This window comes from Falco biarmicus, chromosome W (genome assembly GCF_023638135.1).
Source record: "Falco biarmicus isolate bFalBia1 chromosome W, bFalBia1.pri, whole genome shotgun sequence".
NCBI classification, from domain to species: domain Eukaryota; kingdom Metazoa; phylum Chordata; class Aves; order Falconiformes; family Falconidae; genus Falco; species Falco biarmicus.
The window spans coordinates 21,066,929-21,139,017 of NC_079310.1; the positions used below are offsets into that span (position 1 = coordinate 21,066,929).

At 40.8% G+C, this 72,089-nt stretch overlaps 1 long non-coding RNA gene and 1 pseudogene across 1 annotated transcript; one reads left to right on the top strand and one right to left on the bottom strand.

The window, feature by feature from the left end:
- Window positions 1-15,063: 15,063 nt before the first annotated feature.
- Window positions 15,064-42,784, bottom strand: LOC130141924 (ankyrin repeat domain-containing protein 55-like; annotated as a pseudogene).
- A 13,993-nt stretch (window positions 42,785-56,777) lies between these two features.
- On the top strand, window positions 56,778-57,301 carry LOC130142027 (uncharacterized). Its single transcript, XR_008819267.1, has 2 exons — window positions 56,778-56,856; window positions 56,964-57,301. It is a non-coding gene; the product is annotated as an uncharacterized LOC130142027 (long non-coding RNA).
- Window positions 57,302-72,089: the final 14,788 nt, after the last annotated feature.

Sequence of the window (72,089 nt, forward strand, 5' to 3'; positions counted from 1 at the left end):
CAAAAGAACTCTCCCTTTGTATGGGGCCCACAACAACAAAAGGCTTTTGTAGAGTTGAAACGTGCCTTAATGCCTGCACCTGCCTTGGGACTGCCAGATCTAACCAAAGATTTCCAGCTGTTTGTACATGAAAGACAACACCTTGCACTGGGCGTGTTAACCCAGAGGATAGGAAGCTGGAAACGACCAGTCGGATATTTCTCTAAACAACTGGACACAGTGAGTAAAGGGTGGCTGAACTGCCTTCGAGCAGTGGCCGCAACAGTGATGCTCATACAAGAAGCTCGGAAATTGACTTTGGGAAGAACAATAACAGTCTATGTCCCACACATGGTGATAACTGTCCTAGAACAGAAGGGGGGACATTGGCTGTCTCCCAGCCGAATGATGAAGTACCAGGTGGTATTGACTGAACAAGATGATGTGATTCTAAAGACAACTAACCTGGTAAATCCTGCAGTGTTTTTAAGTTCCATACAGGAAGAAGGACGACTGGAACATGATTGCTTGGCTACCATCGAGTATGTTTATTCCAGTCGTGAAGATCTGAAGGATGTGCCATTGGAGCGACCAGATTGGAAACTGTATACTGATGGAAGCAGCTTTATGGAACAAGGAGTTTGATACGCTGGATATGCGGTAACAACAGAGACTACAGTTATAGAAGCAGGAGCATTGGCTAGTACCACATCAGCCCAAAAGGCAGAACTCATCGCTTTAATTCGAGCCTTAGAATTAAGCAAAGACAAGAGAGTAAATATCTGGACTGATTCAAAATATGCCTTTGGGGTAGTGCATGTCCATGGAGCTTTGTGGAAAGAGAGGGGGTTATTGTCCTCTCAAGGATTAAACGTTAAGCATCAAACAGAAATTTTACAATTATTGCAAGCAGTTCAAAAGCCAGATCAAGTAGCAATCATGCACTGTAAGGCACACCAGATTGGGAATACAAAAATAATAGCTGGGAATAATTTAACTGATAGAACAGCAAAAAGGTAGCAAAGAAACAAGCATTGCAAATGGCAATAATTCCTTCTAAAACAGTAACCCTTCCTAGGGAAAAACCGAGATATTCAGAGGAAGATGACAAATTGGGTCAGTTATTAAATGCTAAGAAAAACTTAGCTGGATGGTGGGTAACTCCTAACGGACAAGTAGGAATTCCACCTCCTCTGATGAGAGAGATAATTCAAATGAGACATCAAGAATGTCATTGGGGGGCAGAAGCCTTAGTAACATTTTTACGAAAGCAAGTAATATCAGTTAAGATGTTAGGAATAGCCAAAATGGTAACTGCAAAGTGTGAAGTATGTTTGAAAAATAATCCAGTGATTAAGAAAAAGGTTCAAATGGGTAGGCTGAAATCTGGTACAGAACCTGGAGACTACTGGCAAGTAGATTTTTCAGAGTTGCCTAGATACAATGGGTACCGGTACATCTTGGTAGGGGTTGATACTTTTACAGGATGGCCAGAAGCCCTTCCCTGTCACACTACACAAGCAAAAGAGGTTGTAAAATGGTTTTTACAAGAAATAATTCCGAGATTTGGAGTTCCTATTGGAATTTCCTCTGACAGAGGTCCACACTTTGTGGCTGAAGTAGTCCAAAGTGTTAGCAAAGCATTGGGTATCAATTGGGATTTACATTCATCTTGGAGGCCACAATTTAGTGGAAAAGTGGAGAGGATGAATCAAACTTTGAAACGACAAATAAGTAAAATTTGTCAAGAAACCAGTCTAAAGTGGCCTCAGGCACTTTCATTGGCATTATTACGAATCAGAGTACAACCAAAGAGTGGAACCTCAGTCAGTCCTTATGAATTATTATATGGAAAACATGTGAGTCTCTAGAACCAAATCTAAACATACATGTAAAAGAAAACAAGATGTGTATAACTATTTGCTTTTTTTAAGGAAAACTTTGGCTGCGATTTGGAGTGTAGTAATTTGAAATAGACCTTTACCTCTGGAAAATTCAGTGCATGATTTCCAGCCGGGAGACTATGTTTATGTGAAGAATTGGACCTCCGAACCTTTGCAGGAGCACTGGAGAGGACCCTTCCAGATACTGTTAACCACTTTTACAGCTATCAAAATTGCAGAATCGGATGCTTGGGTACATTATACTCGAGTGAAGAAAGCACCGTGAAGAAAGCATCTACTCCGTGGAAGATTGTGAATCATGACCCAGAGACTTAAAAATTGACTTTGAAACATGTTTAATTTTTCATATCAGGTTATGATTGGGTTTTGGATTTTCTTTTGGTTGGTAGTGTTGGTGGGATCATGGGCTGACTTGGTGGACAGGAACAAAAGACAAATAGAAACAGAACAAGTGATTGACATTCCCAAACAGATGGCTGAGGAAAATTTGATGGTAGGATTGATTAAAGAATTTGCCAATTTACAAAACATCACGCAGATTACTGCTTGTTTGCCAATACCGAAGGCAGTAGGTGAATCTATTCCATGGGGAATTTTAACTATGAATTTGACTAACCTGGAACATAAAAATGAAACCAATTATTGTGAACAGAGGCCAGTGACTCAATGATATGAGCAAGTGAAAGTCATTAGAAAACAGTGGAAAACTCCAGGTAGTCTGGCGGATTGTGAAAAATTGTTAAATTATGTTTTTACCAAAATAGGAAGATTTAAGACTGTGGGATGGTGTTCTTATGATGAACAATTTAAAATCAACGTGAGCAAAAGTGTTATGAAATGGAAGTGTAACGAAACTGGCCAGAGCACCCAGGTAATAGACCAGTGGGACTCTATATGGTCTATGTCCATATTTTCCCATTTTCAGTATATAGCAAGAATTTCTTGGTGTTTTACCTGTGATGGAAAGGTTTTTTCAGTATTACCCTGGGTAGATGATAGGTCAACTACATCGGGAGAGAAGGAAAATAAAATAGTGCCATGGTGGAAATGTGAAAAAGTGTATGATTGTAATAATGCAGACTTAGTAATTCAAAGAATTCCTCCGTTGGCTGCTGCTTTGAAATATGGTTGTTTTTGTCGAGGTCTTAAGAATACTCTCAATTTAACCAGCGCCTTTACAGTCAGAAGAGGAACTTTGTTTAGTTGTAGAAAATCTTCTATTCGAAGTCCAGGACATTTAGTTTGGGCATTAAGTGATGGAACCTGGACAACACACCTACCATTAGATGGTAAGGTGAAAAAAATCACATTGGGCATGCCAACATTGTGTCCGATTTGGAAGAAATCACCATTTAAAGGATCTCTAGAGAATCTAGAATTAAAACGAATAAAGAGATCAGGGATAAGTGATGATATTTGGAATGAACCATCTACAGGAGTGAAAATTGGCTGGGCACTGGAATCACTTTTAAATCCTATAGCTTCATATAGAAACAGAGCATGGCTCTATCATTTAACTGGTCAAGTGGAAAAATTGGCAAACGTTACCAAGAAGGGGTTTAAGGAATTGAATATACAACTACAGGCAACCTCCAGAATGACTTTACAAAATAGAATGGCACTAGATATGCTCCTACTTAAAGAACATGGAGTGTGTGGATATCTTAAGGATAAACTGGACCACTGTTGTATCCACATTCCAAATGTCACTCAGGATGTGGAACATGATCTAGATCTATTGGGAAAAATTGAAAAAGAAACTGAAACAATTCAAAAGGATATGTCAGAAGATTGGCTCGGGAAAATTTTTAAGAAACTGGGATGGAATTTGAGCTCTTGGATACAATCTATAATTAAGACTTTGTTTCTGTTACTAGTTGTCTTTTTGATGAGCATGCTGATATATGCATGTCTGAAGAAACAGTTTACCAATAGAATTGCAGTGAGTCGTATGATTATGAGAGAAGTACCAACTATTTCACCAAGACATGATCCATTACCCAAATATGTCGAAACAAAAGATATATGAATAAAGTGAAAGTATTGAAATAATGATTTTCAACACTTTCAAAGGGGGGAAATGTTACCGATTAGTTAATAAGTTAAAATTGATTGATTCTATTTGATTAATTAATTGATTTTATAAAATCATTTAATAGAATTAAAATGTAGAAGGCTAAGGAAAAAAAAAATTATAGGAAACTTGCATCTACGCAATAAGAGACGTTATGGAATCTTTTGTACGTCTTGTACCAAGGCTAGAAGAAGGGCCTGGAACTATTGTAATAACTCTAGGGTTGGAAGGTTCCATTGTATTTAACCAGTCTTCTGTACGCAGAGGTGTATTGAAATGTCAGAATATGAGATTAATGGGAACTGGGGAGAGTCGACTGGAACAGCTTGTAGCTGCCTGCCAAGAAACTGTGAACTTTAGTAAAAGGTAATTCCGGCAGGGGGAGATCGCGACCACCGACTCATATACCACCTACCCAAATCGTACCCTAGAACCATTTCTAGACCTTTCTAAGCTTTGCTGCGCATAATTGGATATAGGAGGAGAGTATGTAAATGATTTATGGGAAATGTTATGATTATGTATGAATAATTAATGAATATGTATGAATAAGTTTTATATATGGAATCTGATTTTGGGACCTGGTGTGCGTTGGTCGTGAGAGGACTTGCTCACGCACCCGGCCGTCAATAAAGAAGTGTCTGCTTATCTACATCACATTGGTGTCGATAAGTTCTTCATTCCGAGATTTCGGTAACAGTATGATGGGTAAAAATCTGGCTAAACGGCTGAGTCTAAAGAGCGATACTAAATGGAGTTATATCCAGCTAGTGGCTGGTTACAAGTGGTGTTTCCCAGGGCTCAGTACTGGGCCCAGTCCTGTTTAATATCTTTATTGATGATCTGGACAAGGGGTTTGAGTGCACCCTCAGGAAGTTTGCAGATGACAGCAAGTTGCAGGGGGAGTGTTGATCTGCTTGAGGGTAGGAAGGCTCTACAGAAGGATCTGGACGGGCTGGATGAGTGGGCTGAGGCCAGTTGTATGAGGCTCAACAAGGAGAAGTGATGGGTCCTGCACCTGGGTGACAAAAATCCCATGCAATACTACAGGCTTGGTGAAGGGTGGCTAGAAAGCTGCCTGGCAGAAAAGGACCTGGGGGTGCTAGTTGACAGCTGGCTGAACATGAGCCAGCAGTGTGCCCAGGTGGCCAAGAAGGCCAACAGCATCCTGGCTTTTATGAGAAATAGTGAGGCCAGCAGGATTAGGGAAGTGATTGTCCCCCATACTCATCACTGGTGAGGCCGCACCTCAAATGCTGTGTTCAGTTTTGGGCCCCTCACTTCGAGAGTGACATTGAGGGTCTGGAGTGTGTACAGAGAAGGGCAATGAAGCTGGTGAATGGTCTGGAGAACAAGTCTTAAGAGGTGCAGCTGAGGGAACTGGGGTTGTTTAGGCTGGAGAAAAGGAGGCTCAGGGGGGACCTTATTGCTCTCTACAACTACCTGAAAGGAGGTTATAGACAGCTAAGGGTAGGTGTCTTCTCCCTGATAACAAGTGATAGGACAAGAGGAAATAGCCTCAAATTATGCCAGGGGAAGCTTAGATTGGATATTAGGAAAAATTTCTTCACTGAAAGGGTGGTCAATCATTGGAACAGGCTGCCCAAGGAGGTAGTGTAACCTAGTAACAGATAGTAAGAGATAGTAACACTATCTCTGGAGGTGTTTAAAAAATGCGTAGATGCAGTGCCTAGAGACATGGTTTAATGGTGAACTTGGCAGTCCTGGGTTAATGGTTGGACCTGATGATATTAAAGGTCTTTTCCAACCTAAATGATTCTATGAATATCCTGTAAATGTATAGGCACGATGAGGATTGGAAGCATCGATAGACTTTTTTGAAATTTGGACTGAGAATGTCAATCAGAATTTAACACTCCAGTCCTCCTGGTAAAGAAAACTAAATCTTTGGAATATAGGTTGGTACAAGATTTAGGAGAAATCAATACTCAGACAGTCAATGTCCACTTGGTAGTCCCAAATCCCTATACCCTCCTCGCCTCAATACCAGAGACTAATGTGTATTTTACCGTATTGGATCTGAATGATGCCTTCTTTTGTATGCTAATTGACAAGCAGAGTCAACTTATCTTTGCTTTTGAGTGGGAGAAGCTGACTACAGGATGAAAGATGCAACTGTGCTGGACTGTCCTTCTCCAGGGACTGAAGAATAGCCCCACAATATTAGATAATATTTTGGCAAAAGAATTGGAAGAATGACATTGTGAGTAGGAAACCATTTCAGTGTTACAATATGTAGATGATATACTGATTGGGTCAGATACTCAGGAAGAATGTTTGGAGGCAACTATTAATCTACTTAATTTCTTGGGCCTAGCAGGATAGTGAGTTTCTAGAAAAAAGGCCCAGATTGGAAAGAGGGAAGTCCACTATAAGGGCTTTGAGATTATGAGAGGGCAGAAAAAGCTTGGTGCTGAGAGAATAGAGGCAATATGCAGAATTGCTGTCCCCACCTCAAAGAAACAATTTTTTCTAGGAATTTTCTAGGTTTCTAGGAATGGCTGGATGGTGTCGATTCCAAATTTTGGCTTGATAGCCAAACCCTTATATGCAGCTACAAAAGGACCAGAAACAGTGTTAGAATGGACTCCAGAAAGCTGAAAAGCTTTTGATGAAGTAAAGAGAAAGCTGACGGAAGCCCCTGTGTCGCGACGGAGGGAAGACACAGTCACTCAATATGAGTGATCAGCAGACTTCGTTTATTGAACCTTACAGTCACCTTTTATGCCTTCTTATAATTAGCTCATACATATTACAAAAGTTAAGCTCATTATTGGTTAGTTGCCTAAATACCAAGCCCGCCCCTAGTTTCTCTTCTGTAGTTATCTGTTCCCACCTGCAACATTCTTTTCCCACTGAAATCTTCCTGTTACTGTGTAACAAGAACAGCCAAGGATAGTGTATTTTTGCTTTACTTCAGATAAGCTGAGAGCAATGTGCATTTTTGTCCAGCCAGCTGGACTATGTCTATGTGACCCTTTTCAGCTAGCCAGTTATCCACACCCCTGCATCGAGACTCCCAAATTTGCAGAAACCGTTCCAATTGTATGTGCATGAAAAACAGTAAGAAGCATTGGGAGCGCTTACACAGAAGTTAGGAAGTTAGAAGAGACCGGTGGGATACTTTTCCAAACAATTGGATGAAGTAAGCAAAGAGTTGCCTGCTTGTTTGAGAGCAGTAGCTGCAACCATAACTATGATTGAAGAGTCTTGAAAACTGACACTGGCCCAACCTCTTACTGTGTATGTACCCCATGCTGTGATCTCTCTCCTTGAAAATAAAGGACATTACTGGATTTCTCCAAGTTGATTAGCTCAGTATCAAGCAGTGTTGCTGGAGCAAGATGACGTGATGCTCTCTCAAACCTCTACCCTTAACCGAGCTACTCTACTGCCAACTTCAGAAACTGGAGAATTACATCATGATTGTTTAACAACTACTGAAGAAGTTCACTCTAGCAGGCTGGATCTTCAAGACAAACTGTTACCTGAGGCAAGAATGGAACTTCTTACTGATGGAAGCAGTTACATGTCAAATGGAAAATGGAAAGCTGGATATGAGGTGGTAACTAACACAGAAGTATTGGAAAGTAAATCATTAACTAGCAACACTTCTGCCCAGAAGGCTGAATTAATAGCCTTCACTCTAGCCTTGGAATTAAGTCAAGGAAAAAGAGTCAACATTTATACAGACTCGAAATGGGCCTTTGGAGTAGTTCATGCACATGGAGCGATTTGGAAGGAGAGAGGACTTCTAACTTCACAGGGAACCCCAGTGAAATATGGGACTGAGATTATGAGATTGTTGCAAGCGGTTCTTCAGCCAAAGGAAGTTGCAATAATGCACTGTAAGGCACATCAGAAAGGAAATACAGGTATTATAAAAGGAAACCGAAGAGCAGATCAAGCAGCTAAAGAAGCTGCGTTAAAGGGACCAAGCTTTGAAGGAGCATTACACCCAAAACCTCATATAGATTTGTCTCTTCCAAATTATACAAAAGAAGACCAATTAGCAGAACAATTGGACTGTACTAGAAATAAGGAAGGATGGTGGGAACACCTGAAAAACAATTATTAATTCCTGAGAAGATGATGGAAACCGTAGTTAAAGGGATGCATCAAGAGATGCATGCAGGAGCAGACACATTGTCGCTTTCAGCAAAAAGGAATTTTATGCACCCAGGATGCAAATTTTTGCAGATATAGTAGTCAAAAAGTGTGTTGTCTGCTGCACTAATAATTCTAAAATAGGAAAGGAAATACAAGGAGGAAACGTAAAGCAAGGAATAACACCCAGAGAATATTGGCAAATAAGTTTTACAGAACTATTGAGATACAATCAGTACAAATATTTATTGGTACTAGTAGATACCTTTTCTGGTTGGCCCAAGGCTTTCCTTTGTTGTACCAACAAGGCTAGAGAAGTGGTTAAGGTTTTATTAAAAGAAATAATACCTAGGTTTGGTATACCAGAAGGAATTTCCTCAGATAATGGACCCCATTTTATAGCAGAAGTAGTGCAGGGAGTGTCTGAGGTTTTATAGATTGATTGGGAATTAGATACTCCATGGAGACCACAATCTAGTAGAAAAGTAGAAATAATGAATCAAACAATCAAAAGGCAGATATCAAAATTGTGTCAAGAAGCTCATTTGAAATGGATAGAGGGATTGCCTTTAGCTCATATGAGAATTTGTATTACTCCCAGAGTAAAAGGAGGAGTGAATCCTTTTGAAATAGTGTATAGGAAGGCATACCGGTCTAACCTTTTAACTGGACAGGGAGACCAGATGCATGTAAGAGGACAGGCAAATTTAAAAGAGTATTTGATATCTCTTTCACAAACTTTATCCTCAGTGCATAGGCACTTAAATCAAAGAGCCCCTCTTCCCTTGGGTGTGCCTGAACACACTTTGCAACCTGGAGATGTAGTATCTGTTCGGACGTGGAAAGATGAGGCACTACAGGAAAAGTGGAAGGGTCCTTACATTGTTTTGCTGAAAACATATACAGAAGTAAAGGTAGAAGAAATTGACTCCTGGATTTATCATACCCATGTAAAAAAGACCCCTGTGACTGAAAAAAATAAGTGGACATCACAACAAATTGAAGCGACAATTGACTAAGGAACTATAAATGAAATTGCATTTGCATTGAGAAAGGAGTGTTTGGAACAGTTAGACTGATTAACCTTATAAGGTTACCTAAAATGTTAGATATGAAAGTTTTTACAATATGTTATTGTTGTTTTCTGATAATTCAGGGAAACTTAATTTTGGAACTCATTCAGTCATTTGGGAGAATCCACAACTCTAGTAGTATTACAGCTTGTTTACCATTGCCAAAATCGGAAAATATGAATTGGACGTGAAGAAGGCAATTGGCATTACAAGATTTGAATATTTAACTCCAAGCGACTTCAAAAATGACCCTACAGAACAGGTTTCTCTTAGATTTATTGTTACTGCAAGAACATGGAGTATGTGGATACTTGAATTTGAAGAATAAAAATTGTTGTGTCCACATCCCAAGTATTATGAAATACTTGGACAATCAAATTGAAGAAATAAATCAAGTGGCAAAATCTAGTACAGATCTTAGAAATTCGATGAAGGAAAATTGGCTAAACAAAATATTACATAATTTTGGATTCCTCCTTACTGGATGGCTGTCAAACCTAGTTCAGACTGTAATTACGATACTTTTTTTTTTTTTTTGGCTATAATCTGTATCGCTTTGAGTTGTGCCAAGAGATTAATTATACAATCAACTGTAGGAATTCATGTAATGATAGCTAAGAAGAAGAGTGAGGCTTACGAGGCTTGCCATGAGGGACAAATCTCGTAAGCCTCAAAGTAGGGAAATTATATCAAATGATTAATAAAATTGAATGCATTGTTAGTAGCTTGACTTTAAGGCAATTAGAACAAATGAGTTGTTAAGGTTTAATGCAGGTTACAAGCATCTTGTAGTCCTGCCCAGTGCTTAGCTAAGCACCAGCAAATCCTTTTCTTTAGAAAAGGAACTTCACAAAGGAGGCACCCCCAGAAGATGGATGAGCTGATAGGAAGCTCATCACAAGCAATGAGTTCAACAAAAATAGGGGAAAGGTAATTCCAGTGGGGAAGATCACAACCACTGACCCACTGACCACTAACTCAAGACACCCCCATCCCCCAACTCAAAAAGAAGTGGAAATTGAGCATGCGGACTAATTAATGTAGGAAGCGAGAGAACTGCTTGACAAATAGGAAACTGAGTACTATGTAATAAAAGAGTCATGTAACTTGTAACCAATGAAGGCTGATGTCTTTGCTCATTGAAACATATAAATAGTGTAAAGTTTTGACAATCGAAGAGCTAGGGATTTGTGAATTACCACCTAGCTCCCTACTTTGCACAAACTGGAATAAAGGAATAGGAATACCTTGACTCAATGTGTGAATTGGTGTTGCACACTGGTAACAAACCCACCTACGGGACAACAGGTGTAATGGGAGTATCTCTAGAAATCTAAATGTATAGATATTTAGAACATTGTAAAGATTGGTGTGATAGCTTTGTGAATTATCACCTAGCACCCTTCTCTGCGTAGATTTGTAAAATAAACCAATACCTCGACTCTGTGTGTGATTTGGCTAATGCACACAAGGTAACAATCCCACTTTTGGGACAAGGTGGCCATGAATCCACAAGAAAATGGAGAGTCACTGTTAGCATGACAATGGGAAGAGAAGGAATAATCTCCTCTGACTCTGCCTGGAAAGCAGGTTCCCATTTTTGAATGCAGAAACTGGAACTGTATTTTGGTGTTTGTTTCTTTGCATGCAGGAAGCATACCTCTGCATATTTTCTTGAAAAATAATCGGATCAAGTCAAAGACCATGCTGCTACCTCTCATGAATATATTATTTTGATTTATTTGCTATTCACTTAGGATCTGGTAGCAATAGTTGCTTACACAACTACTGTGAAAACCTCCTTGAAGCTCTTGCTTTAGCTCAAATCACATAGTGAGTTTCACCTTGTGAATGTGTTATCTTGTAGTTGTTCCTCATTTCCTTCCTTCCCCCTTGGCAACAGCTTTCCAGAGTGCCTCTGTATGGGCACATAGGACTCAGAACTCAACATGTGGTCATCTTTCCTTCCATTTTGTTGCTATGCTGCTCTGTTGTGCCAAATTAGGCACTACTGTTGTCTCAAAAGTGAGTTTGCTACCCAGTGTGCAAAATCAAAGAAAAAGTCTAAGAATACAAGATATTGCTTTTAATACAAAGTAGTGCAAGTATGGGTGCCAGGTGAACTAGCTCACCTTGGTAGTTTCCACAATCAGATTTATACATGATTACTTGAATATTAATTTGTTAACTTCCAACCCTCTAACACTGATTGGATGGTAATCTACATAATGGTTACACAATCTTATTGGTTAACTATGCAAGCTCATTGGGGAAGGGTCTCTTTGTGGGCCGGGGTATCTGGTGTAAGGGATTTGATTTTTAGTATTATGATGAAGGTAGTTCACTTAAGGACACATTTTTGGCTATTTGTCCAACAAGTATCAGATATCTCTTGATTGCAAGAGTCTTGTGTTGCCAACTTTCCAGGATGTAATTGTTCTTCAGTTCCCTTGTCCTAAGCAGCAATTACTTCAGTTAATCATCCTTGATAGTTCTTTGCATAGGACATTCTGAGTCGAAATAATGTATACATTCTGTTTCTTCAAGAATATGTGCAGATTGTTAAACAAAACCAGATGTCCATATAGTAGTTGTTAGATAGCTTATACATTCTGGTTACAAAGTTTGATCACATTACCATTTCCTCTTTGAAGAGGATTGGGGTGGCAAGTGTAAGCCTCAAGAAGCAAGTTCTAATTTAAAAATAATTTATCTTACTTATTAATGTATTGAGAACTCCACTGAAATAAGTGAAGGTAAAAATACCATTTTTATAAAGAAAGCGACATTTTCAGAGTACACAGCAAACGGATTGGTACATCTGAGATAGCTGCTTTTGTTTTCCTAGATGTCAACATTCAGCTGACACTCTTTTACTATAAAAAAAACAACCAAACCCCATCCAATGTGCGCTCCCCCCCCCCCCCCCCCCCCCCCCGACCTTTATTTCCATGCTCAAGTGATAGCCATCAATGGTGATCAGGTGATCCTAATGGCTGCATCTGACTCAAAGTGGATTCGGGGGAGACAGATAAAACCACCATAGCCAAGGGCTAATTTGAGCAATACACCCACCTAACCACAGTGCTGGTCAAGGTCCAACTTAAGCCAAGTTTGAAAGAAACTAACTTCTGTAGTCAGTATGCAAATATGACTGAGTTTATTACTCTACCCCATAAATAGTAGACAGCCCAGGGCCCATTGAGCTTTCCTGCATGGCAGTGGGTTGTATGTCAGGATCTCCCCTTGAGTAGGGGTTATTCTCAAGGTTATTCCTCAAAGCTGAGAGATTCCTTGCCACAACAGATTCTTGGTAAACTTTGAAATCTTAGCTAAGTGATATAAAGGACTGATTGTGCACATATTATCCTTTAGATATAAACCATTGACCAAGTCTGGGACTAAGTCTGGATCTAGCCATACCTAAACTCCCCTCTGAGAAGGAGTTTAGAATGTAAGGGGGGTCCTTTCTGAACCTTGTGACTCAACAGAAGGGTCTACCTGACAGCTTTGTCTGACCCTGTCCTCTATGCAGTAAATAAATGTACCTTGCCATTGAATCCTGTTAAACCACTGTTGCATTTACTATCAAACTTTGTTAAATCACTGTTTTATACCAATAAACATACTGCTGCTTCTCTCTTACGAATAAAGTGCATCACTCCTGTGACACCCAACCACTCCACCAAATATTCTGTTTTCTTACTCACTGTACAGACAAAACTACACTCTCTGGGAGACCTGCCCAGGAAGATTGGGTAATCAGTTTAAAAGTGACAGACTGACAGTTTTAGTCCTAAAAAACAATGCCTGAACAAATGTATGTCATTACACTGAGGTGGTACATCTGTGGTGGGTTGACCTTGGCTGTCTGTCAGGTGCTCACCAAGCCGTTCTATTACTCCCCTCCTCAACTGGACAGGGGAGAGAAAATATGAAAGGCTTGTGGGTTGAGATAAGGAGAGGGAGATCATTCAACAATTACCATCACAGGCAAAACAGATTCAACTTGGGGAAAATTGTTTAATCTATTACCATTCAAATCAGAGTAGGATAATGAGAAATAAAATCAAATCTTAAGGCACCTTCCCCCCACCACTCCCTTCTTCCCAGGCTCAACTTCACTCCTCAGCTTCTCTACGTCCTCCCAGCCTGAGTGGCGCAGGGGAATGGGAAATGAGAGTTGTGATCAATTCATCACACATTGTCTCTGCTGCTCCTTCCTCCTCACACTCTTCCCCTGCTCCAGCATGGGGTCCCTCCCACAGTAGACAGCACTTTATGAACTTTTCCAATGTGAGTCCTTTACTGTAGGAGGGAATCTGGAGTTTTCAGTGAGGCTGGACTGAGCAGGACTGTTCAGGTGCAAAGACAGAGCATGCCAGGATTGATTTTTTTTTCTTTAATGGAACATGCTTTTGTCGTGCAATATTTTTTCCATCCAGCCTCTAGGTTGCCTGTCAGGCCTGAGCACATGATTTTGTTAAGAAGCTAGAGGCTTACTTTACTTGTTGAGTTTGAGCTTTATAACATGACATTTGGATTATATGTTTAAAAATAAATAAAATAACCTTTTATTTGTGTGCAAAAATTCCCTCTTCCCTGTGTTGCGTCAGAACAGCTGTTGTGCTGTGCTTTTTTCTTTCTGGGACTGTGACAACCACAAGCCATTCTTCTGTTTACAGTCATCACAAGGAAATTGGAATCTGCAGCTACTGGGATGTGATTATCTTCTCTTTCATGTTAGGTTTATCTTTTACTGCAACACAGAGAAAGAAACGTTTGTACAGCTAATAAAACATATATCTAGAGATAAACAGAAATACTATGTCCTGGTTGGATGAGCTGCTGATGTAGAATTAATATAGGATAGATTTACTAGCAACAGTGATACAGAAGGGGTGACAAAAAGGGACTACCCCCCTGCCCCATGCTGCCCACAGTGCGTTTTACCCCCTCAATGTGCTATGGTTGATTCTAACAAGTCCTCTGTAATCAGAAGTGGGGAAGCCTCCAGGGTAATAGCACCAAGATTTAGATAAGAATCCTGAAGCAAGCAGAAATTGGCTTCTTTGTCAGCCTCTAGGAAAGGACAGTCTTGTGAAATGTTTAGTCAAAGGCTATAGCATTTGCCAAGGCTCTTGACTGAACAGTGGTCTAGTTAGATTTCCTTCTTCAGTTTGGTGATCAAAGTGATGAAATAATGGCTAATAACTCAGGAAAATAACAATACATTTTCATTTTTGTCACTGACTATGAAGTATTAAATGAGACACAAATCTGTCAGTGCAATGAACAGTTTTGAACAGCATGTGCTATATCCCTGTCTGTCCCACAAGAATTAGTGTTTCATTGTACTTTTTTTTGGTTTGTTGAAGTCACAAGCCCCACAAACTTACAGTGTAGAAAATATGTGAAAAACAGAGCCAAAAGAACTCATTTGTTAAAACTGCCTTTTATTTCAAGCTTATTTTTTTAATCTTAAAAATATATTTTTGATGGCACAAAGCTTCAGAATCAGCACCTTTGCATTTACAAACTACAGAGAATCTCTGTCAATTTGTGTTTCCCTAATTCTGACTTTTAATCATACAGAAAATCTTATTCTTTGTTCCTGTTTTCTATGAAAGGCTCAACAGCAGTGCTGCAACAAGATTGCATGTTATGAGGATTCCATTCACAAAATAGATTTATAGCACATTAAATACTGATTTAGTAATTCTGTTATACCTATATAAATACACAGTGCAGCTTTTGTGATGTGCCACCCTTTCTTGTCTTTTCATTTACACTCCAGTTCACAAGAGCATCATTAGTACAAATTAATGAGATTTTACTGTACAGTTATCTTGTAACAAGCTCTTAAATATATTTTAATTGATGTTTTTGAAGCCAGTGTAATGAGTTAATTTTCAGCATCTGGTTTGGTGAGAAATTTCTCAAGCTCTTCTGCAGAGTTAGATTTCTTCTGGTTTGGGATAGCAGGTAGGACATGACTTGTTTCAGAGGCTCTCCTGATAGACCAGGCAAGAAAGAATAGAGCAAATGACTGAGAATGACCCCCTTTCTGAGATCTGGAGGTTGGGGCTGGTGGGAGAATAACTGCACCAGTCCTTAGGGAATTTAGAGGCAGGGACTTAAACTTCTTAATACCCTGAGATGGTAGCTGAACTAGAGGAAAAAGAAAAAGAGAGAAAGAATGCACAGAAAGTGAGAAGCATAACATCTTTACAAATTAGTTTGCTACTTTATTTGAACCGTTGTTTGTTTGTCTTGTGTTGTGTGTACCCAAACCTGCATTTGAAAACTGTGATCAAAATATGAATAAAAAATCCCTAAACCCTGGCAGGGCTAATCTTCAGTTGAAGAAAACAATTGCAGTGTTAAATGATTTACTTCATGTTTGGTGATCAATAAGGGTTGATACGTTCAAAGGTTTACTTTTGATAAGCAGCGAATCTATAATTTGTCTGAAGGAGACTTGGTCTGTTTGGAGAGATTTTCACAAGACATTTTTTCAAAAAAAAATACAGTGACTGAAACAAACGTTCCATGGGTTTATATTAGTTTTACCAGCACATTTGTGAGGGAATGCTCTATTACTCAGGGTGAATTCTGATAAAAATGTTAGAAAGTTGAAATAGAGGAATCTGGGACACTGTCTGGGTTGCTCTAGGCACGGTCAATCATGAAGATAAGTCCACGCATGTGCTCTGCAAGTCATGGGTCACAAAAGTAGCCCAATACCCTGTAGCACATTAAGACCCACACTGAAACACAAGAGCCACAGCTGTTGTATGTCTCGTGTGTTAACAGTTTTGTAAGAAACTGTGGGTTCAGATTGTCCTTAATCTCCACCTCACACTCAGCAGTGTAACAGTATTTGTGCTTTAGAGTTATTGCAGTTCTGTGTATTCTCTAAATTCAAATCCTGAAGCTCCTTCACTCAGACAACTCACTAATATCCTAAGTTTTTAAAAGGAAAATTCAAAACCTTAACTGTAGAAATATATTTCTTTGCCTTGGAATTTGTTATGAATTGCATGAGCTTCTTTTCATTTAATTTCTTTGTATACAAACAGTTCAGGTTTTTCAGTCTATCCATATCAAGAGTTCCCTACTATAGTTAATGCCATCCTTGTTTTGGCTACAAAATCTTTCTTGCTGTTTTTCACATTTATTGATCCTTGGATGCATTCTCATTCTATCTGTGATTTCCTTCTATCTGCATCTGTTGTGATGAATATATGAGAGGCTATTAACATTTGCCTCTTAGATATTCTAGTTTCAGTTTCATCCTACTAGTCATGGCAGTGTCCAGAAGGTTATTTGGATTTTTTGTCTATTTTGGTAGCTTCATGCTTTGAAACTAACCACAGGTTATGTCCGGTATTAAAAACTATTCTCTGAGCCAACCACTTGTCCTCAGATTGGTATCATGTTTGTGTCCTGATTCTTTACATGCAGGATGTATTCTGCTATAAAGCACTCTGATCAGGTGACCATCTCATCCTGGAATTATCATTCCATTTCCTAGTCAACTCCAATGAAAATCAGAGTCTCCATGTTTGCATTTTTCCCAGAAGCCCCTTTGATTATTCCCTTTTCATAATCTTTGACAGAAATTTTCCCGGTGCAGGTTCAGGGAAATTCTACAGAAATGAGGAATGGAGAAGAGTATTCTTTCTTAATCCCATGAAAATCTTGTACAACTACAGAGAAACATGTGAAGTTAATCTAGTTTTAGACTGTTTTAATAGAAGATGAACTAATTTTTATTATAAATAACAGGACATATAACCAACTGGTATGAACTGAGTAACTAGTAAAGTCAATGCACCTGTGATAAGCTGGACCTTACAAGTCAACTTTAATCTTAAAAAATTCCCCAAAACAAACTAAACATTCAACACACTTGAGGAACTCATAGGTAGAATAGTGGATAGAGTATCTTGAAGACTGTAGAATAAAAAAAAAAAAAGAAAAGAGGACTTAAGGAATTTCAGATCAGTTAACCTAACTTTCATACCTAAATTCCTGCCTGCACTTGGTATTTCTCAGAAGTGAATCTTTGAACCTACAGAGTCTGCCTTCTCACTGTTCATCAAGCAATATCAAAAAGAATCACTGGGACACTGGTTCAGTGGATGCAGAAGTGAGAAATGATGTAGTTTTAACAAGGAAGGATTAAGTTTGTCACAAATTTTCATAAAAAAATAAGGTAGATATATTACTATAATGTGGACGCACACCTGATGGAAAAAAAGGCACTCAAGGTGTAATTATTTCCTGGAGAACAGGTTTACAATGCAAAATGACCTTGATGAATTGGAGAAATATTAAGAAATTCAGATAATGAAACTCAGCAAAATCAGATGCAAACCTCTACACTTAGGAAAAACAAACCCAAAACCCAAACCACCAAATGCAAGATGGGGAATAACTGGCTAGAGGAGTAATAGTCCTGAAGATATCTGGGGACAGAGACTGTGCACAATTCAGAAATATATTGAAGAAGTTCATACAGAACCTTGCAGCTTCCGTGTCTTGGCAAAGCAGCAGCACACCAGTCTTGTCATGAAAGCCCTTCTGCGTCTGTAGATTTATCTAGTATATAAATAAGAAGTCAGAAATTTGCCCTTGTGAAAACAAATGTTACCTCTCTAATGTCTTCAGTGGGCACTGGAAGAGCTTTGCATCTATGCATTTTTTTACTATACACACATTGTACAAAAGAGGCTGAAGTTCTTGCCATATCCCCCTGTACCATGTGCCATATACTCATTTCATAATTCATTACTTATTTATCAGGAGCAGTAATTCTCTGACTCACCATGTATCTATTTTGGCAAAGGAGAATCTTTATAGAGAGGATTTAAAAATTTGGTAGATCTTTTTCTTTTACAGATAATTTCAGGACAATTCAAGTTGTGATGGCTTGAGCAGGCAGCCTTGTACTAGAGCTGCCTCGCCTCGCCTCTGGCAATGCAATGTAATTCACAGGTCATATTCAAGGTTCATTCATCTTCAGAAGTTCAGGAAATGGCTTAGTTTTTCCCAAGGAAAAAAAAAAGTACCATTAATACTTTGCTTTAGTTTGTATTGAATTTGTGTGAATCAGAGCTAAGTACAATAAATGAGCCCCTTTGTTTTCCAGCACATGATAGAATGCTTTTGAGTTCATTGAAATTTTGGTGTGAAAACCAAATACATATTGAGAGGCTCACTCATTTCCTTCTTCAGAGCATAGAAATATGTTCATGCATTCAAAATTTACACCTGTGTGAAAAATCTCCAGAACACTTTATGTACTAGATATGCCCTTAATGATGGATTTAAGTAGGGCAAAAGCAGTTTAGTTTAACTTTACCTTCATGACTGGGTAGCCATCACAAACCCTTGCTCCTTCAAAGAAGGAAAACACAGCATCCAAACATCAATACTTTCCACCTAGCCCTACATACTATAATCAGGATCTTCAGTTTAGGATATTTGATAAGGATTTCAGGACTGGGACATGGATGGCTTTGAAATAATACATTTCATGACAAGTAGTAGTATTTGTATTGAAACACGCAAGCCTGGACCCAGCACTAGGATCTGTGAGACAGAACCCTTAAGGCTGGTTGCCATACATTCAGATGCTATAGGTGGCAAAACCATCAGTAATTATTCATATTCAGAGGGCAGAGTCAGCTACCCAAGAATGAACAATACTATAAGAACTACTAATTCAGGGAGCCTTTTTCACTCAGCAGTGACTCTTGAGTGGCTGCTATTACAAATTGCAGTGACAAGAATAAGCCTGTCAGGGAGGCATTGCCCAGGGAGTATATGCCACCCAGCAGAAGGGATGGCTCTTAGACTCTCTTCCTTTACAAGCAGTGGACTATGGTGGCCCTCTGCAGAGAAGGGTGCTTTGTGGAATCTTTTGCTGTTAATTATGGAAAGAAGAAACTTCAGATCATGATGAATAACAGCACTGATCCCCAGAAAACATTTAAAGACCTGCAGAAATAGATCTTTTAATTTTTTTGTTCAAACTCACTACTTCAGAATTTCTAAGCCACATGAAGAAGTGAGAGCAGGAGAGAGTTCTCTAGAAGTCCCTTATTTGTTTGGAAAATGATTCTGGCATTGTGTGAGCAGCATGTGATAGTTGTAAGCCTGTTGTCCAGGGGTCCATGGGAGAATCACATGATGAGATAGGAAGGGTGTGCTGGGGGCAGAGCAGCAGCATGCAGAATAACAGAGATGCCAAGCTGTGCAGAGACTACTCAAGAAGCCTCTTTGGCCCAGGGAACACCTGGAGGGTGGGAATATATAAACTATGGTTTAAATCACTCAAATACTCTTTTCCTAGGCTACCGTTTCTTTCCTATTATTTTCATTCTAATTTATATTTTTAAATGCTTTTGCTTAGAGGTTAAAGCATCTCCTTTTTTTCATTGCCCTTCCTTTTCTGGCAGATGTTTCTTCTTTCTGTTAATCTCGGACTAGTTCCAGTTCTCTAATTTATGTTTATTTTATCCTTCTAGCTTCCTGGTTGGTTCCCACCCCCCCCCCCCCCACACACACACACTGGTTTTGTTGCATGTTTTTAACACACATCTTGTGTAACAAAAATATGAGAAAAACACAAATGTTTATACTCAAGCTTCATTGCTGGAGCCATTTGCCTGGATAAAGGCTGTGTCCAGAACAGTAATATTTTTAGGGCTGGGTGGAGGGTGAGAGACATCTTGACTCTGAAACAGTTATTTGGAAAGCTCCAGGATCAGATGTGTCATTTGTGTTAACAAAGAAGAAATATAATCTATTTTGCAAATAACTTTGCTTTTGTGTTATTGGCTTGACCTGATGCTCAAGCAGTAATGGCACCTGGATAAATGTGCTGTGTTAATTACACCATGATTATTAACGGTGGGTGATAATTGTATCTTATTTGTAGAATACATTTTCTGGCATGAGACTAGAACTAAAATCCTGGATGTTTGTGTGAATTACTCCAAGAACACCAGTGATTATGAAATATTTATTTTAATTTTTCTTACAACTATGTTTTAACTAGAAAGAACATTAGTAGGAAGCTTAAAAACAGAAGACTTGGAGCTGGAGTTTTGAAAGCAGTTAGATGATTTTCTTTGAGCAGGCAGAGAATACCACCTCAGTATTCCAAGTATCTCTTACTTTTCTTCTTCCTCTTATTTGCTGTGCAGCAGCAGTACAGGATTCTGTATTTCCCCTACCCAATCTGATGTTCCCTATAAAGCTACCTCTGCTGTTTTATTTTTAGTAATGTTGTCATAGCTGCAGAATTGCTTCTGAAGCTCAGATCATAAGAGGCAATGAATCTTAAATTTAGCTCTGAAATGTGAATGCTTTAGGACCTGGCTGATCTACAGGATGGCAAATAGTAAACTGCAAATCCTCATTCAAAATATATTGGGGGATTTGTGCTTAGTGGAGCACAAGAATGTGAGGGCAGGACACTGCTGGGAGTAAGGCTAGCATTTGTATGTGAAGAACATCCCAGTCACTGGCTGGATAAAGCCTGGGACACTCACTAAGTATTGACATCCTGCCTAGGCTGTAGGAGTGGGATGAGGCTTTCCCTGCCCTTTAGGACTTTGCTTCTTACTGCCTTGAGAAAGAGGAGCTGGCTGACAGTGCAGAGGAAAAAAAGGCTGCTGCTTTCTCAGTTCCTTTAATTTTAGCTCCTGTGTTATAGAAGCTACCCAAACCAGCTGCTGTTAGAATGAGAGAAGTGAATGATTCCCATTCTCATGTAAGAGCTAGTCTATATGCTGTCCTTAAGACACAGGGAGACAGAACATCTTTTCACCTATGTAACATTCAGAAAATAACAAAAGTTTTTGGAAACCCGATGATCTTGATCTAATACTCTTGCCTCTAATTTTCACTAGCAAAAGGACACAAAAATCAGTGTCTTTCATGCTGTCTGAAGAAGAGTTAGTCCTTATCCTGGCTTTCATCTCATATATCCAGCCTTTCTCTGCCATGCAGTTGTTAGGGTGCTGTCATTCATCTCTTTACATATCATAAGTCACCATGTTACATCATATCCTGCCCCCTATGAAAAGCTACCAGAGTCATACAGGCATATGCAATCTAGAGTGAAACTAAATGTGAAAAATCCCATGTCTATGAGAATTCCAGTCACCTCTGCTCTGGAAAACAAATGTAAAAACAAACTCTCCTCTGTATTGACATACATTGCTTCTGCTAGGATAACTCTATGAAACTCATTGGAGAAAAGGGTTATCATCAGCAAATCCAGCTGGAGGTGGGCCAGTCAATAATGGAATACCCCAGGAGTTGATACTGAGGCCAATACTATTGAATGTCTTCATTAGTGACTTGGATGATGGGGCAGAGCACCCCTTTGCAAGTTTGCAAAGGATACAAAACTGGGAGGAGTGGCTGATGGAATGGATGGGAGATGCTGCCATTCAGAGGGATATTCATAGATAAATGGACTGACTTATGATATTCAATAAAGGGAAATGCAAAGTCCTGCACCTGGAGAGGAATAACTCCCTGCACCAATATGTGCTGGGGGTCAACTGTCTAGAAAGCAGCTTGTCAGAAAGGGACCCAAGGATCCTGATAGACAAGCTGAACATGAGCTAGCAATGTGCCTTTGCAGCAAAGACAGCCAACAGCATCCTGAGCTGCATTAGGAAAAGTGTTGCCAGCAGATTGCGAGAGGTGATCCTTCCCCTCTACTCAGCACTGGTGAAAGACATCTGGAGTGCTGTGTCCACTTCTGGGGCCCCCAGTACAAGAGAGACATAGACATACTGGAGCAAGTCCAGCAGAGGGTGATGGAGATGATTAAAGGATTGGAGTATCCAACCTCAAAGGATAGGCTGTAAGAGCTGAGACTGTTCAGCCTTGAGAAAAGGCAGCAGTTCAGGGGGATCTTGTCCATATGTATAAATGCCTGATTGGGGGAAGTAAAGAAGAGTGAGCCAGATTCTTCCCAGTGGTATCCTATGAAGGGAAAAGAGTCAATGGACACAAATAAGTAAGAAGAAACATTTTTACTCTGAGGGTGGTCAAACTCTGGAACAGGTTGCCCATAGTTTTGTATTCCCCATCCTTGGAGATATTAAAAACATAACTGAATGTGGTTCTGAGCAACCTGCTGTAGGTGACCCTGCTATGGGCAGAGGGTGTTGGACTAAACAATCTACAAAGGTGCCTTCCAACCTCAGCTGTTCTATGATGCTGTGAAAAAGGAACATGAAATCTCCCTCAAGCCCTCAGATGTCAGTTACAGAGGCACACAGTATGATACTGTAACTGGGACTTGCCTGTACTTACTTTTGTGAGCACAGCAGTTGGGTATGTGAGCTAGGCTGTTCCGTACAAGAGTAAGATTTTTTATTTTGGGTTGGTCTACAGACATCTGTTGAAAACTTTTACCTGTGAAAGAAAAAGATAATCTGTTACCATATGAAAATAATTATAAATAATACCTATAAATAAGTGCACTGTAGATCTCTGGTTTCCAGAATAACAAAAAACTTACTTAGTAAATCTCAGAAATATGTAATAACAAGAAACCACCAACTGAAAAAAGCTGTTGCTTTGTTCTCTACATTTGTTTAAAAGAGTGACTGATTTAATATAACCTTCATGTGTACCCTTATCACTTCCTCTCATATAATATAGTAATTGGTCTTAAAACAGGCACTTAGACGAGTAGCTATTTGGACACTAAATCTGTAGAAATGTTCAAGTATATGGATTTGATTTCAGAACTGGAGCTTTAGTTTACAAATTTTTCTAATAGGGTCTTAGTCTTTCTAAGTACTAGAACACAAATGGAGTTTAACTGCTGGTTGGAAAATCAGGCTGGTGGAAGTCTATCAATAGTAAAGATGGGCTTTGAGAGGGTTTTGCTGCAGATGAAAATATAGCAGAACTGATAAACTGATAGTGATTCTAATTAAACTAACTGGCATTTTAATGGCTAAGATTAAATTTAACTTTGTCTAGTACTATTAAAAAAGGCAATGTGTTAGATGATGTAATGCATTTCACTACATAAATGACACATCAAATACTAAAAAACTTAGAAAGTCAAGCTCCAAATCAACATTTCCCCCAGATCCTTTCTGTGAGTTGATCTTATTCTATGATGTTTGAGTCCCTCAAATTTTTCTTTTTTGTTATCCCCAAATCTGAGATGAGCCTTGTAAGGAGTTTTGAGTTGTTTTACCAAACAGTTTCTCATCCAGCATGGCATTGCAATATAGCTCATTGCAGAGCAAGCATATGCTCTATCAGCACACAGAGGTGAGGGGAGACACAGGCTGGATGTAATTCCAATATAGTAGAGAATCAAGCCAGCTGCTCCCATTAGTGCAATTTGAATTATATTGGTTTCATTGTGATGCTTATGCTGAGAAACTAATGTCTTATTATGTATATACCATTATAGCTTTGATGATGAAAGGTTATTTTTTCTGTCAATATGTTTATTTCATAAATGGGCATATCTGGCAGAAAAACAACAGTACAAAGATTAATAATGTTTTCAAGGCTGATATGAATGCTTGGAAATGAATCCTTGTTGTCTAAAAGATCTGGCATCAAGTGGAAGTATTTTTCTGCTCTTCCTTCCTATCTGCTCCACATCAGAGAAAAAAAGTTTTTCTTTCTTTAAGACATCATCTTTGTCATCCCCAAGAGCATATTTATGATGGCATTTGTTTTTGAATGAAATAGAAAGGATGCAATTTCATGATTATAAAATGCAGGACTGTTCTGCATTTCATTTTGTTTATTGACATTTTGTACAGGTTGTTCTTTGATTTTCCTTTGCATTTGGGTGGGGGAACCACATTGTGGTGTGTTTTGTGGAAAAGATGTAAATGTTATGATGAACATCCCACTGTAAACTAGTCCTTCAGTTTTAGAAAGAATCAGCCACCCTGATCAGATTTGCTCTACTCTTTTCTGGCCAAGAAGTGCTTCCTGTTGGACTATACCATACTGCTTATGCCAATATAAGACTAATAATAGCCTATTTTTTACATTACCTATTCAAACAACTAGAAGGTACTGGGATGCTGTACAAACCTGTAATAGAGTATTGCCTTAGACATGGCAGGTTAGTAATCTAAAAGATGAGTGATAGAAGGAGGTTCCAGCTTGTTAGGGGCTGCTAAGAGGTGTCTTACCATTTGAGACAGGCCTCCTTTTACCCATATCACTTGGAATTTCTCTACTTACACCATTTTCCATGTGGAAAGTAGGTGGCAGTACATTTTGCAAAAAGAGATGACTGCAAAGCTCATAAATACAAAATGCTTCAGATTGTGGATGCCAGCTCAGCACTGTGGCTGGCAAGGACTCTTACAATATTGGCAGTATGTTTTGGTACAGTTTGTCTTTGCTCTCCCCAGCAGAGGGCAAGACAAAGTAGTTATTCTGAGAAAAAACAGTGGTACGATAGTAAGGTAAGTCTCATTGCTACACAGAGCAACCTCTTCCCTTTGTATAAGTGTTAAGGCTCAGCTAGTAAATTGACTCATCTTTCATTTCCAGGAGCACAGACAACAGAACAAAAAACCTCCAAAAATCCCCACCTATATGCCAGCTGCCTTAGTAGCGGTAAGCACAAAAAATAGCTCTGACTTTAATAAAAGGCACAGTCATGCAAGACAATCAATACTGTGTGTCAGATGAGAAAATAATTTTCAAATTATCCCCTAGATTATTGATACTGATTTAAAGAGTCAGTCACCAATATTCGAGTGAGCGGAGGTTATCTTTATTCGGCAGCGCTGGGTGCATGGGGGATCGCTCCACCAAAGTCATGCACACCAAGGGAACCTTTCAGCCCCCTCTTTATACAAGTCACTCATGTCTATTCATTAACTTCCCTCATTAACATATCTCGCACCTGGACAATTAGCACATTCTCATTCAAGGACCTAGTATATCTTCAAGTTAACAACATTAATGTATCTTGTGCCTGGACAACTATCACACTCCCATTCAAGGATTTAGTATATCTTCAAGTTAACAATATTAACATATCTTGTGCCTGGACAATTAGCAAACTCCCATTCAAGGACCTAGTATATCTTCAAGTTAACAACATTAACATATCTCATGCCTGGACAACTAGCACACTCCCTGTGTCACCCATTCAAGGATTTAGTGCATCCTCAAGTCAACAATAAGAGTCTCCTCAGATAAACATGAGCACGCTGTTCTTTAAATAAATCATATATGGCCCATTATTCAATACCCATAATCCTGTCCTGGGTATTCAGTGATTACAAAATTACATGTAGCTCCCACAGTTATGACTTGAGAAAGGGTGTATTAATACTTCATTGTCCATCAAAGACCAGATGTTGTTTTTTCCCTCAGCTAGGCTTCCTACAGGAAAAAAAACCCACCCAGAAACAACGAGGAAATGTCTTTCTGAGAGCACTGGTAGCTGTGCTTTGCTTCTAATCCCTGTAAATCCTGCAGGCACAGTGCACTGGAGACCTGGAGGCCCTGGAGCTCATACTGTAAATGCAGTTCTAATTCACAGCAAGTCAGGTGGCTTTAATTACGGGGCAGACAGATTTAAACCACACAGGCACAAAGAGGGATAAGCAGATCTTTTTATTGTGAAGAAATGTTAGATGGTATCTGGGCTGTTCAATGTATTGTCAGACACTGTCTCCTTACAAGCTTTTCACATGCTTCAGTGGAAGTCCTTTATGCCAGATGCAGGAATCTTTTTATTGTTGGAAAGTTGTTAAAGGGAGCTGGTACACAGAGAACTGAGCTTAAAGCAGACTCAGGCTTTTTTTTTCTCTGATGTAGATAACAAACAAACTGTCAGAGATAAAATTACTTACTCTTCCTTTGGATATGCAAAGACAGCTCCCCTCCCACTGTAACAATTAGATTTCCCAAAATTGATACAATTTTGCCCTCATTCATGTATGTAGACTGCTGGTCCTATACTGAATCCCTCTGCAGATTGTGGAGAACTGGGTCTGTCCCAATTAATTTGCCTGATTGTGGCTTATTTGTCATAGGATGTTCATAGAAAACTACCTGTCCTTCTGTCCAGAGCAAACAAGGATTTAACCATACAGTATTCTACAATTTTCAGAAAAATCTATAATCACATTTTAACTAACATAGTAGTTACTTCCACATCAAATATATTCATAGTCTAGCTAATTCCACCAAGAAATGATTCCCTATAGTCATCCTCAGGTTTAGTTTATCCAGTTTGAGCTTGTTCCTCCTCCTACTGTCCACATTAATGATCTCAAATATCTCAGCCTCACTAGGCCCTATTATATTTAGGTTGCAAATCTGATAAACACAGTCATGATTCATGTCAAAAATAGAATGTACTGTAATAAGTGTAATTGTTGTACCCTGTGTAAATCTGGGACCTGTATCGCAGTTGTGGTGAGTGGGCACATGTGGTTCTCCTTTAAGACAATGTGATGGCTTCCCCTTCCCCTGAGGCAAAGCCCGCCAAAGGAGACAAGGAAAGTGAAACCATGCTAGAGAAGGCCCACCGAAGGAGACAAAGACCTTGAGATTTGAAAAAGTGCACCAAAGCAGAGTCAATAGGAGGAGAAGGTGTACCCTAACAACCCAATGGGGAAAGAGCAGGACGAACATCTGGCAAGAAGAGATTGGTCAAGATCCGGGCATAAAAGATGCTGCTTTGAGGGCTCAGGTGTGCGTGTGGTGGAACTAATTGAGTTCTCCACGCACACAGTGCTGTTTTTGCTTATTGTTTCTCCACCTAAATTGATTGAACCCAAAATAAAATTGTTTTAATTGTTATCGTTTATAACGTAAAGAAACCCTGCAGGTTTTCTTGTCTTCCACATGTGAGCTGAAACTTTCAGAGTTCAGTGTAGAAAGTCGTGCTAGAGATATTGTTGCTATCCACATGGAGTTTGTATGGTTGAGTGAATAGCTGAAGAGCGCACAGTAAGAAAGTAGTGACACCTATAGACCAGGTCTATCAAGCTTTCAGGAACTTGGCCTGATGTTCAGGAAGTAAAACTTTTTGAATAGCTCCTTTTTACCCTGAGAAACTATTTCCAGCTTTTATTTGCACAATGTAGAATCACCTGTCATTCTGAAATTGTCTTCATTCGCATCTCTAATGAGAATAGAGAAGTTTTGCTATTCTATAGATCCTTTTGCTTATGAGTCTGTACAGTTTGCACTACCATGCAGAGGTCAGATAGTGACCTGACCTATTTGAGGGTTCCTCTCAGACAGGATTTCTGTTCACTTCTCTTTCCACTGGAAGATAACAGTTCATGTCTGCTGGGGTGAAGGTAGATTACAAAGAATAAACATTACACAATAAGTTAATGGTGTACTGGTAGGTTTGGGGATTACTTTTACTTGCTTCATTTTCAGTTGGATATTATAGTGATTGGAAGGCATACTAGATGTGTTTAATTTTGGCATGGTACTAAATCCCAAAGGAGATAAAATTGGAGACGCTGATATGTTGAAGTAAAGTCCAGCACACAGGTCAGCCAGCCAGATTCATTTAAACGTGGATGTGAGTCAAAGTACTAAATCCCAAATTCTGCCAAACCGGTTTCAAGTTTACTTGCATTAACTTGCAAATCACAAAGCACATGTAATCTGGAGGCACTTACCTTGCTCAGGTACCTTATATGCTTCCTAACTACCTGCATTTTTGCTTGCTCATCAGACCTACTTAAATCTCTTATTTCCCACACCTAAGCTCCTTGCTACAGCTGTCAGCTGATGTCCCGTGCATACATTAACTGCAATTGCTACTACATACAGGGAGAAGAAACTGAAAAAGATATTAAAGAAATATAAATATAATGGGTCAGACACCTATTTTTTCTGACTCATCTTCCCACATCAGTAGAGATTATAGGATATGGGAGATAGAAAAGAAAGAAATTACCTGAGAGAACTGGGAAGTGAGGGAATGTGGGGAGGGCACAAAAGCACATGGTGAGATCTATCAGAGTTTAAGACAATTATCAGTTTGTCTGAAAGAGTCCTAGTACAGACTTTATTGGAGAGTAGTTGGTTAGAGTCTGTGTTCCAGGGGTCATCCAACAAAGCCTGGCAGCTGCTTTTGTGGTCCAGAAAGTTGTGTTCACTCCTACTCTTTTGAGACTGATGTGCAAAATAGCGGGTGCTGGTGCTGGAGGAGAAGCTTGACATTGTGCTCTGGGAAGCAGGAATTGCCTGTAGTGATTGGGGGAGGCTCTGGGTTCTGACAGGCAGAAGTCCCTGACACTCTGGTGGCTTCTTTTCTGGTATGAGGTACTTTGTGCTCACTCTTTTAAAGTGGTCACACACCCATCCAAAAAGTCTTTGCGGTTTGTGTGCATAATTCAGTCAAAAGTGGTGATGATGTAATCTACTTCTGAAGTCTCTTCTCTAGGATAGCGGTCTCTGCTTCTGTCCTGACTGGTTTTCTGATCATCTTTCTTCTTTTTGCAAGAGAAGATGTGGTTCAGCATACTGAATCTTCCTTCTTTCTTTAGGAGTCTGTTGTTCTGGGAGGGAAAAACTGATGGACTGGCTCAGATCTACTGGAAGTACAAATCAAAATATGATGTCATCACCAAATAATGAAATAAATACTGCCTGTGGTAGCCCATGAAATGTGGTATATACTGTTTAGATATGTTTGCAGGGATGGTTCAGTGAGGCAGAAAATGAGGACTCCAAACTTATAATTAACAAAGACTGAAAATGATACCATATTTCAGGGGGTCTTCAAACTTTTTAAACAGGGGGCCGGCGCGTGGATGAAGTGGCAGGAAGCCATCTGCGGCTGCTTGGTTCCCCCCCCCCAACCCTGGGGGGTGTGTGTCTGTAAATACCGGGGGCCGGATTGAGGACTCTGGGGGGCTGTATCTGGCCTGCAGGCCGTAGTTTGAGGACCCCTGCCATATTACTTCACTCTTTCTTATGGGGTTCATTGCCATGAGTATAAACTCATCTTAATGTAGGCTCAGTGCAGCTATCAGGAAAAAAAACAAACTTTTCTGGCTTCAGCATCTACCAGCTGCAGAATAATTATTCTTAATGGTGAGGCAAGATCCAATAATAAGAACAACATACTGGGATTTTTAAAACCAAGTGATATTTGTATTTTTTTGTATTTGTATATCAAATTTAGAAAATGCTATTTCCAACAGCACAGTCATTGCTAACATTGTAACAAAGGTACTAGTTCTCCTTTCCTTTCCCTCTCCTCTCCCTCCCCATTTTCTTTCCCTTTTTTTCCCTGTATTAAAGAGGCCTGGCAGTTTCAGAAGACCTATCAAGATAATTACCTACAGTGGTGTTGCTGTACTGGTTTTTAGATGAGATTTTGACTAATCATCATTTTATATCTACTCCAACAGCAGAGTGCAGCAGGAGGAGGAGCAGGAAAGGTAATGTTACCCATGTCTCACATTTGTAACACAGAAAATAATACTGACTGCTGACTGGAAAGGAGGGGAAAGCACAAAGAAATGTGATGATAAATATCTTTGTAAGTGCATGCTCATGTACTAAAATTGAAGAACTGAAATGAATTAAATGACAGCTGCTGAAACATGAGAAATACAGAGAGAAAGATAATAAGCAATGACAAAATAATTTTACTTTTTAACAGAAAAAAAATCAGAATAAGAAGAGAAAATCAAGGTAGAGAAATAAAGAAGGCTAGGAAAACATTCCCAAGCCCTTACTCTGAGGATAACTTGAAATTTATTTTATTATCTATCTGGCAAAGCTCCTTTTGTGTACAGTCTGTCCCTCTGATAACATGAACACACAGCTAGTGCAGAAATTTCAAAAAAGTGCAGGGCATATATCTGAGGGCTGAAATTATTCTGTAAGATAGATTTTTCTGCACAAAAGTGACTGAGCAACAGCTATACCCATATCTTGGTTCAGAACCCTCTGCTGACTGGCAGACTAGCACTGTAACCGCAGTGATGAGTCTTCAGTAGATGGCTATATATAATGTTGCTATTTTGGTGGGAAATTTGAACCGAGTATTGCATATGAATCAAGAAGACATCACCCAGGGTTCAAACCCTTCAGTAGCATACAAAAAGCAATACCTTTCTTTTCTAGTCAGTGCCAACATGTAAGATGTGAACTTTTGCTTTACCTGCTCTCCTGAGACAGCAGCTTGATGCATGCTGTGTGCCCACAGTACATTGCATATGTCAGAGGACTGTTTTCATTGATGTCTCGAGGGGTGCTGTCTATCCCCAGCTCTAGCAGCATCTGTATGCACTCAGCTTTCCCTGTTGCTGCAGCCCAGTGCAAAGGCGTCCTAGGGGAAAGGGGGAATATAACTAAAATAGATTAATACATTTGCTATTGAAACTATTAATGACACAATGAGGTGTGCTCCTATACTACTCATCCAGATTCACATCCATTTTAAGGAATTCTCCAGCAACTTATCCCACACTGATGTAGTTGCCAGTTGCAGGAATAGACTATAGACCAGCATCTATCTATGTGCATCTATTTAACTGTAGTAAAAGTAGATATGGAGCTGGAGAATGCCTATACATGCTATATATATAAACTGTGCAAGAATAAAGAATAAAGTTGACTTCTCTGTGCCTCTTCCTTGCAGCCCCAGTTATTTCAGATGGGTGCAGTAAGAAACATAATAGAATGGAAATCTGTTGTGTGTTTATAGTGAACAGCAAGTATACCTTCTATGGAAATATCTGAGAATGTGTAATAGGAGGTTGTCATCTTTACTGAGCTCTTAAGTGTAGTTAAACTCCTCCCTTCACCCTTCTTTCCATTGAAACAGCTTTCTCAACTACATTTTACTGATGTTTAGAAACTTCTCCAGAACCCTGTTGATTTTATTTCTGTTCCATTTTATTGGACTTTTCCATGAAGAATGCTATTATTTTAAGTACCTGAGAGACTAAGCCAAGAAAACCTTGGCTTTTGCTCCACTGAGCAAGATAATCAACCCAGAACAATCAGTTGCTTCTGTTTGCATTAAACTTAGGAGCAAAGTTCCAAGGGAGGCAGTTATGGGGTGAAAAAGAGGAAAGAAGACGACTCTTCTGTACTTGATACAGGGATTTCATTTTGGAAGGGATCAAATGCCTTGTGAGAATGGAAGGTGAAGGTTCCCTGGTCCTATAGGAATAACTGTGTTAGCATCTTAACTGCAACAAGGGAATGTTTCATTTCCTGAATGCAAATAGCAGCAGAATCCCAGCTTCAAGTTGTAGGATCCTGTTCTCTTGTTTTGAAAAGAATGTTCATTTTTGATTGAAAGAAGTGGTGACAAAGTCCTTTCACGTATAATCTTATCGTTTCCTACCAGAAACACAAAGTTAAATAACAATCCTACTATTCAGTTGTTATACTAAATGTGATAGATGCGAGCTGGACTGCTTTGCAGTGTCTCCGAGCAAGCACAGTTCTCTGTAAGTGCAATTTATTAACTAGGCTGTGGCCTGTGAAACAGGAAACATGTTTATAAAATAAACAGAGCTAGTCTCAGGTTAATAGAAAGGAAGCAGCAAATTCAACTTCAGGGTTTCCATGGTTATCTGTCATCCACATCAAGGGCCTACAGGTTGCACTCTGGGAATTTAGCCAGCTCACTGATAATATCACTGTAACCTGCAGCAGTGGCAATGTGCATACATGTTTTGCCATTCTCATCATCATAGTTTATTATTAATGGTCCCTGGTAGTGGTCCAGAATGATGGAACACAGAATCCTGTTGCCACTCTGGGAGGAAGGTCAGAGAAGAAATGCTCACACCAAACTGCATGTTCTCATCTAGAAGACCAAAGAAGACTTTGTTTTCTGTATATCGGACTCCCCAGGTGTCGCAACGGAGGGAAGACACAGTCACTCAATATGAGTGATCAGCAGACTTCCTTTATTGTCCCTTACAGTCACCTTTTATGCCTTGTTATAATTAGCTCATACATATTACAAAAGTTAAGCTCATTATTGGTTAGTTGCCTAAATACCAAGCCCGCCCCAGTTTCTCTTCTGTAGTTATCTGTTCCCACCTGTACCATTCTTTTTCCCACCACGATCTTCCTGTTATTGTGTAACAAGAACAGCCAAGGATAGTGTATTTTTGCTTTACTTCAGATAAGCTGAGAGCGATGTGCATTTTTGTCCAGCCAGCTGGACTATGTCTATGTGACCCTTTTCAGCTAGCCAGTTATCCACAATTCCCCCGTTTTTATTTTGGGCGACATAGGCTTGGTTGACCATTTTCAATAACAGCGTTTTAACACAGGAAAATACACAGCCAACTTATAAAATCTCAGATCAGAAGTATAATTCCTGAAATACTTGAAAAATAAAGTTAGCTTGAAGCTTTAATTTAGATGCTCTTTCTGTTCCAGTGATATAAAAAGTTTAAAAAATTCAAAGGTAATTTTAAAGTTCTGAACCTGGACTGATGCAAGCTCAAAACCCAAAAAGAAACCAAACTGATGTTTGACTAGGAATATTTGCAAATATTTTAGTGGAAAATCCCTGACCATTAACAATTTTCCGTCCAAATAACAACTGCCCTTATGCAACCAACCAGTCCATACATTTTCTGAAGAATACCTCATTGATATCAAGGAATTAACAAAGGGAAGAAATTAGTTCTAAGCTATATACATTCATAAGTGGATTTTTCAATAGTTACATACAGATTTACACACTAAGCCATAATGGCTTGTAGGTGATACACACAAGAAGAGTACGTTGCTTATCTGTCTGAATGTCTATGCTAAATTTGACAACTATGCCACAAGCCAAGCCTACATGGGTGCTGTATGTTATGCACGTTCCTTAACAAACAGAAGTATAATAGGTAAATTCCCAAGATCTAGTCCCCAACCTAATTATATTATTTTGTAGCCAATTAAGGAAAATAACACAAATGTGCATATCTACATGTGCACACACCTTTTAGTTCAGAACCGATCTGTGATAAAAGGCCTTAGCCTTATGGCATCATCGAATCTTAACGAGTACAGTAATTAAAAATGCAGTCTTACTGTAAGTGCGATTTATGCTGACATTCCCTCAAATGCTACACGTGAGTATTTCTCACTCAACTGCCTCAAGTTAAAATAGTAGTATTTGTTAATATGTATTAAAAAATCATTAATTCTCTACAATTGCAGTTGACTTCCATAACACTATGTAAGCAAAAGAGGCTTAAGATGGGTTTTCTGAATACTAACAATTTATTTTAGACTGTCTAAACTCAGGGCTTGAAAGATTTCACTCTGCCAGACATAGAAACACTGTTGCACTCCAGTTGTGATATCCCTTTTCCCAAGTTGTCACATGCACATCTCGCTCAAGCAACATTATTGTTAAAGTTTCTCTCTGCTACATAAAAGCATATTGCACTTGTAGACATAAAAGACAGCACCCTTACTTAGATTATTATCTTATTACCTCATAACTCTTAGTATCTCTGATTTCATCACTTCAAAAATTCACCAGAAGCAGATAAAACCACAGCATCAGACTAAACTACACCTTAACTGCTGATTCAAATAAAGGCATTCTCTTCAGATATGCCTAATGCTTACAAATAATGTTGGCTGGTTTTGATCAAAAAACTATTATTACAATAATGATCAAAAATAATAATCCCGTTTGCAAAATGCCTTTAAGCCAGCCTCCTAGTCCCAACCAATTTCCACATTCAGAATACAGCATAAATATAGAATACAGCATAAATTATCTCCATCAAGGCAAAAAGGCTTCTCTTTAAGCTCAGAGATGTTTGCTAGTTCAAGGCAGAAACCCATTTCTTGTAGGGGACATCTGAAGCACTTTTTTTTTTTTTTTTTTTTTGGTGGGTTTGTAATCAATTCCGTATTTTTCCTTGAGAAGCTTAAGCTGTTCCTCTTGTTTCAGGAGTGTTTCCAACTCTGATTTGTCGAATAGGTCTGTATTTCCAAAAAAGATCATACATTTCCTCCGCTGTGATTTTATACGGCAGGTTCCGAATATAGAGGATCCGATTGACCTCTGGGGGCAGCCAGATGTTTAGATCGCTTGGCCGCTTGCATCGCCATGGCACTGATCGGAGTGTGTGTGGGGGGGTGCCGCCTTGGAGAGAAACAGTGGCCAGGAAGGGGCCTGCCGGGTTATCCATACCCAGGTATGACAGCCAAAAGCTTCCAATCCCCTGCTGGGAACTGGGTTTGCTTTATGAATTTCCTAGAATACTTTGAACACTGCAAAAATAATAAATAACGTACCACTGCAAATATCGCCAAAGTTACTGAGTATAAATTAATCAACAGCTTTCTCAGAAATTGCTTGGGGTGTTTGCTGTTTTGCTAAGTTAGAGTCCAGAAAGATATAAGCCTATATTATCTCATAGAATTTTAGGGTTGGAAGGGACCTCAAAAGACCAACCCAGTCCTGTAAGCCTGTCCCAAGTATACCTAGAAAAGCCATGTCAACTATTTGCTCAAGTGATTCTTGAAAACTTCCTTAGCTAGTTTGCTCCAATGTTTCAGTATCTTAATAGAAAGTTTACATTGTTTTATAACCTGTAAATGAAACTGAACATTTTGCATCCTGTCTTGGTGGAAATAGAAAAAAATATTCATGATTTGTAATAACACCATAGAAACACAAGGCTGGAAAAGTCTTTCTAGATCATCAAATTAAATCCCTGCAATCACTTGCTGCTATGATATATCATCCCTTTCATAAACTTATTGTGCTCATTAAAAGCAATTAGGGTTTTTTTCCCCATTATTTCCAAACAAAAGCAGTTCAAGAACTTGTTTGCTTTAATTGTTAGTATCTCTAATTTCTATTAATACTCAGTGTTGATTTATGTCTCTTTGTTTAGTGGATGAGGGAAAGGCTGTGGATGTTGTCTACCTAGAATTTAGTAAAGCCTTTGGCACCATTTCTCACAACATTCTCCTGGAGAAACTGGCTGTTCATGGCTTGGAATGGCATACTTTTCGCTGGGTGAAAAGCCAGCTGGATGGCCAGGTCCAAAGAGTGTTGGTGAATGGAGTTAAATCCAGTTGGTGGCCTGACACGAGTGTTCTCCAGGTCTAAGTATTGGGTCCAGTTCTGTTTAATATCTTTATCAATGAACTGGACAACAGGATCAAGTACACCTTCAGTAAGTTTGCAGATGACACCAAGTTGGGCAGGAGTGCTGATCTGCATGAGGGAAGGAAGGCTCTACAGAGGGGCCTGGAAAGGCTGAATTGATGGGACAAGACCAATTGTATAAGATTCAGCAAAGCTAAGTGCCAGGTCCTGCACCTGGGTCACAGCAGCCCCATGCAATGGTATAGGTTTGGGGAAGAGTGGCTGGAAAGCTGCCTGGTGGAAAAGGACCTGGGGATGCTGGTTGACAGCCAGCTGAACATGAGCCAGCAGTGTGCCCTGCCCAGGTGGCCAAGAAGGCCAATAGCATCCTGGCCTGTATCAGAAACAGTGTGGCCAGCAGAACAAGTAAAGTGATTGTCCCCCTGTACTCGGCACTGGTAAGGCCGCACCTTGAATACTGTGTTCAGTTTTGGGCCCCTCACTTCAAGAGGGACATAGAGGTGCTGGGGCATGTCCAGAGAAGGGCAACGAAGCTGGTGAAGGGTCTAGAGAAGAAGTCTTATGAGGAACGGCTGAGGGAACTGGGGTTGTTTAGTCTGGAGAGGAAGAGACTCGGGGAAGACCTTATTGCCCTCTACAACTACCTGAAAGGTGTAGCAAGGTGGGTGGTGATCTCTTTTCCCAAGTAGCAAGTGATAGGACAAGAGTAAACAGCCTCAAGTTGTACCAGGGGAGGCTTGGATTGAATATTAGGAAAAATTTCTTCACTGAAAGGGTGGTCAAGCATTGGAAGATGGTTGAGTCATCATCCCTGGAGGTGTTTAAAAGACATGTAGATGTGACACTTAGGGACATGGTTTAGTGGTGGACTTGGCAGTATTGGGTTAATAGTTGGACTCGATAATCTTAAACGTCTTTTCCAACTGTGAGAGACCATATCTCAAACTGACCGTCTCAAAGCTTGTTAGCTGAGCTCCTGCAAGACTTAACAGTTGTGAACAGATAAGGAGCCAACAGCTGCCTGACATCAGTTTTCGGCCAGGGTCAAGGAAAGGCCACACCGCTGTGAGGGATGTGCCTAAACATGGACGATCACCCCTACCTATGCAGTAGTTGCATGTGCCCCATGGAGGAATGCACTACATGCCGTTGTCTGGGAAATGACCCCCCTGAACGCCCTATAAAAGACTGCCACCAAATAGTAAGTGGTGATCCAGAGACCCCCACCACCGATGTGAATGGAGACTACAGACTAACAGGATGCCGCTGGATCCACGGTGGTGACTCTCTCTTGCAACTCTATCCTGACTGCTAGATTTCCTTCTTTCCTATCTTTCCCTTTCATTCCTATCGCTATTTTCTTACCGCAACACATGAATATTTTGTTTATATAAAAGCACAATAAATTTCCTTGATTAGTGGCATTTGACCTCATTTGTGTCTTAATCTCACTCTGGGTATAACAAAGAATCTTCCCAGCTTGGGTCTTCCCAGACTGGAACACCAACCAAAATGATTCTATGATTCTGTGCCAGAATTATTATTTAGATTTTCCTCTAACTGGTATTTATTCGTCAGATATATTTATAGACAATCAATGTATCCCTTCTGAGCTGCTCTCTTGCCACTCTAATAAATCAAGGTTTTTTCAGTTTTCCTTGTAAAATATGCTTTCTATTTCTCTCATCAACCTGCTAGCCCTTCTTTTGTGTTTTAGTTGTGCATCCTTGGAGAGGAGTATTAAAATTGTACATAGTCATACACAGACATTTTTGCCAGATCTTTGTACAGTGATACTAGCTCTTCCCTATTTCTGTTAGAAATACCTCTTCTGATATGTCACAGAACAGCATTTGCAATATTCACAGCTGTGTCCCATTAAAGTTCCCAGTCATTTTTTAGTAACCCTTTATACCTTGGTATTTCTCTTCTATAGTAGTTTCCAAACATAGTTTCTAGTTTCTGGGAGGGACTAATGTTATTATCACCCAAGTGCATGACTCAAACATTTTATACTGTTCAATTTTGTCCCATTTGTATTACTCCAGATTTCAAGGTGATCAAGCTTTCCCTGTATGATATCCCCATTCTCTTCTGTTAATGCCTTCCTTTTTTTTTTTTATTGGCAGATTTCATCAGAAAGCCCCTGTGTTTTTGTGCTGTTATCATGAAAATATTAAGTATGATTGATTTCAAGCCTTATCCCTGAAAGTAATTTTCTTCCGGCCTCTATTTAACATTTAATTATTAGTCTTCAATTCTTGATTATGAGATACAACTTCTTTTGCTTTCCAGTACTTTTTTCCATTATTTTGTAAGATGCCTACTTATTCCAAATATATGTTTTAAGGATGGATAGTCATCCAGTTATATATCAAGCCTCTTCTACATACTTTTTTTCTCCACTCTTGGGATGCAGATTCGTGCTAAGTTTCACAGCACTGATAGGATAAATTCCAGGTCCTGGAATCTGCAGGCCCCAGATCTCAGTCCAGCTAAGAATTCCCTTAATTTACCAAAATATGTCCCTCTGAAATTAAGAATTTTGGTTTGTATGTACTTTGTTTACTCACCTGTTCAATTTAGAGTCTACTCATGATCATGCCAGTCAAGCTTATTTTCTATGATCAGGCATTTTATAATGTTCTCATTCACCATGTTAAAATTGTTATTAATTCTTAATTGTCTGAATATCTAATGAAAACAGAGTGTTGATCTTCATGTTCAGGAATACTGAGGTCCTATGAATAATATTAATTCTTATTCTCCAGTCCCTGTGCCAAACGTCAATGTCCTCCATACTAGCATAATTCTCAGTTACATTTTTTGGTCACTAGCATCAGAGAAATCTCTAGTCACATTCTGGGCTAACTGAATCTAGAAGTCTATTATATACTTCTAGTGCTACCACAATAAACATCTATTTATTACCATCCTTCTCCAAGTCAGTTTTGATACAAAAAACTATTAACATGCAGTATCTTGCTATTTCTGTGTTCATATTCTAGTGACACTACTATTCCTCTAATTTTACACTGTCGTGCTAAGTCCAAATTTCACATCCTGCACCTACAGTTTCAGTCACTCAATATTCTTGCACAACTCAACATTTGCGTAAGAGATTTCCCACTGTTCTTACTGGCATTTTATAAATTTTCAGACTGTTCTGTCTCCCATCAATCTTCCATTTTCTAGACTAAACAAACCATTTCATCCTATCTTCATGGGTCAAGTTTTTTAACCCAGTTCTCATACTTGGTGCTTGCTTTTGGCCTCTACAGTTTGTCTACAGCTTTCTTCAACTATGGCACTCCAAATGACATAATCATCCAGCTGAGACTTCTCTCCTGCCATTGGAAATGACATCACTACTTCCTGTATCCCACATGTATCACGCTTCTGTTAATATGTCCCAGAATTTTGTTTGTTTGCTTTGTATCAACATCATAATTTAAACTCCTACTCCCTTTGTAATCCACTAGTCTACTACTCTTCATTTCGTGCAAGCAGCTTTAATTTTTCACAGTTCTGTACATAGTGCTATTTTATTAATTTTGGTTCATTCCTAAAATTTATCAAAATCATTCTGAATTTCATCCTGACCCATTGAAGTACTGAGGCCTGAGCAACAGGCCCTGAGCCAAAGTAGATGAACTCGCCAACCAAATGTTATATATATATATATATATATGTATCCAATCATTAGCAAAATATGCATGATCATTAGTGAAAGATGTAGCTTAGATAGAATATAATAATTAGCTATGATATAGTGCATCCTTCTTTGCTTGGAGGCAGGTAGTCAAGATTATGAAACCAGATATATAACCTTTTTGCAAACTGGTGGTTAAAATCAAGTAGATAAGGGAAATTCCCTTGGTTCCTCCCTGAGCCCTGGACAGGCTTTAGTGGGATCTAAGAGGAGAGTGAAACCAGATGTTTCCACATTTTAAATTGGGTGAGCTTGTTTATTCAACAGTATAAAAGCTGGACCCTCTTACAGTGATTTTGGAGACCTCACCTATGAGTGGATGCACTGCATAGGACCTCCCAATTGCTGGGAAAGGCTCTCTAAAATCTTTGTAACTGGGCCTCCCCAGCAACTGGGGATCTGGATGATGGTAAAGTATTAAGGCAACTGGTGATGGATCTTTTTTAACCACTATAGTCTGCCATATGTGGTAGTGATTAGGTGCATTACCTTGTCTTGTTTTATTCTTGCTGTATTATTTCACTTACTATTCTATTGCTTTAAATAAGTAAAGATAAATTCACTTCTTTAACTAGGTGTCTGTTTCCTTTGTACTGACCCTGTCTATTGGCAAAACACCCATGAAGTGCTTAGTGCTCCTCTAATGTGGTTCTAACTGTGGGTTATATACGTGTTTTGTATTTCATTGCCTCATTATGGAACAAATAAAAGCATTCTCATGATAAATCCCTGGTTGGACTGTTTGTGAGATGTCCACCTCCAGATATTATTTGAACTGTCCTGAATGTGGCTGATAGAGAATATATGATGTGTTATATAAGTCCTGGGGTTGATATTGATTGCATTATGTCTTATTTTAACCCACTGTGACATCCTATCTTTGGACTGATTTCTGGGTGCATTATAGCAGGTTGTGCTTATACAAATTGTGCTATTGAGTTCACTCAATGTGATTAAATTTGCATGTACTGATCAAATCAGAAAGGAACAAAAAATTGGACTTTTTATGATCACTCTCTTTACCACCTGCTTAACAAGTTTTCTGTGCCATGTGATGAACATCATCTTTTCCAGTATTTCTGTATCTATTATATGGTATTAGTGCTTCATTGATATTCACACATATTATATCCAATAGCTTCTTATCTGAGAAAGCAATAATTGCTCTGAAGATTGCTATTAAATTTCTGTCCTGTTTTAACAATTCAATCAAGTTGTTAATTACATTTTCTAAATATTCAAAGGATATCTTCTAATATTTTGAACCTTCTGCTGAAAGAGATTTCTGGCCAACTGCTCTGTGGCTTTCCAGTTCTCTTTACATTCATCTTGGCTTTTTTAAGTTGCACACAATTCCACTAAAATGCTTACACTGCCCTTATTCTTTGATAGCTTCAAACCACCAAAATTTTAGTCTTCCTGTGGTAAATTTACCATAGACCACAGTACTATTGTTAGACCAGGATATTCAGTGGTAAATTTACCATAGGAAATTTACACATTTTTGTAACCTTATTGTATGTATCCTTACATTTCTTCTTCCCTTTTTGTATTCAGGTTCTTTTCAGCAACATTCTCAGACATTATTAGATATTTTTGGTTTGTGTTTCTGTGGATAACTGGCTAGCTGAAAAAGGTCACATAGACATAGTCCAGCTGGCTGGACAAAAATGCACATCGCTCTCAGCTTATCTGAAGTAAAGCAAAAATACACTATCCTTGGCTGTTCTTGTTACACAATAACAGGAAGATTTCGGTGGGAAAAGAATGTTGCAGGTGGGAACAGATAACTACAGAAGAGAAACTAGGGGCGGACTTGGTATTTAGGCAACTAACCAATAATGAGCTTAACTTTTGTAATATGTATGAGCTAATTATAAGAAGGCATAAAAGGTGACTGTAAGGTTCAATAAACGAAGTCTGCTGATCACTCATATTGAGTGACTGTGTCTTCCCTCCGTCGCGACATGTTTCTATATAATTCTGCAGGGCTCCCCCCAGTTTTCTTTACACTTTTGTCCCATCTCACACCTTTATCTGCTTCCAGCCATTATTAATTTTCTTTAATGAATATTTCTTTCTTAGGTCACTCATCTAAATTAAACTTCATAAAGAAGAAACGTCCTAAAGCCTCAATCCAGGAGCCCTTGCAAGGCAAACTCTCATTGTGCTTTATGCAAGCTTTTCTCTGAGAATTATATTATCTCCAAACAGTGGCTAACAACAAATTCACTAACAGGATCATTACTTCTCACTTTCACTTGACTACAACTCCATTTCCTTTAGGTTGGTTAATATAAAGCCCAACTTCTGATAGTTGCATCTCTCAGTGCTTTCAAAAATAGAAAATAATTCTTCAGGAAGTATCCACTGAATCGAGTGCCATGAAAATCCTGCAAGTTTGGGATGCTTTTCTGATTTTCACATTTTTTTTGCCTATGTCTGCTCAATTATCATCATTTATAGAATCATAGAATGATTTGGGTTGGAAGAGACTTTAAAGATCATAAAGTTCCAACCCCCCCTCCCATGGGCAGGGACACCTTCTACTAGACCAGGTTGCTCAAAGCCCCATCCAGCCCGGCCTTGAACACTTCCAGGGATGAGGCATCTACAACTTCTCTGAGCAACCTGTTCCAGTGTCTCACCACCCTCACAGTAAAGAATTTCTTCCTAATGTCTAATCTAAATCTACCTTTTTTCAGCTTAAAGCCATTACCCCTTGTTCTATCGCTACATGCCCTTGTAAAAAGTCCCTCTCCAGCTTTCTTGTAGGCCCCCTTTAGGTACTGGAAGACTGCTATAAGGTCTCCCCAGAGCCTTCTCCAGGCTGAGCAACCCCACCTCTCTCAGCCTTTCTTCATAGGATAGGTGATCCAGCCCTCTGATCATCTTTGTGTCCTTCCTCTGGACTTGCTCCAACAGGTCCATGCCCTCCTTATGTTGGGGACCCCAGAGCTGAACACAGTACTCCAGGTGGGGTCTCACGAGAGTGGAGTAGAGGGGCAGAATCACCTCCCTCAACCTGCTGGCCATGCTTCTTTTGATGCAGCCCAGGATTCAGTTGGCTTTCTGGACTGTGAGTGCACATTGCCAGGTCATGTTGAGCTTCTCATCAGCTGACACCCCTCAAGTCTTTCTCCTCAGGACTGCTCTCAATCCATTCTCTACCCACCCTGTATTGATAGTGGCGGTTGCCCTGACCCACGTGCAGGACCTTGCACTTGGCCTTGTTGAACTTCATGAGGTTCACATGGGCCCACCTTTCAAGCCTGTCAAGGTCCCTCTGGATGGCATCCCTTCCCTCCAGCATGTCAACCTCACCACTCAGCTTGGTGGTGTTGGCAAACTTTCTGAGGGTGCACTCAATCCCACTGTCCATGTTGCTGACAAAGATGGTGAACAGTTCTGGTCCCAGTATGGACCTCCGAGGAATGACACTCCTCACTTGACTCCACTTGGACACTGAGCCATTGACCAAAACTCTTTGCAACCATCCAGCCAATTCCTTATCCACTGAGTGGTCCATCCATCAAATCCATGTCTCTCCAGTTTAGAGACAAGGATGTTGTGCGGAACAGTGTCAAATGCTTTGCACAAATCCAGGTAGATGATATCAGTTGCTCTTCTCTCATCTGCCAACGTTGTAACCCTGTCATAGAAGGCCACCAAATTTGTCAGGCATGATTCACTGTCACCAATCATGTCTTTATTTTCCATGTGCCTTATCATAGTTTTCAGTTGATCTACTCCATGAATCATTGGCTCATTGGTAATCATTGTTACTAACAGCCTCTGTTTTTATACCTCAGCCCTTGCGTATGTCCAACTGATATGTAGAACTATAATTTTACTTGGATAGTTTATTGTTACTTATTTAATATTCTACCATAACATAGCATTTTATTCTGCCAGGTCTTCAGGAGTACATAGTACAATGTTTTCCTTGTTCGCTGTACTGTATAGAGGGTTAATTTTTCCCCTTGTCAGAATACTCTGGTGCAGTAGATATTACAGTGCCAAAGAGAAGAATCATGTGAAGGGAGTCTGCTAAGCTGGCTTGTGGCTACCAGTAATTTAGAGTTGGGAGGAGAGTGACAAACTATGGACAACTCTTTTTTTTCAGGAAACCCTGACAAAGTATTTTTCTTCCAAATGCCTCTGGTGATTATGTAGTTAGGTTGTATTAGTTCTCCTATATTTTCTGTCTCTTTGTATTAGTGTGCAATTTAAAGTCTTCCTATATCTATAAGCAGCTTTGCTGGATGGAAATTCCCCACTAGCAGCTCTTGATGCTGCTTTTTATAATTAGCATTGCACTTTAGGGATGTCTGTGTTTCCTTTTCTTCCACGTTCCCTCTTTTTCAATTCCATACCTGTGAATCCAAAGCTTTGACTTTCCCTTTGATGTCCTTCTGCTGCTGTGACCCTGAATGGCTTGACATTTTAACCATTATTTCACTCCTCTCTGCAGAAGCAATCAAATATTATTCCCATTGCACTACTTTGGGAGATAATTTACTTTCATAAAGAAACACCATAAATGACTATAGATTAAATAAAATTTGCATCAGTGTCCTGTTTTCAGCTGTGATCGAGTTAATTTTCTTCCTAGTAGCTGGTGCAGTGCTATGCTTTGGATTTAGGATGAGAATAATGTTGATAACACACTGATGTTTTAGTTGTTGCTAAGTAGTGCTTACCCTAAGTCAAGGACTTTTCAGTTTCCCATGCTCTGCCAGTGAGGAGGTGCACAAGAACCTGGGAGGGAGTAGAGCCAAGACAGCTGACCCAAACTAGCCAAAGGGATATTCCATACCACAGAACATCATGATCAGTATATAAATATAAACTGGGGGGAATTGGCCAGGAGCCTCTGATCTCTGCTCATGGACTGGCTAGGCATTGGTCAGTGGGTGGTGAGCAATTGCATTGTGCATCACTTAAGGTTTTTTCCTTTGGGTTTTATTCTTCTCTGTCTCTCTCCTTTCCATTACTAATATTACTATTATTATTATTGTTATTAATTTTATTTCAATTATTAAACTGTTCTTATCTCAACCCATGAGTCTTACGTGTTTTTTTCCAATTGTCCTCCCCATCCCACCAGGGGGACATGGGAAGTGAACAAGCCGCTGAGTGGTACTTAGTTGCTGGCTGGAGTTAAATCACACAGAGGTCAGGACAAACTGTTCTTTCCTTTATCTCAACTGGAATTTACTGATTAGTCTTCATTAATCTCAAGTCTGTAATATATTGCAGCAGAGCTAAAAGTCAAGCTGATATATTTGCTCGATCTCCGTTCTTAAATAAAGTACAAAAACGATGTCATTTTCCAGCTCCATAACCTTCTCAATTTGCAGAAATTAAGTATCTTTTCCAAATGTTCAAAGAGGAGGAAGATTGCAGCTGTAGCACTCACAAGCTGGAATGAAGATTGACCACTACTGTGGAGTCCCAGTTTTGTGCCACTAAGGATGTGCTTTTTCATCATGCTCAGCTTTATACAGTGCTCAAAGCAGCAGTGATGTCAATATAGCTGTGAATACTCACCATGTTCTCCAACTGGGCCTGAAAGTCTCAAGCCAGGCACTGAAAATCAGCCCATCTGGAAGATGTTAAGCTAAAGTGGTTTGAATCTGTGGTAAAGACAAGGAAAAATCCATTTCTCCAGAGTGACCCCAGAGCTGAGCCCAGTTGGGCAGGTGTCCTGTGGGGAAGCTGTATGTGGTCAGTAATTGAGGGCTCTATCCTGTATTAAGGTGTTTGGGAAGAAAAGGAGTTAAGGTCTCATAGGGTGTACAGCTCAGGTTTTGGGTACTTAACCTTCTGTTCTTCTAATGCAACTTTGTGTATAAAACTTCCTAGGATTCTCAGAAAACAAACTGAAAATAAATAAAAAAAGCAGAAATACCATCACTCAGCATAATATTACTATTACATACTACCAGAGTAGGTAATATTAGAGTCATGGCCCAGGTCTCTGCTGCAGTACTGGTCAGCAGTACTGGACGTCACTCCCTGCCTCAATGCTGGGGACTTTTTTTGGCATATAGAGCAATTTATTTCATGGTAGCTAAGTCAGGCCAAATGTCCATGGCCAATTTTTCATCCTTGGCTTATTGGGATAGATCAGGCTCTGGGCATTGACTAGTAATGCCTTGCCAGGGCTGACACAGGTGTTTGCTGACCATGAGCCATGGGATTGTGGTATTTCACCTCTGGCCTTGGAGGGGAAGGGACATGAGCACACACCGATCCCTTCCCAGTGTGATCCTTTGTGTTGTCACTCTTCACATGTCCAACCTTCTTCTCTCATCTAGCCAATTCCTATTTGCAGCCCTCAATTTTATGACCCAGCTCCCAAGACAGGACTTAGACAGAGACACGATATTACCCAGGGAAGCCAGGGTTAAGACCACAAGGAAAAGCCTGCAGAGCTTCAGGCTAGTCCATGCATGGTAGCGGGAAAAATTTTTCAGTAGAAAAGGTGCTGAGACATGTAAGAGCTACCAAGCATGTGCAAATTGTAGATTTGAAAAGTCTATAGATCTGCCAAAAAGTCACAGCCTTTATGCAAATTACTGTTGCCTTACCTCAGCAAAATTTCAAGTCCTGCTCTTCTTACATTTCCAGAGTTTCCAGAATTTGAACCTTTCCAAAGAACATTTAAGTCACAGAATAATTATTTTTAAACATGCTCAAACATTAGTCTTCCTCAGAGTGAGATTTCTAGGAGAAAAATGATCTGGGGGGATGCACCCATCTTGATCTTGGAGGAAGTGATGCTTGAATAGTAGTCAGCTCTCCTGGATCCCACTGCCTTCCAGAGCCCTAACCCATGAGATTTCTCCAAGTAGGTCCTTGAAGAGGCCAAAGTTTGCTCTCCTGATGTCCAGGGTTGCAATCCTACTTGTTGCCCTGCTTCCTCCACGCAGGATCCTGAACTCCACCATCTCATGGTCACTGCAGCCAAGGCTGCCCCCAGCCTTCACATCCCCAACCAGTCCTCCTTTGTTTGTGAAGACAAGGTCCAGCAGCACACCTTGCCTCGTTGGCTCCTCCACCACCTGCATCAAAAAGTTATCATCAGTGCCCTGAAGGAGCCTTTCAGACTGCATGTGCCTAGCTCTGTTGTCTTTCCATCTTATGGAACATCTATCACTGCTCTGGTTGGCCTGGCTTATTCCCCAGTTGGATGCGATGGTGTGAGCATTGCCACTTTGGACACCACACCCTGAGTCTGTAGGAATTCCTACAGATTCTTTAAATCTAGTTCAGACTGATCACCTCTAGCGGGTCCAATCCAAAACAAAAATCTGAGAAATATTGATGCAAACATCTGTACAGCTAAGATTGTATACAGCTATGAAACCGCAGTTTTATGTGGAAAAGAGCACAGAGACAACAGATTCATTTCTCTTCCCATATGCCACCTCATCATGCATTCATAATCATCTGTCTTCAGTATAGGACATTGTTATATGTTATCTTTTTTTCTTGCTATTCTATTACAAATCAAGAAGCAAAAAACTTTGTCTCCAGTTGCTATTCTCCTTTCACATCAATGAGATCTGTTAAAATCCCTCACATTTTTTGAAGCTGTAAAGTTAAAAATCAAAGTAAAATCTATTAAGGTAAAGTCTTTATGAAGTGGATGTATATGAAATTTCCTGTTGAGACTTACGCTTATAAATGGAAAAGAGCTAGGTCTGGTTCCTGTCAAGAGCAAAACTTCCAAGTTATCTTACTCATCTAATTTTCCAGCTGGTTTGTGTTGCAAACTAATAGCTAAGTACTGTAAATGAAGTAGGGAAAATAGCATCTGTGGCCACATGCAATACTTTGAGAGAAATGCAAACACAAAGGGAAGAAATATTATAAGTCTGTACAGGAAATGTTTGCTTAAAATAGTATTCAGCTGCTTCTTTGCTTGCAGAATTTGGATATTGCTATATTCCCTATGTTCCCTCATGCAAGACACTGTGCATTTGCAGACCACGCTGACCCCAATGAGCATAAGTTCCAACAGTGAGCACAGTTGGCTCATTAATTTCCTTATGTATCCTGCTGTGGTGCTTACAACTTCAGCATCACCTCGATGCACAAGTATTAAATCATTTACCCTCACCACATTATGAGAAAGTGGCATGATCCCTTTCTCATGGTTGGGGCACTGAGGTCCAGTGAGGCAGATTGGGGCTGGTAGCATGCAAACACAGTAGCAGTTCAGAGAGCAGTTCCCACTGCCTTAAGCTGATGCAATGTGTACTATTGTCACTGAAATTGGGAATCAAACCTCTTAACACCAATGCAGTGTGGATTGGCTGGAAGAAAATGGGCGTATTGTGAGCAATCCAGACCAAGTAACTTTGTTATAATAGCAGGCTGAGCAGGCCGAAACTGTAACAAGCTGCAGGTGTTGTGAAGGACATGTGCAAGGCCAAGGGAGACAAAGAAACTGTGTATTCACAGAGAGATAAGAGAGTTGGACAGAAAGATGAGAAAAAACAGGATGCCTGCACAAGGGGGGAGCAGCGTGTGGGCACCACACCGGGACCAATCAAATGGAGTGTGATGCCATATGGACAACAGCTAGGTGGCATAAAAGACGCGCAATTCGGGAATAAAGGGAGGATGACATGTAGCCATATTGGTGTGATTGTCGTTACTCGGCCGACCCTCCACGGGGACCCTCTTCATCTGGCACCCGAACAGGGACCCTTTAAGACGCTTAAATGCGGTTCACTTAAATGCGGAAGTAAGATGCTTAAATGCATTTGCTTGAATGCGGAAGACTCCGCGCATCGGACTTGGATTCAGATTTGGGAGCTGGAGGGTTGGAGGCAGGAGGAACCTGGAAGGCAAAAGCGAAGTCCAGAGTTGGTGTTTGAGCTGCAGATTGCACCCCTGCCGAAGTAAGACCACGATGGAAATGGATGCGGCAATTGGGCTTTTAACAAGTATCCTCTCTAAGAGAGGTGAGAGCATTAAGGAGACTGATGTAGAGGCTTTAGTTCACTGGGCATGAAAAAAGGCTAAGATTCCTGAGCCCACGCTATTATGTAGTACTACAGAGTGGAGAGAAGTGGGGAATTGCCTCTGGGATAGTATGATTGAGGGAGGTAAAGAAGGAAAAGAAGCTAAAGCATTAAGAGCTACGTGGCGGTCTATAATTAATACCCAGGAAACAATGAAGGCTGAGAAAAAGGTTGCAGCGGCTGCAGTAGAGGTGCTTGGAGGAGACATTAAGGAGGAGCCAAAGGCACCCAAACACTACCGTAACAGAAGTACTGAACGCTAAGCAAAAAAAAAGTGGCAGTGGTTAAGCTCCTCCAACATATCCTCTCTAAGAGAGGGTTATCTTATGGTGAGGGAAGACTGAGAAAGTTGCTGTCATGGGCTCGGCATGGAGAACTGATCCCCTCAGTGAGAGAGGCTTTTGAGTTAACGACTTGAGATAAGATCGGGGCAGCACTGTGGGAGGACATTAGTTCAGGCTCTAAAGAAAGTGCAAAATTCTCCACAATGTGGAGGTTGATTTTAGAGACTTTGAAAGAAATGAAAGCGGTCAGCAGATGATTGTATGATGCTGCCACAGAGAAGGACTCCCTGTCAGGAATGCATTTAGCACCTTGGTGGCAAATTCTGACTACTCTTTGCCAAGTGTGGACTAATTCTACTAACAGTGCTACACCAGAGGAAGATGTAAATTCCACCAACAGCATGAGCACTGAACTAGAGGAGGCTGTAAATTTCACCAACAGTGCGACTCTTCTCAACACACCATCAACGATGGTGATTCTGTCCACACCTCCTCTACCCCCAAAGCTTCTGTCACTGATTGCAGCAACCCTCACAACACAGCAACAAGTGCAGGAACAGGACAACTCGGACAATGATTCCATTGACACTGATAAACTTTTTTGATCCAGGGCCTATAGATCTGGAAAAGGAGCTAGACCTTCCCCACCCTCGTCTCTCCCGATGCATTGACTGTATTTTCGGGGAGGGTGAAAGGGGGTCTGAGGGATTGGTGACAGGAATGAAAGTGGGAAGCGCTTAAGCGAGTAGATTTGGGAGTCGCTATGGCATGTTCAGTATTTTGTCAGACAAATTAACCTCGAGAGTGGCAGCCTGTACAATACGAGGCTGTTAAAGAGTTAAGCAAAGCAGTGCGGGAAGGGAGGATTCATAATACATTTGCTATGTCCCTTCTTGAAGTGATGGCAGAGCCTTATACACTCACATTGCATGATTGGAAGTTATTGCTTTGTATGGTACGAACTCTGATACAGTATATGATGTGGTTATCTGATTTTTGTGAGCTATGTGTAGTGGCCTTGACTGAAAACCTTAATCGGGGAATTGCTGTTAACTATGAGCAGTTGGCTGGAGAAAATAATTGTGCCGATTCTGTGACTCAGGCAAGGTATCCCAGGGACAGCTATCTGCAAATGAAGGAGATGGCTATTAAGGCAGTCCGGATGCGGGAGTCTTGCCACAGTCTTGCAGGGTCCTAGAGAGTCACTAACTTTAATACCACCTTTATTGATCGGCTTCAGAATATTTTGCAACAACAAGTCGAGCATGAGGAAGCTCAAGGGTTGCTTTTAAAACAACTAGCTATGATAATGCCAATGAAAATTGTAAACGGGCAACTTTCACAATTGCAACCCCAACATGAGTCAAATGATTATAACGCAGAACTCTCAGCAGACTGTATCTCTCAGGCTGAGTTCTGGAATGCAGCATAACACATTTTTTTGCTTCTCTAATCTCTTCTGTAAGAATAGTACACGCTCTTAACTTGCTTAGTGAATTAGGCTGCTAGCTTGCTAAACAAAGTAATACTACAAATACTATTATTTTTTTTTCTGGCTTATTAACAGATGTTGATTTTGTCCATCATATGTTGCTACAGAACCGAGTTGCTATTGATTTTTATTGTTAACACAGGGACACGAATGTGAAGACTTTGATAGGTTGTGTTATGTGAATCTGAGTGACCACTCTGAATTAATTCACAAAAGCATACAAAACTTAAAAGCCTTAAAACAAAGATCTGCAGCAGAGCCAGGGGCGGGATGCCTTTGGTCTGTTCTCACGGCTGGGAAACTTTGGGCTGTGGATCAAAAGTATTACAGGATTTATTATAATTACTTTAACCACCTTATTGATGTTTGCCTTATGTCTCCCATGCCTTTTTCCCTGTATTCAGTGTTTAGTTGATTGTAATATAAATCAGGTCATGGTCACCCAGATACACACAGCCTTTGCCTTGTCGCAATTAACAAACAAAAAAGAGGAGGATAGAGAATGTCTGAAGAGAGATATAGGAGAGGAAGATGGAGAATATTTGACCTAACAAGAGATGAGAGAACAGCTAGGTATTGTGAAGGAGAATAGGAAAGATGAACATGGTTATCTAGTGTTTAATAGGTTTCTGCATGCTTGTAGTGATATATAGCTATGTAACTGCATGAATGGTTTATGCCCTGAGCCTGGTGGTGCATACAGCTGCGGTTTGTTTCCAGGCTCAGAGATGTAAATATGGGCTTCTCTGTTACAGTCAAGTGTCTCTGGTTGCATTAAAAAAAAAAAAAAAAAAAAAATGGGGGGGGGGGGGGGGGAATTAAGGGAATGACCCAAGAGGCACGTTCCGAGAAATCGTGTTATGTTTTGAACTTTCTGAAAATCTCTGTCGACCATGTGGTGCCTCCCATTGTACGACATTTTGTGTCAATTGGTGACAAGCAGCAAAAGCATGAAGGTGTCTTAGTACGCATGAAAGACCCTCGTACCGGGCATTGGTCAGGACCGATGAATTGTTAACTTGGGGGAGAGGTTATGCTTGTGTTTCTACAGATGAAGATCTGTGATGGATACTTCCTTGCTGTGTGCGGCCTGAGCTTAGAGTATCAGAACGTGGGAGCACTACTGCCGCCAGTCAACCCAACAACTAATGTGTGGTCTCCTTACTGAACCAGTCCTTGTTTGGTGTGCCCTTCCTTGAAACTGACTTGCAGACATTGTTGCAAAAAAGTGAATGTATGTGGGGAATGAAGAATCATACTGAAAGCCTTGATATATGGGATAATTTATTACCTCTGTATAATGTTAATTCAAAGGCATGTAATGATGTAGTTGATTTATGGAACTGATGGGAACGTATTGCAACGGTTCTTCTCTTATCCGGAGTAACAGCAGGGAACGCATTAAAGAGTTAAATCACCTTGTTTGTTAGGCAGTTAAGAATGTGAGTCAAATTTGCCACTATTACATACAAAACAGAGCAACTATTGGCTTTTGTTGTTAGCTCAAGGACATGGCTGTGAGGATTTTGATGGTATGTGCTGAATGGATTTTAGGCGCCCCATTGCAGCAACATGTTATCAAAATCTGAGAAAATGTCAGCCTTTTTGGCATCCATTCACTCAATTGGCAGTATTGTTTGTTTGCTATTGCCTTGGTTGCCGTCATGTTTGCAAGGGCCCTGCAGAACATGGCAAACCTGGTACTAGCTGTTCAAAAACAAAAAGGGGAAATTGTAAAATTGTACGGAACAGAGACAGTGGGTTGTTTTGACATTGATGGTGTGCAGTTTTGGCCTTGCTTTGACGATGTGCAGCTGAGATCCTGCAGCAAAGAGTTAAATAACTTTGGGGGAGTATGAAAAGAAACTAGGATGATACACAAACAAAGGAGGAATGTGATCTCACCCCTAGAAGATAAGGAAACAGCATGAACAGTAGAGAGTAGCCTATAGTGAACAGCGCTAAGGAAAGTGTTATATGAATTTGACTGATCACTCAAACTGTATTCATAAGCAGCTTGCTGAGTTAAGAAAAAATGTACAGGCCATAAAGACTGAGAACGGGTTAATGGACTGGCTACAGAGTTTCGGAATTACTGGATGGTTAAAAGTTTTGTGTCTACACGGGATAACGGTATTAATTGCCATTGTAATCTTTTTAATGGTATTGATCTGTGTGTGGAATTGCTTTATGAGAATTATGAACAGAATGATAGAAGGGGTCTGGATTGCTCAAAACCAAAAAGGGTGATTTGTGGAGTGGCTGGAAGAAAATGGACATATTGTGAGCAATCCAGACCGAATAACTTGGTTGTAATAACAGGCCGCTGCTGTAACAAGCTGCAAGTGTTGTGAAGGACATGTGCAAGGCCAAGGGAGACAAAGAAACTGTGTATTCACAGAGAGATAAGAGAGTTGGACAGAAAGATGAGAAAAAACAGGATGCCTGCACAAGGGGGGAGCAGCGTGTGGGCACCACACCGGGACCAATCAAATGGAGTGTGATGCCATATGGACAACAGCTAGGTGGCATAAAAGACGCGCAATTTGGGAATAAAGGGAGGATGACATGTCGCCATATTGGTGTGATTGTCGTTACTCGGCCGACCCTCCACGGGGACCCTCTTCAGTGCAGTATTAAGAAGCAGGCACTCCTTTATTGCAGCGCTGGGTGCTCGGTGGCATCTCCACAAATGAAGCACACCTATGCTGTTTTCACCGTTAAATTTATATACAAAAATTACAAGGTCGTACACTCCCAGTTACAATGATTGTTTAGTAATTTGCATATAATTATAATATCTGCGGTGTCATCCTCTTCTCTGTTACTATGCTTGCTCAGGGGAAGGGTTTCACCTGGACAAGGGTCTTCTTGGCCTGTGGGTGTGTTTTTAAGTATTATAATGAAAGTAGTTCACTTTGGGACACCTTAAAAGTAAGTTTTGTTGCCAAGTTGGACGGCTGGATATCTGCCTTGCCAAGCTGTCCAATAACTCATCCTAAACACAGTAGAACCCAGGTGCTCTGGTTATGGTCTAGAGAGTAAGGTTATTATGGTCTATAGAATAGGGATGTCAAGTAACAGTGTCTCGGATAACAAGCAGCATAGCTAACATGGAGGTTAACTCTTTAAAATTAAGATGTTCCTATAGCTAACTGTTTCACAAACAAACACCAAATATAGAAAGATTCAGTATAATGTTAAGACAATCTGGAACACTATGGCTTCCTGCAAATCAGACCCAGACGTCTCTGGAAACAAACACCAGAGAAGAAGGAACCCGCAGAGTGTTTCCACCTGTTTTAACTGATTTTCCTAGCAATAAAAATGCTATGGCAGTAGTAGGGACAGAATCCAGTTCTCCAGGTCAATATTTAAAATATCACGAGGCCATCTCTTCTTTCCTGCAGTCCTAAAAAACGTTTCCTGTTCGCCCATCACCCCAGTAGTTAGCCAGCCAAAAAAGATTCATCTTAGGTGGTCTTGCTGCCTTTGAATGCTGCACTTTCTGCTTCATTCTTACTATTGCTATCACAGCAGCACTAAGCTTTGCAGAGATTAGGGTTTCATTGTGCAGGGCATTGCTCTACCACGGAGGAGGAGAGAGCATCTGCCACTAAGTGCTTATGTCCAAACAGATTGGACAGAAAAAGGGGTCCAGAAAGGGTGTACTGCTATCTTTCTTCATCAGCAGAAGAAATAAAAGCTCAGACACTACCATAAAATCACACTAGAGGTCTGTAATGGAAACAGATTTGTACCCTCAGCTTTTCTCTCACCATTTTACTCCAAGAACATCTATTTATTCAGGGGTCCTCAAACTTTTTAAACAGGGGGCTAGCACGCAGATGAAGTGGCAGGCAGTCATCTGTGGCTGCTTGGTTTCCCCCCCCAACCCCCGGGGGGGGGGGGGGTGTTCTGTAAATACCGGGGGCCAGATTGAGGATCCTGGGGGGTCATATCCGGCCTGCGGGCCATAGTTTGAGGACCCCTGCTTTTATTGTTTGTTCTCAGTCTAGAAATAATGCTTTGGGGAAGTTGTTTTTTTCTGTTCCCAAAAATACAGTTGCTACATGTAATTTAATTATGAGATTTTCAAACAGGCTTGCACTGCTTTCCTGTTAAAACACCTTTCTTGCATGCTTTGGATTCTTGTGTGCTTATGCCTCTCATCTTTTATATAAAACATGCAAAACTTTCAAATATGATGTGAAGTGTTCAGTTGTAGCCTCTGCAGAGATCAGAGTGACCCTGAGACAGCTCTCTGATTAGTTTGATTGCCTAGAGCAGGGGTTCTCAAACTTTTTAAACAGGGGGCCGGTTCACTGTCCCTCAGACACTGTCGGGGGCCGGACTATAATTTGGAAAAAAATGAACAAATTCCTATGCACACTGCACATATTTTATTTGTAGTAGTGCACAAAAAACAGGAAAAAAATGCAATATTTAAAATTAAGAACAATTGTAATCAACAAACACAAATAATATTTCAATGTGAACTATGGGCCTGCTTTTGGCTAATGAGATGGTCAATGTTAGGTTCCATATTTGTCACTGCTAGTCGTAGCAAGTGATGCAAGTGTTCATCAGTTAGCCTGGATCTGACTGGAGATTTCAGATATTTCATTCGGGAAAAAGTCTGCTCACAGACATAGGTGCTGCTAAAGATGGTTGCAATTTTGAGTGCGTGGTTCCTGAGATTATGATATGTCTCTGAGGGGAGAGATGCATAGAAATTAGTAAGGCTGCTTGATTTGAATGCATCTTTCAGCAAGTCACAAGTCTGTAGTTTGGCCAATTCCATTTGGTAAATCGGATCAACAGTTTCAATGTCAACAGAAAATGGGTTCCGGAAAAACTGTATGTCCTGTTCATGGAGACGAAGCTCTTTAAATCTAATTTGAAACTCCTTTTGCAACATTTCTAGTACATCCATACATGTTTTGTTTGGGAATGCAACTGCTGTTTTTTCTGCAGACAGGTTTTGAGTTGTGGGGAGATGGCAGAAGTTTTCCTCCTTTACTTGGTTAATGAGCAGGTCTAATTTGACTTGAAATGCTTTCACATGTGAATACATATCACAGATGAGCTTCCCCTTTCCTTGAAGTTGGACACTTGAAATTGTTGAGTAGCTCTGTTACATCTGTCAGAAATGCAAGGTGCCATTTCCATTCTGCATCTTTGAGCTCTGGTACTTCTTTGTTTTTAGAAAGCACAAAATCATAAACCTGTGGAAGTAAGTCATAAAATCGTTTCAAAACTCTCCCTCGACTCAGCCAACAGACTTCTGTGTGGTACAGAATATCTTCATAGGCAACATTTAGCTCAGACAGAAATTCCTGAAACTGTCTGTGGCTTAGTGCATGAGCTCTAATGAAGTTAACACAAGAAACCACAATTTTCATGACAGAGTCCAGCTTCAGTGATTTACAACACAGTGCTTGTTGGTGGATGATGCGGTGTATGGCTATTGGATGTGAATGGTTGCGTTTGTCCATCTCTTTGTTAATGCGTGCAACCACTCCTTTCATGGACCCCACCATGCTAGGAGCACCATCAGTTGTCACACTGAATAGTTTACCTCAGTCCAGCTCCAAATCATTCATAGTTTGGCAAACTTTCTCATAGATATCCTCTCTTGTAGTTGTTCCTTTGATGCTTTTCAGTGCAGCAAGCTCCTCTGTGACTTCGAAAGAATCATTTGTCCCACGAATAAAAATTAGAAGTTGTGCAGAATCACGAACATCATTGTTTTCATCAAGTGCCAATGAGAAATAGCAAAGTTTTTTTGAGGAGTTTTGCAACTGCAGATTCAAATTTTCCCCCATTTCTTCAATCCTTCATGTAATTGTAGGTCCTGAAAGACTCACTGTACTAAATAAATGCGCCTTGTCTGGACACATCTTTTTGGCCACAGAAAGAAGGCATTCTTTAACAAATTCTCCCTCTGTGAATGCTCTGCCAGTGCGTGCTATGAGCTTGATAGCTTGCTCGAAGTGATGATATATTGAGTTGCTTTGCTTCACAGAAGTATTTTGCCGAGTTGTCAATCCATGTTTCAGTCTTAATATTTTATCTTTTCTCACTTGTCCGACCAAAGAATCATATTTACCTTTATGTTGAGTTTCGTAGTGTCGACGCAAATTGTATTCCTTGAACACAGACACTGAATTCTGGCATATCAGACAAACAGCTCTTTCTTTGTACTCCGTGAAAAAATAATCAGAAGTCCGCTTTTCTTGGAATACCCTACACTCGGAGTCAATTTTTTTTTTTTTTTGACATGATGGTGCACGCGCTTCCCCCTGGTGCTGGCTTGCTTGTCCTGCCCGGGAGCTGGAGGGAGGGAGGGAGAGACGGGGGAGCCGCCCCCCTCGCTGATGCCGCTGCCCCCCTCCTCAGGCCGGCAGCGCAGTCCGGACAGGGTGGCCAGAAGGGACTGAAGGGACTTTGCCGCGCCGGGGCTCTGGCGATTCGCCCGAGTTGGCTGGACCTCGCAGTGCAGAGGCTGCCGACTGAGCTTGCCCGGCAGAGGAGATGCCCGCGCCTCTCGCCCGCCGCGCATCGCAGAGGAGGAGGAGGAGGACGGGGCGGCGGCGGCGCGGTTTGTAGCCGAGAGGCGCCCCCTGGGGGGGCGCAGGTCGAGAACGAGGAGCTGGTTCCAGCCCTGTCCCGGCGGGTGCGTGGGGGCTGCGGAGGCCGGCGCGCGGATGAAGTGGCAGGAGGTCATCTGCAGCTGCTTGGTTTCCCCCCCCAACCCTCGGCGGGGGGGGCGGGGGGTTCTGTAAATACCGGGGGCCGGATTGAGGACCCTGGGGGGCCGTATCCGGCCCGCGGGCCGTAGTTTGAGGACACCTGGCCTAGAGTCCTCCATCAACCTACAGTGAACAGGCCACAGCAGGAGGTTTTCTCCCCCTTTAAATAGCAGTTTGAACTTGAGAGAACCAAAATAATTAGGTTGGAAGTGTGAGAAACTATGGACTAGGGTATTGTTTATTAAGATTTATGTTAAGCCCAATGTAAAGGTCAGACAGTGTGAGAAACTATGGACTAGGGTATTGTTTATAAAGATTTATGTTAGGCCCAATGTAAAGGTCAGACAGCAAAAGATATAAACAGCCACAAGATACCGCTTGTGCAAGATAAGATAACCACCAGATGTCCAGGAACCGACAGAAACAGGACAAACTACCCCATATAAGGACATATGAGTGAGGGGTCAACTATGGGACAAAGGAGGAAGACTTCTTACTTCGGCCTCAACGACCACCAGAAGGCAGAAAACGACCCCCTAACAACAACTGAAGCATGCGCAGAGTACCTCCACTACCTCATGAACACGGGAGTAAAGATGTATAAAAAGGGACTGTTTGAACTGCTCAGGACGGCAGTTGGCGGAGCGCAGACTCCCCTGTCGTCCAGCGCTGTTTTTGCTCATATTCTACTTGCTATAATTAATAAAATTTTAATTGGATTATGATCCGTTGCGGTCTCAATTTATAACAATTTCTGGTGCCGTGACTCGGATAAGGAACGGTGGGCTTTGGTCCTCCGGGGAGGCGCCCCGTGACATTTCGCGGCCCCGCGACCAACAGCTTACTCCAACCTTACCGACGAACCTAAATTCTAGAATAATGAGCAAAGGAGAAACCGGTAAAATCCCATAAAAATTCTGTGCACGGGAGTCTGGACGAAGACGCAGGACGCGTAAGTATATTGCGAATTTGTTCGCAGGTTTGCCGTTCGGGCGGGATTGGGTTTCCTGGGATATAACGAGTGAGAGGTTCGATATACTGAACCAAGCGAGTGTGGACTCTTAAGTACTGCGTTTCCCATCTCCCGCGAGGGACTGGGCCAGGAACAAGGGGAGCGAGTGAGTGTATGTTTGTGGATATACCAGAAGATGGGGGCGAAGGGCAGCAAGCCTTCGACTCCCATGGGAAGGGTACCCACTGTACCTAAGAATACCCCTCTGGCATATATCTTAGACAATTGGAGATATTTCCCTGGAACCCTAGGGAAAGATAAGCAGAAGATGATAGAATATTGTACTAAGATATGGGGAGGGAAGAAGATTTCTAAAAATGTCTTTTGGCCAGTCTATGGGTCAGAAGAAGATTGGGTAAGACAGCAATTAAACCTCTGGGTTAATAATAAAAAAAAACCCTTAACCCGGAGGAGAGTCAATATGCGGAAGTGTGGCTAGAAAGACCGGGAGCTAGACTTTACCCGCTGAATGAAATAAAAATTAAACAAAGAAAAAAGAAGGAAGAGTTAGACGAAACCCTTCTAACCCCCCCTCCTTACATTCCTCCTCCTGCTCCCGCAGCCCCTCCAGAGGTCCCCAGAGCGCCCACTCCCCCACCAGAGTCGGAACAAGGGTCTCCCCCTCTTCCTAGACGCGTAACTAGAAGTCAAAAAGGGGCAGCTCAGATATACCCCCTAAGGGAAATACCCATGGGGGGACCTCAACCTGTGATCGGATATATTTCCGTACCCCTAAACTTGGCTGACCTACGAGATTTTAAAAGAATCGAGATGGGAAACTTAATTGAGGACTCACTCGGAGTGGCAGAAAGATTAAATCAATTTTTGGGACCAAACCTTTATACTTGGGATGAGATGTAATCTATCCTTGGTCAATTATTTACTACCGAGGAAAGAGATATGATTAGACGAGCAGGAATGAGACTGTGGGATGCTCAGCATGCCCAGGGACCCCAAGCAGATATTAAATGGCCACTCCAAAGACCTAATTGGGATAATCAGGATCCAGTGCATAGAACTCATATGCAGGACCTGAGAACTATAGTAATTCAGGGGATTAGGGAAGCAGTACCCCGTGGCCAGAATATCAATAAAGCATTTAATGAAATGCAAAAGAAAGATGAAAGCCCTACTGAGTGGCTGGAACGACTGAGGAAAGCCCTTCAGCTGTACTCTGGGGTAAATCCAGACGACCCTTTAGGGCAAGCGCTCCTCAAAACTCAGTTTGTGGCAAAATCATGGGAAGATATCAGAAAGAAGATTGAAAAGTTAGAAGACTGGCAGAATAGAGGGTTGGATGAATTATTGAGGGAAGCTCAGAAAGTCTACGTAAGGCGGGAAGAAGAGAGCAGCAAGCGACAAGTAAAAATGATGGTAGCAGCGGTCAGAGAGGATCGCAAAGGGCGAACTGGTGAACACAGATCTGCTGGAATGAAACAAGGGAACGTAGTAGTAAAGAAGGAACAGAGATGTTGTTTTTACTGTGGAAAAAGGGGACATATAAAACAGAATTGCAGAGAAAGGATCAGGGATGAGGAAATATTGAAAACGGAATAGGAGAGTCAGGGGCTCTATATCTTAGGGGACCGGAGTCATCATGAGCCCTTGATAAAATTAAAAATAGGTCCCCATAAACAAGAGTTCACCTTTTTAGTAGACACTGGGGCTGAAAAATCAACTATTAAGCAAATACTTGAGGGATGTAAAGTTTCCCCTGAAAAAGTACGAGTAATTGGGGCAAAAGGAGAACCCTTTAAAGTAAGCAAAATCAAAAATGTGGTATTCGAAACTGAAAATAAATTTGGAATGGGTGAACTCTTGCTCGTCCCTGAAGCAGAATTTAATCTGTTAGGACGAGATTTAATTGTTGAATTGCAATTAGAAATTAAAGTAAAAAATCAAGAGCTAACAGTGTCTGCTTATCCTTTGACCGTGGATGATCAAAAACAAATTAACCCCGATGTCTGGTACTCTCCGAACACAATTAGTAGACTGGAAATCCCACCGATTAAAATCCAAATTTCCGAACCCCACATACCTGTGAGGGTAAGGCAATATCCCATATCCCTAGAAGGACGGAGGGGATTAAAACCAGAAATCGATCGATTGTTAGCACAAGGAATCTTAGAGCCTTGTATGTCACCCTTTAACACCCCCATTCTGCCTGTAAAGAAACCAAATGGGAAATATCGGCTCGTACATGATCTAAGGGAAATAAACAAAAGAACTATCACCCGGTTCCCTGTAGTAGCAAATCCATACACACTGCTAAGCAAGCTAGGACCCCATAACTCCTGGTATAGTGTGGCTGATTTAAAGGATGCCTTTTGGGCCTGTCCACTGGCAGAAGAATGCCATGATTATTTTGCCTTTGAATGGGAAGACATAGAGACAGGCCGTAGACAGCAATTGAGATGGACCGTGCTTCCTCAAGGGTTCACTGAGTCCCCTAATCTGTTTGGACAGGCCCTGGAAGAGCTCTTAAAAGAATACCAAGTACAAACAGGAAACGTACTGTTACAGTATGTAGATGATCTGCTCATAGCAGGGAATAATAAGGAGGATGTAAGAAAAGAAAGCATTCGACTCCTAAACTTTCTTGCACAAAAGGGACTACGGGTATCACAAGAAAAGTTACAATTTGTGGAGGAAAAAGTGAAATATTTGGGGCATTATTTGTTTAACGGCAAGAAGATATTGGATCCAGAGCGCATTAAAGGAATTCTGGAATTACCTATGCCTGTCACTAAGAGGCAAATTTGGCAGGCATTAGGGCTATTTGGGTATTGTAGGCAATGGATAGAGAACTACAGCTTTAAAGTTAAATTCTTATATGAACAACTGTCTAAAGACAAAATGCCCAAGTGGACCCCTCAGGATCAAGAGCAGTTTGCCAGTCTCAAAAGGGAGCTAAGCCAAGCACCGGTTTTAAGCCTACCAGATTTAAAGCGGCCATTCCATTTATTTGTTAACATATATGAAGGAACGGCATTCGGAGTATTAACTCAGGAATGGGCCGGACAAAAGAAACCGGTGGCATACTTATCAAAGCTGTTGGACCCTGTGAGCAGGGGTTGGCCGAGTTGTTTACAAATCATTGTTGCTGCTGCCTTATTACTTGAGAAAACGAATCGCATTACCTTTAATGGAGAAGTTGTCTTATATGCGCCTCATAATATCAGGGGAGTGTTACAACAAAAGGCAGAAAAATGGCTTACAGATAGCCGATTATTAAAGTATGAGGGAATGCTTATAGAATCCCCTAAACTATCTTTGAAAACTATTGGAGCAGTTAACCCCGCTGAATTTTTGTACCCAGGAGAAGGTAATGAACTATTGCACAATTGTTTTCAAACAATTGAACAGCAGACACGCATTAGGCCAGACTTAGAAGAAGAAGAACTACAATGTGGAGAAGTATTATTTATAGATGGGTCATCACGAATAGTGGAAGGTAAACGATTGTCCGGATATGCCATCGTTAAGTTGGAAAAAAGAGAATTTAAGACAATAGAATCAGGCCCCCTGAGTGCCAGCTGGTCGGCTCAAGCCTGTGAGCTGTATGCATTGTGGAAAGCATTAGTGTCACTGAAGGGAAAGGATGGAACTATATATACAGACTCACGCTATGCGTTCGGAGTAGTGCACACTTTTGGGAAAATATGGGAAGAAAGAGGATTCGTTAACTCACAGGGAAAAGAACTGATACACCTGGAATTAATTTGGCGAGTTCTGGAGGCATTAAAAATGCCGAATAAAATAGCAGTTGTACATATAAAGGGACACCAGCGAGGTACAAGTTACCAAGTTAGGGGAAATAATGCAGCTGATACAGAAGCAAAACGAGTGGCAGGCAATTATAGTATGATTTTAACTATACAACAAATACCTGTTAGTAAAAATTTGAGTATTGAGTCTGCAGAAAAGGAAAAACTAGAACAAATGGGAGCTAAGGAACAGGATGGTAAGTACATATTGCCAGATGGGAGAGAAGTTTTGCCGAAGGGCATAGCACTTGAAATATTTTCAAAAATACATAGTAAAACACACTGGGGAACCCAGGCGTTAGTTGATCATTTCAATCAACAGTTTGCCTGTATAGGCGTATATAACATAGCAAAGACAGTCACGGCAGCCTGCGAGACCTGTAAAAAGGTTAATCGAAACAACATGAGACAAAAGCCTCTTGGAGGACGTTCCCCAGCATACAGACCTTTCTCACACATACAAGTGGATTTTACTGAACTACCCAGGGTAGGGCGTTACAAATATTTATTAGTAATGGTGGATCATTTAACACATTATGTTGAGGCTTTTCCTACCTCCAAGGCAACTGCTAACCAAGTTACTAAAGTGTTACTTGAACACATTATACCTCGATATGGAGTACCTGAAGTAATCGACTCGGACAGAGGAACACACTTTGTGTCAAAAATTGTTAGAGATCTAACAGAAAGCTTGGGTATTAAGTGGGAATACCATACGCCATGGCATCCACAAAGTTCGGGAAAAGTTGAAAGGATGAATGGAGAAATCAAAACTATTTTGACTAAATTAATGATAGAAACCAAATTATCATGGATTAAGTGCCTACCCATGGCGCTATTAATTCTCAGAACCAGACCCCGAGCAGATGTAGGAATATCAGCGTTTGAAATGGTGTATGGAATGTCCTATAGAATTGAAAGTCCACAAACAAATGTTTTAATTCGAGACCGTGTGATTAATGAATATGTTTCACAATTAGCAGAACATCGTAACAAGCTTTGGGAACATGGACTGATTGTACAACGACCACCGTTGGACTTAAAAATTCATAATCTTAAACCTGGGGACTGGGTATTGGTTAAAACGTGGAAAGAAGAAACCCTAAAACCCAATTGGGAGGGACCTTATCTTGTTCTGCTTACAACAGAAACGGCTGTCCGGACTGCTGAGCGTGGATGGACTCATGCTAGTCGCATTAAAGGCCCAGTGACGAGACCCCACTGGAAAGTAATCAGTACTCCAGGTGACACCAAGATAACCCTGAAAAGATAACATAATGATAGAGACTTTATTTGATTATTTTGCCGCATTACCTTTTGGTATAAAGTGTGTATTGTTGTTTATATTTGCTATAATTATTTCTTTTTTTATCTATTATATATGGAAGCGTACAAAGTGTGTTGAAGGAAATTGCTAAACTTATGCAACCACACAATATCAAGTATAAGAAGATATGCTGATGCAAATAATATATGCACTCTAGATATATGAATTAGATGTAATAATTTGAACTGCAATTGTTATCCATTTGCTTGTTTCAGGTGTAAGGTATGCCAGAATAAATGGTGGACACACTGTGAATGTGGATACCCTCCAATAGGAGTTTGCACACAGTGTTGGAAAATCCAAAGAACTCTTACTGAGTGGAAATTAAAACAATTAGAGTCTAAACAAGAAATTATTCGAGAATCCCATGAGTGGTGGGAAATTTTTGCCAAAGGAATAAACCCTCAATATTATTGTTACCACTCCACCGAACCAGTCCCCTTTGTAGCTGAAATCTTGGCTATAAAGTGCAGGAGGGAAGTACTAACCGTGTCTTGCTTGGCCCCATTAATTAAAGCTGCGAAGTAGGAAGCCTATGTAAACAGGCAAAAAGCCCGGAACAGCTATTCTCCTGAAGAATTCCCTTGCTGCCGAGAAGATGGTACACCCCGTGGCTCGAAGCAACCGAGTCGACGGGCGAGGCAGAGGAGAAACAAACCGTGGAGAAAAGAGCCAGAAAAATGGGATGCAAAAGCAGCCATGGCCGAACTTCCCCAGGACTGGTAAGAATATACTTAAATTAACAAAATTAACAAACACCCTTTTTCCTGGTATACCATTAATTGTGCTATTGATAATAACCCAAGCAAAAGGGGGAAACCCACATGAACCATTTAAGTGGGAACTAATATCTTGGGAAGGAACGAAAACAATAGCCACTTTTAGCAACCCAGGGCCACCTGAATTTGTAGTGAAACTTTGTAATTTAGTACCAATACCTTGTGAAAAAGGACCTCCATTTTATTTATGCCCGGCCTCTGGACAGCCTTACTGTAATTATCCCGGACACTATTATTGTGGTTATTGGGGATGTGAGACAATAGCCTCGGGCTGGACAGTAAAGGCTCCTGATAAATATATAAAAGCAACCTGGACTCCTAACGGATGTGTACCTGAACAAACGGGTGTAGATCTTACAGGTCTGCTTGACGTGGATTATGTAGCTCCACGTAACAAAAAAGTCTGTACCCACATCAAATTTCAAGTATTGCATCCCCTAGAAGACGAGTGGTTAGTAGGACGAACATGGGGAATACGTGTCTATGCAGGAATTCCTAAAGATTGGGGAGGGCACTTTCTCATAAGAAAAATTAAAATACCATATGATTCACTCCCTGTTGGGCCGAATAAAGTATTGAATTCACCCACTTTCCCTAAGAAAAAGATTGTCCCCACAAGTGTTACAACCACTCGTCCAAACTCCCTATCAGTAACAGATAAAACAACTAATGACACGGTGACTGAGTTCTCTTTAGTTAAGGATTCAGGAGTGTCAGAGTCTAAAGACCCCTTATGGGATTTAATGCAAGCCTCTTATCGTACCCTTAATGAAAGCAAACCAAATTTAACTAAGGAATGCTGGTTATGTTACAATGTTAGACCACCATATTTTGAGGCAATCGGAATACCAGATAGGATTCAATGGTCTAGTGGTTCAAACCCACAAGAATGCCCATGGGATGACCAGAGGAACCATACGCAAGGAATTACTATTCAATTGGTAACAGGTCAAGGAAAATGTATAGGTACAGTGCCCGAACAATATCAGCCCTTGTGTAATCAAACAATCACTAAAGCTAACATAAAGAAACACAAGAATCAAAATGACAAATGGGCTATCCCGACACCAGGAGCTAAATGGGTTTGTTCAGACTTCGGAGTAACGCCTTGCCTATCCCTAAACGTGTTTAATCAATCTCAGTTTTGTGTACAGGTGATTATTGTTCCTCGTCTGATCTATCACACCTCTGAGGAGGTGTTACGCCACTTTGAAGGAGACCTGAATAGGCAAAAACGAGAGCCAATTACAGTGGTAACCCTAGCTACACTGCTGATAGCGGGCGGAGTTGGAGCAGGTACAGGCATAGCCTCCCTAGTAAAAGGTCAGGAATTACAAAGTTTGCAGATGGCTGTAAATGAGGATTTAACAAGAATAGAACAATCTATCCAAAATTTAGCCACTTCAGTAAAGTCTCTATCAGAAGTAGTGCTGCAAAATAGAAGAGGATTAGATCTATTGTTCTTAAAAGAAGGAGGGTTATGTGTAGCTCTCAAAGAGGAATGTTGCTCTTTTGCTGATCATACGGGAGTAGTCCTGGATGCCATGTCTGAACTCCGGAAAAGGTTGGAACAACATAAAAAGAATCTTGAGGCGGGCAGGTCATGGTATGAAAACTGGTTTAATATTTCACCTTGGCTAACCACTTTGTTGTCTGCTTTAGCAGGACCACTTATTATGTTGATTCTAGGACTTATATTTGGGCCTTGTATATTACGCTATATTTTACATTTTATTAAAGAACGGTTTGACATAGCTAAATTGCTTATTTTAACTACGAGGTCTGGGGCAAAGTATAAGAGTGTATCTATTAATGAGGATGAAGATTGTTGCGAATGCGTTATGCCACGTGAGAACTATGCCTATTGTAATTGTGAGGTATTACCTTGTGAGTGTTATGATAAATGTTGGGATTGTGGAAAAAGGTTTGTTCGCAGTGCCGAGAATGAAAGTAGTGTTTAATAAACAATAATAGGATAAAAAGAAAAAGGGGGGATTGTGAGAAACTATGGACTAGAGTATTGTTTATTAAGATTTATGTTAAGCCCAATGTAAAGGTCAGACAGTGTGAGAAACTATGGACTAGGGTATTGTTTATAAAGATTTATGTTAGGCCCAATGTAAAGGTCAGACAGCAAAAGATATAAACAGCCACAAGATACCGCTTGTGCAAGATAAGATAACCACCAGATGTCCAGGAACCGACAGAAACAGGACAAACTACCCCATATAAGGACATATGAGTGAGGGGTCAACTATGGGACAAAGGAGGAAGACTTCTTACTTCGGCCTCAACGACCACCAGAAGGCAGAAAACGACCCCCTAACAACAACTGAAGCATGCGCAGAGTACCTCCACTACCTCATGAACACGGGAGTAAAGATGTATAAAAAGGGACTGTTTGAACTGCTCAGGACGGCAGTTGGCGGAGCGCAGACTCCCCTGTCGTCCAGCGCTGTTTTTGCTCATATTCTACTTGCTATAATTAATAAAATTTTAATTGGATTATGATCCGTTGTGGTCTCAATTTATAACAGAAGTAACTATTAGTAAAGAAGCATCATTTTATTTTACAAAAGCAAAATTTAAAAGGAAAGCTCATAAAATGGTATTTAATGCATTTATTGGAAAATATACTAACTCCTCTCCCTTTTTCACATAAATCTTCAAAAAGCCATGACATTCCTCCCAAACAAAGGAGTATGTGTTTTTATTTGTGTGGCTGTAGCACAGCTGTGGGCTGTACTCTATTTTGTCAACCAAAATCAAAATCTGGTCCCTTGCTTTTACAAATGTATTAACAAGTGACTTGAAAAAATCATAAAAATTCAAGTTTGAACATACTAAAAAGTTTACTGTCTTTGATGACCAGGCTGCAAAAAGATTATCAGATTATATATGCACTGGCAGCTCTTGGGATATTATCATGAGTCCCATTCTACATCATGATTTTTTTCTGCAAGCCCCTGATGACAATTATTTTCAATAGATAAAGGTTCCAGCTTTCATTACAAAGAAAAAATAAATTTCTGCCTTATTGTTGTGGGGGAAAAAAGACAGAAAACGTATGCCCAGTTGCTTTTAATGGTATCTACAGTGTAACAAAAATAATCCCATAGCTTTAAATTTTCTTTTTAAGACAACTTACTGATGTATTGAAAACTGACTCCTGACTTTAAACTGCCTTTGGTTAGCAATTCTGCCATCCATTTAGGCTACAAACACTCAAAAACAATGTCAAAACAGAAAAACCTGGAGAAAATGTTCAGCTTTCCCCAACTGGTAACCTGAAAAGCTGCAATTCTTGTCAAAGTGTCATGTGCTTATAGGCCTGGCAGTGGCAACACATTTGAACTGTTTGACTTGATGTTGGGACGGCTCCCCCTTCTCAGCCAGCAAGATATGGTCCTTATGGGATGAGCTCCCCATCCAAGCTTTCTCCCTCCACCTGCCCAGTGAGTCAGGTACATGGGGAAGTGTCATGGTTTAACTCTAGCTGGTAACTAATTACCATTCAGCCACATGCTCACTCCCCCCTCACCCAGAGGGATGGGGAAGAGAATCGGAAAGGAATGTAAAATTCAAGGGTTGAGATAAGAACAATTTAATAGGTAAAGCAAAAGCCATGCATGCAAGCAAAGCAAAACAAGGAATTCATTCACTACTTTCCATGGGCAGGCAGGTGTTCAGCCATTCCCAGGAAAGCAGGGCTCCATCACACATAACGGTTACTCGGGAACACAAACGCCATAATGCGAAATGTCCCCCCCCTTCCTTCTTCTTCCCCCAGCTTATATACTCAGCATGACATAATATGGTATGGAATACCTCTTTGGCTAGTTTGGGTCAGCTACCCTCACTGCATCCCCTCCCAGTTTCCTGTGCCCCTCCAGCCCTCTGGCTGGCAGGGCCCAAGAAACCGACAAGTCCTTGATTTATTATAAACATTACCCAGTAACAACTACAAACATCAGTGTCCTGCCAACTTTATTCTCACACCAAATCCAAAATACAACACTGCACCAGCTGCTAAGAAGAAAATTAACTCTATCCTAGCTGAAACCAAGACAGGAAGCATGGTTGTTAGTTGGGTGAGTTGGAATCTGACAGGATTAAGGAAATCTAAACTGACAGCTGGTTTTGTTCAAGGAAGCATAATGTGCCTGTTGTTACAAGAGACAATGTGGGATGTTTGTGCACAAATGCATGACAAGGGCTTTCTCTTATCTGTATATGGAAGTGCAGCTTAGCAGTTAAAGCAGCACATCAGAACTAAATGCCTTGCAGAGAAAACTTCATGTGACTTTTTCGTTATACATGGTTTATGGTATAAATATGATTATGGTTTTATTTTCACTATAGTTGTCAGGAATAGATGTTTGAATTTTGATCTAAATAAAAAGGAATAATATTGCATATTTCATAATTCAGCTCCTATTTTCTCTGAGCAAACTGCCCACCAACTCCTGCAAGCTAAGCACAGGCATTTAAAAACAAATGCAGTTTCAATGGGACTGTGCAGCTCAGTGCTCAGAGGAATCACTGCCCCTTCTGCTGAACTCAATAGGCATTGAGGCAGCTACCAGTGCTGAAGGTGCCCATCTGGAACCACTAAACATTTCTCGAGGTTTCTCAGTCTGGAGAGATTTTACCATATAGATTGAGCTCACAACAGAAAATCTTAGAAATCGCTTTATTGCAGCTATGTGTAAAATCACAGGCTCTACTTTGGCATGTTTTGCACAGGTTTTACACTACTGCAACCCTGATGAATAACCCAAAGTAACATTTAATTTCCATCAGTGTCAGTAAGTAAATAGCTGAGCCCAGGATTTATGAAGTGCTCAGCACAATGCTAATGATGTTTTGGTGACACTGATATGATTGAGGCATAAATTGACTCACATGGGACTGACACTTGTCAGAATTGGCTAAAATAAAAATGGGAAAAGGATTTGGAAGAGATGAAAGCAGAGGCACAGGATAAAGGCATGATGGTGATGTATGCTGAAAGCACAAGAGCTGGTGATTGGCATAAAACATGGAGCTGCAGAGTAAGGCAGAAGACAGAGAAAGCATCAGGTATTCCTTTGCCCATGAATGCTGCAGAGCTGCAGTACACCTTGCTCCTACTCAGGCATGTGGAGAACACAGCTACTTGGCTGGGTGAGCATGTCTGAAGAAAGGTATCCAGAGCATTCGGGGCAGACTGAAGCCCGGGTGGACTTCTGCAGTTCCCAAGTTCTAGGTCAGACTACCCTGAAAATGAAGTCATTCCTGAACATGGAGTGTCAGGTACATCATGCTGGGCTTGTGCGAATGTAGGACAGAGTGCTGGTGTTATGAATTCCAAGACTGCCCTTCCCATGCAAATGAGATGATAGAAGAAAAGGCTGCAGTTCCATGCAGAAGGAACCCAACGTACTCTCATAAACCAAAGTCAGATGTGCCCACAGAGCTGCTGTCCCAGGAGATTTAGGTTTAGGACTTCCACATTTGGCCGTCATGAGGAAAAGTTCTCCTCCAGGAGGAGAACATGGGAGGAAATGCCTCCCTCCTTGTTCTGCAGCCCCAGTGTTGGAGGCAATTCTAAACCCACTCAGCCATGCCCTGCAACAAGATCCTTTCTGTGGATGCATGAGACACTTTGGCTATGAGTTTTTGGTTTTATGCTGCTGTTTGGGGTAGAGATATATCTATAATTACTTTCACAGTAGCTAACATAAACTTAGGAGTAAAGAAGATTGGAATAAACAAGGATAAGTCCAAAAACTGAGAGGCAAATCTGTTTGATATAAAACTCTTAGCATCATGCAGGTCCCTCAGAGTCATATTTTCTTCCTTAACAGTTTGTAGATCCCTAATTTAGAATACAATATACTTGATGCGTTGAGCTTGCTGGTAAACAAGTTCTAGTCTTTTCCTGTGGAAATATTTACCTTCCAAATTGCTGCACTTCTATGCAAAAGCAACCTGTTCACTCCCATTAATTCAAGTCAGCATCTGACCACAATTAATTCAACTGTTTCACACACACACAAACCAGTTTATCTTGTTTTTCTTACTAATTTTGATAGCAAATGGTCATGGATTAATAATACATTAATACATTCTCTTTTCACCGAAGTAAGGGACAAAACAGAAAATCTCAGACCTTAACATTTAACTCTAAATGCAGAAAGTGTGCTAAAAGCTTATTTAAATGATACAACTACTGAAGAAGTGTAACAGGGCTTGTTATTTTCTGTCCTGGTTTTAACTGGAATAGAGTTGATTTTCTTAGTAGTTAGTACAGTGCTGTGTTTTGGCTATGATGTGAGAACAATGTTGCTAACGCGCTGATGTTTGTAGTTGTTGTTGGGTGATATTTATACTAAATCAAGGACTTTTTGGTTTCTTGGGCCCTGCCAGTGAGAGGGCTGAAGGGGCATGGGAAATTGGGAGGGGACACAGCCAGGACAGCTGACCCAAACTAGCCATAGAGGTATTCCAAACCATATGACATCATGCTGAGTATAAAAACTGGGGGAAGAAGAAGGGAAGGGGAGGACATACAGCATTATGGCATTTGTCTTCCCAAGTAACCGTTATGTGTGATGGAGCCCTGCTTTCCTAGGGATGGCCGAATGCTGATGGAAAGTAGTGAATGAATTCCTTGCTTTGCTTTGCTTGCATTCGTGGCAGTTGCTTATCTCAACTCTTGAGTTTTGCATTCCTTTCCAATTCTCCTCCCCATCCCTCTGGGTGAGGGGGAGTGAGCAAGCGGCTGTGTGGTATTTGGTTGCTGGCCAGGATTAAACCATGACATTTTCAAAACAAAACCTTATTGATATTTTCACAACTAAGCATTTGTAAAGCATTTTTTAACATGGGTGTCTGAAAATTGTAGAGCTGATTCTTGCTTCCTAATGAAGTATAGAAACCATCCAGGCCTGCCACAAATGTAAACAAGTGCCAGGAATTCATATAGAAGCTGGAAGTACCCATTATCTAGTTTCATTTCCTGAATACACCAGTTGTGTGAGAACCAGAATATAATTTTAGGCATGGCAGCCATTCCTCATTCCATGGGCCTGACTGAACACATTTTAATGAGAAAATGCCAGTTCACTGGAACTGATTAATTTCACATGCTTTCTTGTTTCCTGCTCATCATGTTCACCTTCAAGGGTTCCCACCCTGCCTTCAGCTGGGCATGGAGATGCAGCCTGAGCTTGTGTGGTAGCTGAAGGCCCACATTGGGCCACCACATTGGGTGTCACAGCACCCAGCTACCCCTTGAGGACCCGTGGAGTCCAGCAAGCACAAGTTGTTCATCAGCTCCAGAGCTGCACGGTGATGTCCAGAGCTCAGTGCTCATTGACAGTGAGGTTATCATCTCTGCACTCATGTCATGGGTTTTAAAATCATCTTTCTTCACATTTAATGAGTTATTTTCGTTTTGGTGATCGCTATCATGAGGCCTAGCTGGTTATTTGCTCTTTGTGTTCAGATTGCTTTGGCAATCTCCTAGGCCTCATGATATAACACCGTCATGTGAAATGTAAGCACAAGAATGCAGCTGTAGCTGTAAATTAGGGAAATTAGCAATATACTAGTTCTCTCTTACACCATGCTTGTAAGAGACTGCATTGGTGAGAACCACCATCACCACAGCTGATGTTTGTCTCAACATTGCTATGGCAGGAAACTCACACCATCACCACAACAAATGTTTATCTCAACATTGTTAAGGCAGGAAGCCAACACCACTGCTACAGCAGAGGTTTATCTCAACATTGTTAAGGCAGGGAACCCACTGACTGACATCATGGAGCAACAGGGGGAGCTAATCCTGAGAAACTTAACCAAACCCCTGTGCATGCACCCAGACCCCGACCTCTGAGGACCACCTGATGGTATTGGGCATGCACACCACTGCCAGGTGGAAGGTGTGGTTAAGCAGAACAGCTCGTGAAAACCCTATAAAAGAACGGAACCAACCAACATCAGACAGAACGTTCCCCAACTGGACTTGGAAAAGAATCGGACTGTTGGGATGCTGCAGCTCTGGGGTGGTAGCTATTGCTGTAAGCTCTTTCATTCTTTCCTTCTTTCTTTCCTTCCTTTCTGACTTTCTCTCTTGCTCTCTCCTTTGCATTTGCAAACCTGTGGTCAAGCAAACAAAGTTCCTTGGCTCTTGACTTCGTTTTGAGTCTTAATTCTGTTCCCGAGAATACAAGCAGAACCTCACTCTGGTCTTGGACTAGCATGCGACAATGCTTAATTTGAAATCCATCCTGTGTTGAGCAAGCCTTTGCTTGGAAGACTGTATGCAATTGCTCCTGCCCATGGTGGAAGGTAAGACAAGCATTTTGTTTAGTCAGCCATTCCCATTCACTGAAATCTGAGAGCTCTATTTGTGTCCCCTTTCCCACTCAGGGTGCAAGAGGGAAGGCTGGTGCTCTTCCTGTGGATCACCATTTGCTCAGCCCGGTTTCTGAGCAGTATTCCCTCTGCTAATTCCAGCTGAAGTCACCTCCTGAGCTGAAAAAGCTGGCCAGTGGACTGTCCTGCCCAGACTGCTGTCATTGCTCACTCCTCTTGCCAGAATTTTTTTATTATTATTATTTTCAGATTTGGCCAACC